Here is a 72089-nt window from a genome sequence, read left to right as displayed (position 1 = left end):
TTTTTCCCTTTTAAAAATTAACCTTTTCGTCATTTATTTATTTACTTCCTTTAAAATTTAAATTTTCTTCATTTTTTATTTCATTTTTTATTTTATTATTCTTTCTTTTAACTTTTTTTAACCTTTTTTTTTTTAAATTCTTTTTATTTAATATTTATTTATTTGTTCTATTTTATAATCTAATATATTTTTGACTTTTTAGGGGCAATTTTAATCGATCAAAGGTAAGTGATTCGGATCGAATCCATAAATTTTAATTTAAGTTGTAATTTTTGCAATTAAGACAACCGAGAAATTAAAATGGTACCGAAAGGGCAGTACAAGGGTGATAATCCTTCCTTGACTATAACCGACTCCCGAATCTAACATATTCCTGGTAAAATGCAGATCAGGTAAGATGGTAAATTAAGGGGTCCGATCAATCTAGTTTTTTTTAAATGAATGATCGGTGGTGGCTCTAACATACTTTATTTAAGTTGAACCCCAATTTCGGACCCACCCGAAGGACGGTTACGGTAGCTTGGCGACTCTGCTGGGGACAGGTAAGCGAGTCAGGCCAAAATTCATTTATGATTATCTTCTTAAGCGAAAATTGTAAGTTTAAATTTTAATTTAACTTTTCGATCTTTATTATTTACCATTGGTTATTATTTTCAAATAAATAGTTTTACTGATTTTTTCTAATGATTTCAGATTTTCAAAAGTTCATCTCAGGCACTATACCCGAGCTGGGACGCCTTCGTGGGAATTTATTCTCCGTATAGGCCTAGCAAGTAACCTTCGAGATTCATTTACCTTATGTCTTTGTGTGAATTTATTCTCCGTACAAACATAATGGAATATGTCCTCTCGAGTTTAACTTGGTCCACATAACCTTATGTCTTCACGCGTGGAAGCCAAGAGCAAAGGTAAGATTTATGGTTTGTTGATATTTAGATGAATTTAAGATTGGGTTATGATCATTAGATAATAATTAAGCTGAAGGAAAGCTTAATTTGTCTTAAAACCATAAGATGAAGGAGTTAAGCGAGATTAAAGATTAGGAGTTTTTAAATGAAATTTTGGAAAATAGTTGACAAGTAGAATTTGAAGTTAAATTTGACTTTTCAATAGATGAATTAAGAGATTTGGAGTGATAGAATTTGATTTCAAACATATAGAAAATTTGGTATGATTCTTGAATTCCATTTGAAGATAAGATTTTGAGGTTAAAAATGTGATAAGTGAGAATAAATGAGTTTAAGCATGAGTATCTAAGTTAAGAATAAGAAAGGGAATGATATATGAAGCAATTAAGCTGAAAAGAGTGAATTTTCGTACTCAAAACGTAATTTCTGGGTTGTGTGTATCGGTACACATTCAATGGGTACCGATACACTCTTAAACGAAATAAAAACTCAAATGCAATAAGTGCATCGATACATAGGGAGTGTATCGATACACCCCCTTAAGATGAAAACATCGAATGTAATTTGTGTACCGATGCATAGGTAGTGCATCCATACACACGTTAAGGGATGCATCGATACACTGTAGAGTGTATCGATATCTACCTTAATTAAGAGATGAAAGTAACCTTTCTTTTAGTCTAAGAAGTGATAGATTAGAATATATCAATTAGTATACTGATATGTATCAATGTATTATTATGTAGATTTAGAGCGTAATCCTATCCCGGAACAATCAAAAAATTAGGATCCAGTCAAAGCAAGCAAGGCTAAGATGAGTGCATATTGCTCAGTATATAATGTTTAATGGAAATAAGACTTGCGACAAGTCTATTTCCGATGGTAAATACATGAATCCATAGATAGAAGTATGTGTTTGTCATGATTTATATGCGTGCATGAGTGTATGTTTTGACAGGTTATTGTTCATGTTATATGAATTGTGTACATATATGTTACTATAATAAGTCATGTGAAATAGTACAAATGATCTATATGATTATATAAGAATATGAATTAAGTTATGTGATAAGGACATAAGGAATGAAATGAATATGTGATATAAGCTACAAACTAAAGAATCATTTGATATATATATGTGAACATAGGATAACCAAGTACAAGTTATATTGTATGGTATAAATGATTACATGAGAAAGATTATGAGACTCTATGAGAATAGTATATAAATTATGGGACATAAACATAAGTGGTGATACAAAACTATAAGATAAACGATATAGGGAAGATTTAGATACTTAAAGGAAACTATGGTATAGGATTTATAAAGTGAAGAACTATAAAGCTTTATGAAAAAGTATTATAGGAGTCAGGTGAAATTGAACTAAATAAATAGATTACATTAGTATATATAAATAAGGTGAGATAAGTAATATAGGTTATATGATCTGTATGAATTCAGGTTAATGAAATTAAATCATGTGAATGGTTATAAATTAGTTATGATAGTGAATTGGAAAAGTGAGATAAGATGAGTAGAAATTACTTATAGGATAAAATGAGATTATATGAACATGCAGTATAAACTTCATGAGGGAGATTGAGATGAAATTAGTATATGATATAAGTATATAACATTACTATGCAAATTATATGAAATAGTATACATGAGACTATATGCTTATGTGATAACCTGGGAAAGTGAACTGAGTTTAATCACATTGAACTATGTGAATATAAGTATATGTGATGTGCAATATATGACAATGATCTATGAGATCATAGGAAAAGTGACATGAACTATGCGAAAATAAGTTACGTGATTACATGTATACATGATCGAAGCTATAAGATTATATGAATATGTGAAAAGATAAAAGATAATGCCCATGATATGAGTCATGAGAGCTAGAGGTATAGTTGGCATGCAAGAGTCGAGGGTTACCTATATCTTTCGAGACATATGGATAGTTTACCTATGTCCTTCGGGACATATGGACAGGATTACCTATGTCCTTCGAGCAAAAGAACAATGTTGCCTATGTTTTTTGGAACATATGGATAGGTCATTCGGGACACAGATTTCACATGCTACTCAGTGAACCTTTATATGAGCTGTGGTGACAGCATATGTGTGCATAACCTCATAGTAATCACATATCTTTAGTTCTCATATGTGTACATGGGCTAAGACAGAGATAACAACAAACACCTTATATATGTGATAGATATGATTAGGTGATAAGTGATGAACTATAGAAACCTTATGATGATATGTTTGATTATTTTTGAATTGCTCTAAGTGATATATGATGTACAGATTTAGTGAATAAAGATCATATGATAAGAAGGATTGACATTAGTGCTAAGTGTGAAGATAATGATATACATGTGCATGTATGTAATTGTTATATGAAAGATTGTATGTTTATGCATAATATAAGCATATTAAGTATTCATGCATTATTATGAGTTAGAGTTTCCATTATATGTTTATATGCCTCACTAAGTCATCGACTTAGCGTGTGAGTGTTTCACACGTAGGTTACGGAAAATGAAAATATAAGCTAAGAGGAGCAAGACAAGTCATCATCTTCCTTACAAAGTTCAGATTAGAAAAGTAATGCTTAATATGTATTTTGTTCTTTTAGATATAGTTGGTATGTAATATAACGATTTGAATTGTATATGCTCTGATAAGTTTGTAAACTTTTATTTTGAAATAATATAAAATTTTCCTTAACAGCAAATTTTCATTATTTTGAACAAGTAAAGGTTGTAAAAGTTGATGTAACATTTCGGATTCGGATCCGGGTCGGATACGGGTTCGGGTTTTTACATTTAATGGTATCAGAGCTAAGGTTTAGCCGATTCTAGGCTTAAACCGAAGGTAAAAGATTTTTAAAATGTGTACATGCCAAAATAAAGTGAAAATTTATGATCTGATAGTGTAAGTAGTGTACTGTCTTGCTAACATAATTAGATTTATATGTTATAATGGAAGTATAATAATGAGAGTTTCGAAAGAAGTGAGAGGTAATAGACCTGATGGTGATAACAATTCACCTGCCCTGGTCAGGTAGGATGAAGAGCGGACACAAGTGCCATGTAAGATCAAAGGTTGATTTCAGAATGTTGAAATCATATCAGAATAGTGATAGAAGATCTTCACTGTTTTGAATCAGAAAAGTGATGTAGAGTATTTTGTTATTTCGTGGATAAGATAGAATATGGTGAACAAGTTTCACCATAAGAAAGTTAAAAGATCAAAGGATGTGGTTAGAATTTGTAAGAAGAGTTCAAGATGTATCAGTGACAAGTTTACAAGATCAATGAAACCAGAGTTATGAATTTGCAACAAAGGGATATTACGGTGTATAAGCAAGAGTGTGAATATGATAAGGTTTTGTATTTTAGATAGAAAGAGTTAGCGTGGGCTAACAATATTATTGGATGAAAATGTATTTGGGGTTATAAGATTTTAAGATATTGTAAGGTTAAGATAACCAAATACGAAGTGGATCTAGATAAAGTTGTATATTTGGATCATAGTAATGTGGTATAGTGAAGAAAGTGAGAATTTGTATGTTTGAGTAAAGTTAAGGATTAATAAGAAGAGTTTAAGAATGGATACATCAGTGCTCAGTTTATAAGACAAATGAAGTCAAAATGTTAAATTTCAATAACGAAAAATACATGGTGTATAAGAATAAATATGGATTTGATAAGTTAAGTAAGCTATGGTTGGGATAATTCCGATAAGAAAAGCTGTACATGATTGGTTGATCAGTGCTTGTGTTAGATTTAACAGTTGCTACTAACTAACTGTAACAGTAAAGGTGATAGAGTTATAAGGTTTGAAGGAAAGATAAAGTTAAGTTAATCAAGTATGATATGAATTTAGATGTGGTTGTGTATTATGATCATATATATATGATGTAGGCAAGGAAATAAGTATTTGTATGTTTTAAAAGGGGGCTTTAAAGAATGAAATACAAGTACAAAAGATGGTAAATAATGATGTTCTGTATAAGTAAAGTGGATTATCAAAGTTACGAAGATTCAATGAAGATTGGTACTCAAAGTTGAGTATAAGTGATAGGACAAGAGTATGTGGACATTAAAGAAAAGATATAACCTATTCTATAAGAAGATTTTGATTTATATTATAAGAAAATGAAAAGGATGGAGTTTAAAGGAATATAGATGATAAAAGTTATATGGAGGTATGGATTATAAGTTGATACAGAAACAAGAAAAGTAGGTAAGGTTGAATAAAGATATTGTTTGATTTTGCAAAAGTGTATGTTTTAATTATATGATGAAGGAAATCAATTGAATTATGACCTTGAGTAAGAATGAATTATATTGTTTACATGGTAAATGATACGAAAATGATTTACAAAGGTCCAAAGTAAGTGTACTATAGAATGATTTGGAGTTCTTTAGAAATCAAAGACAAATTATTAAGTGCAAACCGTGAAAGATTGAAGTAGAAAATGTAGTATAGGAAATTTGAAGTTATATGTGGGTAATGTTTTTGTCAATATGTTCAGTGAAAATTTGAAGACGAATTTTCTTAAAAGGAGGGGAGATTTGTAACATCCTAAATCAGGGTCAGTGACTAAATTACAAATTTTGAAAACTATGTGCTCGATTTCGAAATAAGTTAAAAGTTTAAGGACTTAAATAGGAATAATTCCTTATTAGATTAGATGATAATTATGGAAATTTTGAAGGGTATAATAGTAATTTCACAGAAAAAATTTTATTTTCTTCTTTATATAGGATATAACACGTGGAAGTGAAGAGAGACAAGGTTCTAGTTTCCAGAGTTCTCTTCTTCTCATTTCTTCTTCACGCGTGGAAGCCAAGAGAAAAGGTAAGATTTATGGTTGGTTGATATTTAGCTGAATTTAAGATTGAGTTATGATCATTAGATGATAATTAAGCTTAAGGAAAGCTTAATTTATCTTAAAACCATAAGAAGAATGAGTTAAGCGAGATTAAAGATTACGAATTTTTAAATGAAATTTTGGAAAAGAGTTGATAAGTAGAATTTGAAGTTAAATTTAACTTGTCAATAGATGAATTAAGAGATTTGGAGTGATAGAATTTGATTTATAACTTATAGAAAATTTGGTATGATTCTTGAATTCCATTTGGAAGATAAGATTTTGAGGTTAAAAATGTGATAAGTGAGAATAAATGAGTTTAAGCATGAGTATGTAAGTTAAGAATAAGAAAGGGGATGATATATGAAGCAATTAAGCTGAAAAAAGTGAATTTTCGTGCTCAAAATATAATTTATGGGTTGTGTATCGGTACATATTCAATGGGTATCGATACACTCTCAAACGAAATAAAAACACGGAATGTAATAAGTGCATCGATACATAGGGAATGCATCGATACACCCCCTTAAGATGAAAACATCGAATGTAATTTGTGTATCGATGCATAGGTAATGCATCGATATACACGTTAAGGGATGCATCGATACACTATAGAGTGTACTGATACCTACCTTGATTAAGAGATAAAAGTAACTTTTCTTTTAGTCTAAGAAGTGATAGATTAGACTATATCAATTAGTATATTGATATGTATCAATGTCTTATTATGTAGATTTAGAGTGTAATCCTGTTCCGGAACAATCAAAGAATTAGGATCAAGTCAAAGCAAGCAAGGCGTAGGTGAGTGCATATTAGTCAGTATATAATGTTTAATGGAAATAAGACTCGCGACAAGTCTATTTATGATGTAAATGCATGAATTCATAGATAGAAGTATGTGTTTGTCATGATTTATATGCGTGCATGAGTGTATGTTTTGACAGGTTATTGTGTATGTTTATGATTTGTGTAAATATATGTTATTGTGATAAGTCATGTGAAATAGTACAAATGATCTATATGATTATATAAGAATATGAATTAAGTTATGTGATAAGGACATAAGGAATGAAATGAATATGTGACATAAGCTACAAACTAAAGAATCATTTGATATATATATGTGAACATAGGATAACCAAGTACAAGTTATATTATATGGTATAAATGATTACACGAGAAAGGTTATGAGACTCTATGAGAATAGTATATAAATTATGGAACATAAACATAAATGGTGATATAAAACTATAAGATAAATGGTATAGGGAAGATTTAGATACTTAAAGGAAACTATGGTATAGGATTTCTAAAGTGAAGAACTACAAAGCTTTATGAAAAAGTATTATAGGAGTCAGGTGAAATTGAACTAAATAAATAGATTACATTAGTATATATAAATAAGATGAGATAAGTAATATAGGTTATATGATCTGTATGAATTCAGGTTAATGAAATTAAATCATGTGAACGGTTATAAATTAGTTATGAGAGTGAATTGGAAAAGTGAGATAAAATGAGTAGAAATTACTTATAGAATAAAATGAGATTATATGAACATACAATATAAACTTCATGAGGGAGATTGAGATGAAATTAGTATATGATATGAGTATATAACATTACTATGCAAATTATATGAAAGAGTATACATGAGACTATATGCTTATGTGATAACCTGGGAAAGTGAACTGAGTTCAATCACATTGAACTATGTGAATATAAGTATATGTGATGTGCAATATATGACAATGATCTATGAGATCATAGGAAAAGTGATATGAACTACGCGAAAATATGTTATGTGATTACATGTATACGTGATTGAAGCTATAAGCTTATATGAATATGTGAAAAGATAAAAGATAATGCCCGTGATATGAGTCATGAGAGCTAGAGGTATAGTTGACATGCCAAGAGTCGAAGGGTTACCTATGTCTTTCGAGACATATGGATAGTTTACCTATGTCATTCGGGATATATGGACAAGATTACCTATGTTCTTCGGGCAAAAGGACAGTGTTACCTATGTTTTTTGGAACATATGGATAGGTCATTTGGGACACAGATTTCACATGCCACTCAGTGAAACCTTTATACGAGCTGTGGTGACAGCATATGTGTGCATAACCTCATAGTAATCGCATATCTTTAGTTCTCATATGTGTACATGGGCTAAGACAGAGATAACAACAAACACCTTATATATGTGATGGATATGATTAGGCGAAAAAAGATGAACTATAAAAACCTTATGATGATATGTTTGATTATTTTTGAATTACTCTAAGTGATATATGATGTACACAATTAGTGAATAAAGATCATATGATAAGAAGGATTGACATTAGTGCTAAGTGTGAAGATAATGATATACATGTGCATGTATGTAATTGTTATATGAAAGATTGTATGTTTGTGCATAATATAAGCATATTAAGTATTCATGCATTGTTATGAGTTAGAGTTTCCATTATATGTTTATATGCCTCACTAAGTCATCGACTTAGCGTGTGAGTGTTTCACACGTAGGTTACGGAAAGTGAAAAGAGAAGCTAAGAGGAGCAAGACATGTCATCATCTTCCTTACAAAGTTCAGATCAGAAAAGTAATGCTTAATATATATTTTGTTCTTTTAGATATAGTTTGCATGTAATATAACGATTTGAATTGTATATGCTCTTATAAGTTTGTAAACTTTTATTTTGAAATAATATAAAGTTTTCCTTAACTAAAAATTTTTATTATTTTGAACAAGTAAAGGTTTTAAAAGTTGATGAAACACATCGGATTCGGATCCAGGTCGGATACGGGTTTGGGTTGTTACATTTAATGGTATCAGAGCTAAGGTTTAGCCGATTCTAGGCTTAAATTGAAGGTAAAAGATTTTTAAAATGTGTACATGCCAACATAAAGTGAAAATTTATGATCTGATAGTGTATGGGTATAATAGTAATTTCACAGGAAAGATTTTATTTTCTCCTTTATATAGGATATAACACGTGGAAGTGAAGAGAGACAAGGTTTCAGTTTCCAGAGTTCTCTTGTTCTCCTTTATTCTTCACGCGTGGAAGCCAAGAGCAAAGGTAAGATTTATGGTTGGTTGATTTTTAGATGAATTTAAGATTGGGATATGATCATTAGATAATAATTAAGCTTAAGGAAAGCTTAATTTGTCTTAAAACCATAAGATAAAGGAGTTAAGCGAGATTAAAGATTAGGAGTTTTTAAATAAAATTTTGGAAAAGAGTGGATAAGTAGAATTTGAAGTTAAATTTGACTTGTCAATAGATGAATTAAGAGATTTGGAGTGATAGAATTTGATTTCAAACATATAGAAAATTTGGTATGATTCTTGAATTCCATTTGGAAGATAAGATTTTAAGGTTAAAAATGTGATAAGTGAGAATAAAAGAGTTTAAGCATGAGTATCTAAGTTAAGAATAAGAAAGGGAATGATATATGAAGCAATTAAGCTGAAAAGAGTGAATTTTCGTACTCAAAATGTAATTTCTAGGATGTCTGTATCGGTACACATTCAATGGGTACCGATACACTCTTAAATGAAATAAAAACATCGAATGCAATAAGTTCATCGATACATAGGGAGTGTATCGATACACCCCCTTAAGATGAAAACATCGAATGTAGATAGTGCATCCATACACACGTTAAGGGATGCATCAATACACTGTAGAGTGTACTGATACCTACCTTAATTAAGAGATGAAAGTAACCTTTCTTTTAGTCTAAGAAGTGATAGATTAGAATATATCAATTAGTATACTGATATGTATCAATGTATTATTATGTAGATTTAGAGCGTAATCATGTTTCGGAACAATCAAAGAATTAGGATCGAATCAAAGCAAGCAAGGCTAAGATGAGTGCATATTACTCAGTATATAATGTTTAATGGAAATAAGACTTACGACAAGTCTATTTCCGATGGTAAATACATGAATTCATAGATAGAAGTATGTGTTTGTCATGATTTATATGCGTGCATGAGTGTATGTTTTGACAAGTTATTGTCCATGTTCTATGATTTGTGTAAATATATGTTACTGTAATAAGTCATGCGAAATAGTACAAATGATTTATATGATTATATAAGAATATGAATTAAGTTATGTGATAAGGACATAAGGAATGAAATGAATATGTGACATAAGTTACAAACTAAAGAATCATTTGATATATATATGTGAACATAGGATAACCAAGTATAAGTTATATTATATGGTATAAATGATTACACGAGAAAGATTATGAGACTCTATGAGAATAGTATATAAATTATGGGACATAAACATAAGTGGTGATACAAAACTATAAGATAAACGATATAGGGAAGATTTAGATACTTAAAGGAAACTATGGTATAGGATTTATAAAGTGAAGAACTATAAAGCTCTATGAAAAAGTAGTATAGGAATCAGGTGAAATTGAACTAAATAAATAGATTACATTAGTATATATAAATAAGGTGAGATAAGTAATATAGGTTATATGATCTGTATGAATTCAGGTTAATGAAATTAAATCATGTGAACGGTTATAAATTAGTTATGAGAGTGAATTGGAAAAGTGAGATAAGATGAGTAGAAATTACTTATAGAATAAAATGAGATTATATGAACATACAGTATAAACTTCATAAGGGAGATTGAGATGAAATTAGTATATGATATGAGTATATAACATTACTATGCAAATTATATGAAAGAGTATACATGAGACTATATGCTTATGTGATAACCTGGGAAAGTGAACTGAGTTCCATCACATTGAACTATGTGAATATAAGTATATGTGACGTGCAATATATGACAATGATCTATGAGATCATAGGAAAAGTGACATGAACTATGCGAAAATAAGTTACGTGATTACATGTATACGTGATCGAAGCTATAAGATTATATGAATATGTGAAAAGATAAAAGATAATGCCCATGATATGAGTCATGAGAGCTAGAGGTATAGTTGGCATGCCAAGAGTCAAGGGTTACCTATGTCTTTCGAGACATATGGATAGTTTACCTATGTCCTTCGGGATTTATAGACAGGATTACCTATGTCCTTCGGGCAAAAGGACAGTGTTGCCTATGTTCTTTGGAACATATGGATAGGTCATTCGGGACACAGATTTCACATGCCACTCAGTGGACCTTTATACGAGCTGTGGTGACAGCATATGTGTGCATAACCTCATAGTAATCACATATCTTTAGTTCTTATATGTGTACATGGGCTAAGACAGAGATAACAACAAACACCTTATATATGTGATGGATATGATTAGGTGTTAAGAGATGAACTATAGAAACCTTATGATGATATGTTTGATTATTTTTTAATTGCTCTAAGTGATATATGATGTACACATTTAGTGAATAAATATCATATGATAAGAAGGATTTAGTGAATAAAGATCATATTATAAGAAGATTGACATTAGTGGAAAGTGTGAAGATAATGATATACATTTGCATGCATGTAATTTTTATATGAAAGATTGTATGTTTGTGCATAATATAAGCATATTAAGTATTCATGCATTGTTTTGAGTTAGAGTTTCCATTATATGTTTATATGCCTCACTAACTCATCGACTTAGCGTGTTAGTGTTTCACACGCATGTTACAAAAAGTGAAAAGAGAAGCTAAGAGGAGCAAGACATGTCAGCATCTTCCTTACAAATTTTAGATGAGAAAAGTAATGCTTAATATGTATTTTGTTCTTTTAGATATAATTTGCATGTAATATAACGATTTGAATTGTATATTCTCTGATAAGTCTGTAAACTTTTATTTTAAAATAATATGAAGTTTTCCTTAACATGAAATTTTCATTATTTTGAACAAGTAAAGGTTTTAAAAGTTGATATGACACATCGGACTCGGATCCGGGTCTGATACGGGTTGGAGGTGTTACACTTGTTCTTCTTTTACCTTTTTTTCTTCTTTTAACTTATCATTTGCAACATAAAAAGAGGTATCGATCCATAAAGAGTGTTTGCTAAACACAAATAATCCGCATTAATGGACAAAGGGGTTGTAATACAAGAGGTGAAAAATGCAGATGTCTGGCTATGGTCAGAAAAAAACTCAGAAGGAAAAGGGAGACAATCTGCGAGGCAACTATGTGTCAAATCTAGTTAGTTATGCTTCTACGTCTATCAGTCTTAAGCAAAACAATGTTCAAGAACTGCAGAAAGCTGGAAAAATGACTTGAAACAGAAATTCTGTCAGCGGTATGGTGATATCACACTGTCAAGATAGTTGAGTCCCTAATTCATACCTTAGTACAATTCTGGAATCCGGGGTATAGTTGTTTCAAATTTAATCAAGAAGACATGGTATCCACAATCAAAGAGTATACCACTTTGTTGCATTGTGAAAGAATCAGACTAGACCGGGTTTAAACCAAACACATCAAAAGTCAACTTTTCAAAAATGGGTTGGCAAAGGTTGCAGGGGTATATGAGAAAAAGGTTATTGACCTGGAGAGGTCCCTTCAAAGACAGCAAGAAAAGGATGGAAAATGATAGCTAAATTGGAGTCCATTGTGGATGGGTTCAAGTAACAAGCAAGTGAGCTTCAGATAGTTCCCTTTAATGGAGGATTCCAATGGCGTCTTCGTTGGGAACATGCTCAGCAAAAGGTGAAATCTAGAGATGCAGTCATTCAAGATTTCCTGGAACAAGTACAAAAAAGTAGCTCGTCATTTGCACTGTTTAGCGAGAGAAGTTAGAGTGGTCTTACAAGGTATTCAACCAGTAACAGGTGAATGAAGAAGACTTGTCAACATGTTAAAAACCGTTCAAGGTTTAGAGGACTTAGTTAGAATGTACCTTTTAAATGCTTTTGTATCTTAAGACATAACACTTTTGTCCCCAATAAAGATTATTTATAATAACAGACGCATTTTTGGATCAATACCTCAAAATTTCATGCATAATGAATTATTACATACTTTGCATTTGTTATTTTTTCACTTCATTTCTTTACATTCACATTAACTAACATAAAATATTTCATCAAAAAAGGAACAAACACTGGATATACCACCTCAAACATTGGACACACCTCATCCTCATAATACTCGTTCAAATAAGAAAAAGATGGAAGCTAAGATTTCTCAACTCGAAGAGAACATGCTAAGATTACAAAGGGAACTGGAAGAAAAAATGTCATAATAATCAAAGCACTCTGGAATCGATCACTAAAAGCCAAGAGTCTTTGATTGATCAAATAGTTGCAAGGATGTCTGGCCTAAATCAAATGAATGTTCCTAGGGCAGGGGCATATGAGGGGATGGTTGTACCACCTACTCCACAATTGGTTATTTCACTTGGAGTCTTTCTAGGACTTCAAGCGAATTCATCTTCCATGAAAGCACAAGCCGTTGTAACCAACCCTTAAAATAATCCATATTATTACCATATTTCGGGATTTGATGAGGAAGTCAAAGCAAAGATGGTGAAAACGAACATTAAGCAAGGAAAGACAAAAAGAATTAGGTCAAGTAGAAAACCTCCCATGAAGAATAAAGAAGGAGAAATCAACAACATTAACAGTTTTAACACAAGGAAAAATGTTACGATCTCTAAATCAAAACCAACTGCAGCTGTATCGTCAGGTTCTTCTATACAAGATTCGAAGAAATCAATGAGAGAAAAGGGAAAAGAACATTTTGATCCCATTCCCATGACATATAAGGAGCTTTATCAACAGCTTTTTGACACACACGTAGTGTCACCATATCCACAGAAACCTCTAAAGCCCCATACCCCAGGTGGTATGACGAAAATGTACACTATGGATATCATGGCAGTGTTCCGGGGCATGCTATTGAAAACTACCTCGCCTTTAAGATAATTGTCCAAATAATGCTCAACAGAAACTGGATTCATTTCAATAATTCAAAGTCACCCAATTTTGCACATAACCCTCTGTCTAATCACGAAGAGAATGGGGAAAATGCAATTAACTAGGAGAAGGATAAGAAGGTCAAAACCAAAGTTTCCGAAGTGAAGTAACCTCTATCTTGGCTATGGAGGCAAATGATACATAACGGGTTTCTTACGCTGCATCCTAGCATATCAGATTGTAAAGGTGGAAGTCATTACTGTTATCACAATGAGGATGGACATGATGTACAAGAATGTGTCAAATTTAGAGCCTTTATCCAGTTAATGATGAACAGAAAAGAGCTGGAATTTTACAATGAAAGCGAGGACACTCCCAAAGCGGTTGTTTGTGCAACTGGAAATGGGTATGAACAATGAATGTCGCAATCAAGGAACGGGGTATCTTGGGATGAGACAAGAGGAGGTCATCATTATTACCACAGAGTTGTGTTACTTATGAAATAATTTCTTGTTTGAAATTTTCTTTTATATGCTTGAACTTTTTTGTTAAAAAATGACATTTCTTTGAGTAATAAAGAATTGTTTGAAATTCAGTGAATATCAAGTATAATGAAATGCACATTTTGAGAAACGAGGTTATAGCCTATTGACATATACCGAGATCAAACTCCTTTTAAAAAAACAATATCCATATCTTTTACCCGAAAAGGAAAATGCTATTTCACTCATACAAGTTTGGAAGTATACAAGATGGGGTATCTCCGATGCATGACATTGCACTACCAATTTAGTTTGTATGTCTGTTAAGGATGTTCCGTGATGATATACAATTTTCACAAATGGAATAGTGGAATAAACAAATTTGGCTTAGATCAATTGCTTAGAAATCAAGCTCTAAAGATGAAATTTTCTGATTTTTCACTAACGCTCAGACTATAACAGATTCTTTTGGACAAACTTAGGAAATCTCAAAATCGAAGAATTAATGTGATATTAATGAACGATAATTTTAACAATGATGGGGGCACTCCGCTAAAAGTAGTAGGCTGCTAATCTTCGAAGGTAATGTCTAAAGCAACTATGGTGGTAATGTTTGATCTTTATGAAGTGAGTTTCGTTTGAGTTTGTCAAGTCAAAGACTTTCTGACACTTGAATCCTTTAACTAAGGGTATTCTGCTAAAGTAATGAGCAATGTTAAGTTCCCTAACTTTATGAATATGAGTACATTCAGATCATGACACTAGTCTCTATGTGTCAAGAATAATCTCCCAGAAAAATCTAAAGCGAGGACATCAAGTTTAAGAAAGTATAATTTCAAGGCGATAAGGCATGAAATAAACATGGAATTGTAATTAAATTTCGATGAAAGATGGACTAAGAGAGTCAAGAAATGTCTGTTATAGTTGACTACACAAAAGCACTCAAAGGTTTTGTTTTTAGATCGATATTTCAGAACTATATCTGCTTAAAGAGTCTACGAAAATTGAACAAATGGAAGATTTCTGAGAACAGAAATAGAAATGCTCTCTAAAGGGCCTTACAGTGGAATGAATCAGTTGCGCTATTTTGTTTACATCCTATTTAAAAATAATGAAAATCAAAACCAAATCGCATTGCCTTCCAATATCATCCATGTATCTTGACACTTGTCAAAGGGCTATAATCTTTGAAAACAACTTGTGAGATTCATTTATTTGATGTTCAGTGAACTGATACTTTACTTCAATTCTCTGACATCATTTTTTATACCAAACCTTTTAAAAAGAAAAAATGGGAGATATATCTCGGACAAGACCTAGTTTCTCAAAAAATTGGTTGACGGACCTGAAATGATGTGTGTCATTTCCAGGTTTCCAATCTCATTTTTTCTACTACCCATGCCTTCTGACGTGGTTCCCACTAAAACAGTCTGACGTTATGAAGAATAAGGTACTGTTACAATTCATTGCCAGACGTGACACTAGGTCGAAGGAAAAAAATAACCATTTTAACCAATTATTTCAAAGTGAGTATGAGCAATACAGATGGTTACTTTATCCAGTACATTATCTTTCTTTACTATGAAGATGGTCATCCAGTAAGGTACAAGAGACCTACAATAATGAGTTGGCTAGAAAGCGTTTACGTCGTGATGACGATAAATTCATTCACTATTGGGTCCTCCTAAAGAATGAGTTTTACTGATGTACTTAAGGATGCCATATCAAATAGAAACAACATGAACGCAAATATGATAATGACAACCCAAATAAGCGTGAAAAAAAGAAGCATGATGCTTATAACTCAACGACATTTAGAGGAAAAACAAGATTTGTTGCCAAAGTACTCTGTAAGAAACACTAAGGGTGCTAATTTCAAGGTAACATGCCTTCTTATTTGTCAGTCTTTTTCCATGGTAATCAGAATAATTTCATGGACACTGGAAAATATAGCCTTGGCTGTAGAAGTTTCCATTTGAGCTTCCAAGCCACGTAAGAAAGCCTTTCACTGATTATTGATGTGTCAACTACAATGATGGCTCAACCAGCTCCAGTATTTGATCAACAATCAGAATGCAAAATAATCTTATTACCTCGAGTAAAAAAAGGCTAAAAGAACACTTAAGAATCTCTGGATTAAAATTGATCCATACAATCAAGAGGGAAAAATCAATGGATTGAGCTAACAAATGAGCAAATGTTAGATATTTTCCATAAATCCGTCAGTGTTGGGGAATGATCGATTCCAATGACAAGACCAGTAGACAAAGAATGAGAGTTTGTCCAAGAAATAAAACAAGAACTAATTCATTGTGCATACATCTTAGACATACTTAAGTGCATCACATTTATCATTTTTCGCATACATAACTTTTGCAGATTTAGAGTTAAGCTTCAACCTCACGACGAAGGATACTCGATTAAAAAACCCCTTCAAAAAAATCAGGGTTGGTTGCTTAACTTAGCGGCGAGGAGTTACACCTTAACCAACTTGACCTATAGAAAGATCAACAAATCTTAGAATAAATTTCAAATCAAGTTCGAGAACCAATTCAGTCTGGTTCGAGAGCCAATTAAGAACGGGTTCAGCTTAACACAATGTCGAGTGGCTAGTTCCAGTTAAAGTTTTCAAGCCAGATTTCAACTCCACAACGGATGATATCTGACTGACAAAATATGCCACTTGGCTTTCCAGCGAAGGGGAGTCATACGAAGAATCAAGGTCAACTTAAACCATAAAGGGAAGTCATCTCACTTGACTTTCCCGTGAAGGGAAGTCATCTAAAGAATTATTATCGGCTTAGACCCGCTAAGGGGAGCCATCTTTTGTTTAGAGGAACCGTTTATAGCATAACTCAAGGTGAAAGGGCTATCTATCAATGAAAATTTTCGAGTTCGATTCCATTCATCTCAATGGGATATCAACCGCATGGTAGCAGCGAATCATTTCAAGACTGACTCAACTTCATGACGGATGAGTCATCCGCAACTCAATTTAATAGGGAGCTATTCCTAACTGGGATACTATAATCAAAATTCAACTCCACAAGGGAGGATATTAGACTCAGGGACCCCTTCATATCGAACAAAAATTTGTGTCCTTTTATCTTTGTCCTATTTTTTGTTACACAAAAAATGGACAAAGAGGGATAGTTGTAGACACTCATTTTCATCCGGGGCTTATTTAGTATATATAATAATATAATATAGTTTTTGAAAATAATTTTGAAAACATATAATATATAATTTTTTTAAAATTAGTTTTTGAAATATATATATATAATATGGTTTTGAAAACAAGTTTTAAAACATTTAATATATAGTTTTGAAAACATATTTTTGAAAACATATATAATACATAGTTTTTAAAATCGGTTTTGAAAAACATATAATATATGATTTTAAAATATTTTTTAAAACATATATATAATATAGTGTTTGAAAACATATTTTTGAAAATCATATATAATATATAGTTTTTAAAATATTTTTGAAAACATATAGTATATAGTTTTTAAAATGGTTTTAAAAAATATAATATATGTTATATAGTTTTTAATAAGTATTATTTATATTTATATATTGTTTATTATTTATTTATTATATTATATTATGTTGTTACTACTATTATTATTATTATTTTAGGTGTCTAATAAGTCCAAAGTCCAAAGTTCGGGTCCAAAAAAATGAAGCCCAACCGAGCCTGCAAGCCTGACCCAGCAAGCAGACCCGGTGGGAGGCCCAGCGTGCAAAGAAAGGTCCATTAGGGTTTCTGTATATAGTCCTAGCGCCGCATGGCATACAGCCGTTAGATTGAGAATTGATTACAGTTTAGATTGCATAATAATTAGGGTTCTAAAGCCCTAAGAGTTTCATCACATGTTCAGCCGCACAAGAGCCGTTGGATCTGGTGATTGGATCCAATGGCTAGAATTCGTCGGGAGTGACCAGTAACGCTACTACGCGCTAAATCGTACCCAAATCGTAATAGAATCGGAGCAAACAAACCAATATGCCCCATTATTTCAGTAACATGCAAACAGAACCCAAAAGAACAAGGTAGAAAACAAACAAGATTCATTTTCAGCAGCAAATCATGATAAAACAACAAAGATCGAAACGACGAGGGAAAAAACCCTCGTCAAAAATGAAATCCCAAGGATCTCGGGATCGATGGGAGAGGAACTGAACTCCAAATCACCTATAAAATCCTGCGAACAAGAATAGGAAAAGGCATCAGTTTTTGGGGATGAGTTTTCGAAACACCAAGAAACAAAAAAAGTCAAGAGAAAATAGAATGTCACTTAGTTTGGAGGGAATTTGGACTCTGAAAAGGTGAAAGGACGTTCATCGGAGCACGAACGTTCAACTGAATATGAAACTCCACCATCGAGATGTAAAAAGCCGAGATCTTTTTATCAGATCTATGCCGATTGGGGCTTTTTGTGGTGATCGAACTCTAGTTTTGTATTCACGAGGTTGGGGGAACGTTTTGGGGGAAGTTTGGTTTTTTTTTACTGCTGGAGTGGCGGATCGGGCGGCGGGGGGTCGTCGGAGGTTGGCCGATGGGGAGAGGGTTTAGAGCTTTTTTTAGAGAAATATTTTTTGTTTGAGAAATGAGATTGAATGGTTTTTTTGTGATTTTAGGGGTATTTATAGGGGACCTTGGTATAATTAAAAGATTTTTAAATTATTTCCGCAGTCCCTTAAGGTTTGATGCGTAGTTCATTTTGGTCACCTATCGTGAATTTACCCTTGAATTTTGAATTTATTGAATTTAACCCCTGTTTAAATTTATTACATTTCACAATTTAGTCCCTTACATTTTTGTTTTTCTCTTGCAGGTCATTTTTAGCATCAATTTGATCCATGAATTTCAATTTATTCGAATTTAGTCCTTTACGTTTTTTTTAAATTTAACACTTTTTCTTTTTATTCTATTTTTTTACTTCCAAAATTTAACATTTCTTTCTTTTTATTTTATTTTTTCCCTTTTTAAAAATTAACATTTTCTTCATTTATTTATTTATTTACTTCCTTTAAAATTTAAATTTTCTTCATTTATTTATTTTATTATTCTTTCTTTTACTTTCTTTTAACTGTTTTTTTTAATTTTTTCTTTTTATTTAATATTTATTTATTTGTTCTATTTTACAATCTAACATTTTTTTGACTTTTTAGGGGTAATTTTAATCGATCAAAGGTAAGTGATTCGAATCGAATCCATAAATTTTAATTTAACTTGTAATTTGTGCAATTAAAACAACCGAGAAATTAAAATGGTACCGAAAGGGCAGTACAAGGGTGTTAATACTTCCTTGACTGTAACCGACTCACGAATCCAATATATTCATGGTAAAACGCAGATCAGGTAAGATGATAAATTAACGTGTCCGATCAACCTAGTTTTTTATATAAAAAAATGAATGATCGGTGGCGGCTCTAACATGCTTTATTTAACTCGAATCTCAATTTTGGGGTCACCCGAAGGACTGTTACGACACTATTACTATTGATTGTTTGTTGTGCTTTTCTAGTCGAATAATCTTTGGGGCTTTATTTCTTTTCTTAAAGCGTTTACGCTAGCAGATAAAAATAGGTGCTTCCTGTTGTGGAGTATTTCGTTATTTAGATTTGTACAAGCCAGTGATTTTTAAAGTCCAAATCCGACAATCAAATATGATGATGGAAATAATATGGGGATGTGTTCATGTTGTCGAGCGCCCGTATTCTAGGAAAAATATTCGAAACTTAAAAATTAAAGTCGGTAAACTCGAATTAAGGAAATTTTGGTGGACACCCCTCGAACTTTGAAGTGTTTCATAATTTTCATAAATGTGATGTCTTGCATTTCGGTATGTATGCATGATGTGTTATTCAAATAGGGAGTGAGTAAAAATTACCAAATTACCCCTAATTGTGATTAGTGATTAATAATAATCTAAAATACCTCTGAAAGCATAAGACTAAGAAATATTTTAAAATGTTAGTGAGTTCCTATTAAGCTTTAGGGAAAGCTTAAGATACCCTCGAATGAGTAAAATAACCAAAATGCAATTGGTCATAATAATTGATAAGAAAAGTATAATAGTGTGTAGAAAAAGGTATTAAGACATTGATCAAGTACTCATTTCATAAGCTTTAATAAATATGAAATACTTGTGGTGTGAGAAATTATAAAATGTCCCTATGTGGTTAAATGAATAAAATGAAGATAAAGTATGGAATACACAAAAGGGTAAATAATTTAGATCTTCGTGGTTGACCTTGGGGATAATCATTTGTTATGTGCCCTAGGTGGTGATAGATTATACGTTATGTGGCAGGTAGTGAGATGTTAATCATTTTAGTTTTAATTACTTTGTTAGGCCTAAGTTAACATTTTTTGTTTCTAAATTTTATAATTTAGTCAAGTGGTCGACAACATCAATATTAATTGTATGTCCTTTTATGTACACTCTGAAATGATGTATGTGATTGTAATAGTAAGTATCACTATATGCGAGTTTATGGGAACTATTATATTGAATGACCTTAGAAGCAATCGGGAAAATAATACAAATAATTGATATTATGACCAAACAGACTTAATGGCGTGGGACTACCTGGAGACCCGATATTTGATGCATATGTAACCTATCTGTTATATATATATATATATATATATATATATATATACACACACTACTACTTATTTTTATATGTGACTACATTTCTGATCTGATTTAATTTGTGATTTTTACATATATATTATTATCTATAATATTTCCTTCTTTTCGGAAAATAGTTTGTAAACATCTGACTAAGGTTCTATGCTCGCAAAATTCACGTTGTTAATGATATTAACAAGCCTATAAGTGAGGTCAATATGTGACTTGTTCTGCTTTAAAGTATGATGTATGTTATATATTATATTCGATATGTCATATGACACTTTATAGGCTAGAGGAGATACATGGAGCCTCGATGACTAGCTAAAGAAGACTTATGTTACACTCGAAGTCTTTATGCTTATATATGATCTACATGCTTATGTTTATAAACCTTATGAAATATAGTAAAGTAATCGTGTACTCACTGGACTTAACAGCTCACCTTTAAATTATTACAACTTCAGGTTATAGGTTTTATAGAGTTTCATAGATCGCGATGCAACACGATGTCATCGAAGAAGTCTCAGTGAGAGTACTAGTGCATAATGATGAGGACTTGAGTGAGCATGTAGATATTGTGATTTTTCTTTTATTTGAGTCTATTGTAAATTATTTATTATATATATATATATATATATATATATTTAAATAAATGAGTTTCGATTTATAAATTGTTATATTTTCAAATGTCAAGTAAATGGTTTAAAAAAATTGATTAGTCACTCCGGTGATTTCATGTGACATTCAAATCCTTAAGATTAAGGTTCTACATTAATCATCATTATTTCAACTTGTATTGGATTTAGACAAACGGTATTTAGAATTAGGTAAAGTTTTTCTATTGCTTGTGAACATGCTTTGTTGTTTCCAAAATCAGGTGGAGTTGTCTCCAAATTCGTGTTTATTTTTTGCGGAGGATTCTCTACACTTTTTTTTGGGAGTATTTCAATTTGATTAAGGCAGAATTGTCTATAAGCCCACATGCATGCATAGGGCTCTTAATGCTTTTGGGGTATCATATTTTATTTAGCCAGAGCTTAAATCATGCCTTATGTTCATTTTCTACGGAGTGTAATCGATAGTTCTAAGATACTTCAATAAAATTAGGGTATGTTGTGCCCTGACATGTACCCCCAATAGAGGGTAGTCGACGTTTTTAGGGGAGTCCACTCTAGGTTTTACAAAAGGCTTGAACAAGTTTTCTTATTTTTAGTGGAGCCATCCCCGTCTGATTTGGCCAGAGAAAATATGGTGTATCATTCGTAGGAAGCACATATGTATTCTCGACCAATGTATGGAGGAGCCTGGTTATTAGGCAGAGACTTCTTTGTCGTTTGCTTAAATAATGAGGAGCTTTATTTCCCCTTATTGTGGTGAAGGCATTTCTACAATTGAGATAGAAAGGGAGTAATTCGTGTTGTTGAGTGGAGGCATTCTAACACTCTTTAAAGGATTCTTAAAGTCGTAATAGCTAGATTGTATGGCAACTTCAACCAATATAATATCACGAGTTGCGTAGAGGCATCTTAACACTTTTGGGTGTTACTTGACACCATGTGATATAGTAATAAAATAATTCCTATTATTAGGATGGAGGTATCTTAACTCTTTCAGTCAATATTATAACGATGAAAGGGAGAAATGCTGAAATTTTGATATTTCAGGCTGATAGAAAAGTCAACGCCCTAAAGGGAGTTTGATTGATTCACAAAGGCTTCCTTGTTATTTTAGAAGCAACAGGGAGGTGTCTATCTCCCCTTTCTGAGACAAAAGCATCTATATGCTCAAAATAGCAACATATCGATCCTTGTTGTTGAGTAAAGGCATCCCATTACTCTTTGGCGAACCCGTAAGAATGTGACAGCTAGAGTGCGAGGCAATTACTTCTCGATATGTCATATGCGAAGGCATGTCAATGCTTTCAGGTGAAGGGTTCTATAGATCTTGTGAAGCGGAAACGAAGCAATTCCTATTGCTAGGATAGATGTATCCCAATTTTATTGGCTGGTTCTTGGAAGATTTTAAAAGACCAAATACATATTGACACTCTCGACCAGTTTAGATGAGTAACTTAGTTGGTGGTAATGCACAAAAAGTATAGCAGAGGCATCTCTACTCTTTAAAATTCTGCAGGTATCATTGAAGTATCTTTGCCTTGGTAGAAGCGAAGAATTTGTGTAACACCCTAAATTAGGAGTCAAATTACGTGTTTTTGAAACTTATGGATAGTTTTAAAAAGTATAAGAAATTTAAGGACCTAGTCCTGAATTTCCTCATTTTTTGTTAAAGTAGGAAAATAAACCCCCTCCCCCAATCGTCTTCTCCAGTTGAACTAAAACCCCCTAAATTATCTCCCCCGTCGACCCTCTTTATCACCAGATTTTGCCACTGTCCGACCACCATTCGTCGCTCCGACGCTACCAATAGACTCACCGTCAAACGGTGAACAAAACCCGATCCTTGCTCATCGTGAATCGCCGTCGTTTGCTGTGAAACTCATCGGGACGTTTCGTAGAAAACCATCTGTTGCCGAGTGTATCTTCGCCGATTCCAGCCGTGTCCGGCGTTGTTTCGCCTCACCGCCACCATAGTCGAACTCCCCTTTACCGTGCGCACAAAATCCAATCGACAGACCAACGTGTTATCGTCGTTTTCACATATCGTTGAAGGGGTGAGTTTTCGATTTATTTTCGGTGAACTTTGGGAGTGTATTTGCTGTGTTTTTGGGTTGCTAATAATTAAATCGAGTATGTAGATGATCAGGGAAGAATCGGCCAACCAGAATGGCCCTTTTCACCGTCGCATGCGCCCCCACGCACCGCTGGGTGCGCGTGGGCTTGTTTTGGGTACAAGGAAACTTCTAGAATCGACTCGACCCGACCCGGTTGACCCGACTGGGTCAACTCGGTTGAGCCAACTCACCAGGCCAACTTGTTGACTTTTACCTAGTTAACTTGTTGACTTTGACTTTGATAAAAAAAATTCAAATTTTAAGAAAAAGGTCCTATTTTGTGTTTTCAACATCCTGAGACTAAATCCGAAGTCCGTTTTGCCAAATTCATACCCGGTAAGCCGTTTTTCAATGTTTTATCTTCGGCTTCAAGTTGGTTTCTAAATTAAGTTCAGTTTCTGATGTAAATTTGGTTGTTTGGCATCTGAGGGATTATTGGACATTGAATTCAAATTTGAGAGTGCTCGAATGAAGTTTAAACGGGTTGATCGATATGGCACAAAAATCGAGGTAATACACTACTACCCTTTGTATGTTTTTCATAAACTATTGATAATTGGTACGTGCATGAATGGAAAATGATTGGTCCATTAGATGTAATTAATTATCATTGGAATCAGACATAAATTGGATTAAGGACAGAACACAGTAAAAGCCTCAGACAACTCGAAAAAGAAATAGGTAGAATGACCAAGAATAAACCTCAGTTCAATGATTTAATTAGTAAATCAATAAATATCAGAACGCGTAAATTCTGATTAATCTTATTAGAGATTAAATGTTGGAAATATTTGGATATGAAATTATTGAAAAGAACACCATGGATAAATTACAAAAATGCCCTCGTACTAAAAAAGGACCAACATTTCCCCTAGTGGTGAAATTAACCTCCTGTGAGCAAATGAGCAAAGTACTCTGAACTTTAACGGAACTGAAATACTTTCAAGCATAATTTACCCGAATTAATATCACTGGCGAAATTGAATAAAATTATAGAATTACCCCTCAAGTGTAAAATGACCAAAATGCCCCTAAAGTGTAAAATGACCTAAAGTACCTTTAAACCCTGGAATAACCAATACTTTCAGCTCTGAAATGAACATATCAACCTCGAATACCAATATGACTTTATTATTATGACCAAATAGAACTGAATGGAAGTTCTATATGTATTTGAATTTCAGAAACGTCTGAATTTCTCTGGAAAACTTTGAAGTGATCTCGATAGACTTGACTAATAAATAAACCAAGTAACCTCAATGAGTGAGGATTAAGTAAGTGATTTGGATAAGTCTGGAAACTTTGATGAACTTACATGATGTACCATCCCTATGGGTTATGAACCATAAATCAAGTACGTCGACATTTCCTGATATCGTTTAAATAAAGACCATTGGAATATCTATTCATCTCCTTAAGATATATTCAGTTATGATTCTGAAAGTGATCATTGGACAAGAATTGTTGGTATTAAAGAGTGAATACCTACAAGGGAAACAAAGGGACTGGTCGTCATGCACTATTTCTGGAATTGTTCAGCTTGAGTTAACTAGATATTCTGATATATCGACACAAATCATAAATGCCCTGAATCTTCGTTTCTCCCTTTTCAGCTCAAATCACTTGAATCCCCTAAGAATCTAGTACCCAAAATGCTTCTGATTTTCCTGAATAATGGAATCACTCTGTTCATACCTGAAAACACAAGTAACTCATGTACAAAGGATTATGAATAAATTTATGATTATTTAGTGTCTCCGAAAAATGTCCTAAAACTATATGAACCTGATAAATCATATTCTGAATAAATGATGATCCCGTCAGCTAATGAACTCTTTCAATTTTGATTTTAATTTCTATCATTCTATCGGTATACTGAAGATTTGTGTTTCTCTGCCCGATAAGAATATCCAGTATCTCCGAATAATACTGGAACCTCTAGTGTGTTCCCTTATCGCATGGATGTTTTCTCTTATATTTTCTCTGATTTCTGGTATCTCTATTTACTGACTGAAAATGTTTTATTTGGGGTACTTTGGGATTTGGTATGAAGACTCTGGCAGATTCAGTCACTGCGGGTAATTCCTTTTATAGGTTCTACAACAAATGGTAATTCTTATCTCTAGTAGGTTCAGCCATTGTTGGTAATTCCTTTTATAGGTTCAACACCGACTGGTAATTCCTTACAGACCTAAAACGACCCTTGGGTAGGCTCTGAGGCCCCGAGAATCTTTCTTGGGTAGGCTCTCAGGCCCCAATGTGCTCCCTTAGGTTATGCAGTTCTAGGGAGCTGCATATGAGGTTCGGTTGGAGGGACTATTATGGTTTTGAAAACATATTTTAAATGGTTACTGTTTTAAAAAGATCTATATATTTTCACTGGTTTTGTGGGAACACTCTAGACACCCTATTCTGATCTCAGGAAACCCAACATCCAAAATATTTCCCTTTGAACTGAAAGCTTATATGTTATATGCATATTTTGTAGCATCAATTGGTAGTATTGTATTACTTAGCTTTCTAAACCTCACTCTTTTACTCATTATTTTAGGTTAAAAACAAGATTGAACCAATGCAACTATCGATGTCAGTAAGGGAGTTCCACCGGCATTGCTTGCGGAATACGGTGTATGTGTTTAGGGGGCATGTAGGTTGTATTTTGTTTTTATATCTGAGTCTGGAAATCTGTTTTATTTCCGAATATTGGTAAATTTTAGTTTTGTATTTATAAATTGTTTTATGACTTTATGCGTTTTAACAGAAATTTTAACTTTTTCTGTGATTTTTACGGTGGTTAGCTCTAGTGGCCCTAATGTGACACCCTGAATCTGATCGAGTCACTTGCATCGGTCTAAGGGGTTACATTTAGTGGTATCAGAGCCTAGGTTGAGTCAAATATTTCTAGATAGATCGGTCGGTCGAAAGTCAAAAGATGTCTGGTCAGTACATGCCCCTAGACTATAAATGTACTTCTCTAAGTCGGAACTCCAAGGTCGAGTCTCTATCTGAAACGAGCTAACCTAAATCTTCTATCCGTTAGGGCTTGACTTATGCATAAAGGGATACAGTAACATTTTTCCAAATTCTGTAAAGTGTCTCTCGAGTAATGTGAGAATTACTCATCCGAGAAATTTTGACCTGACTCTGGAAATGAAATTGAATATGTTATTGCTCTATGAACCTAACCTCGTAACCAAGGTTGAATTGATTTCATAAGGATAATTTTGTTCTGATTCTTTTATTGGAATGAGGGAGAGTTCTGACGAGAATGTAATCTCAATTGGTTAAGGATTAGTAGATGACTCGTACTTCTATAAAAGCTACTTGAAGATATGGAATAATTGATGGAAGCTTCATTTCTACATTGCTATGACTTGAGTGAATTTCGAGGACGAAATTCTTTCAATGATAGAAGAATTGTAACACCCAAAATTAGGGGTCAAATTATGAGTTTCTGAAACTTATGGACAGTTTTAGAAAGTATAGAAAATTCAAGGACCTAGTCCTGAATTTCCCCATTTTCTATTAAAGTAGGAAAATAGACCCCCTCCCCGATCGTCTTCTCTAGTTGAAACTAAAACCCCTAAAATTATCTCCCCCGTCGACCCTATTTATCACCCAATTTCGTCGTCGTCCGACCACCGTTCGCCGCTCCGACTCTACCAATAGACTCACCGTAGAACGGTGAACAAAACCCGACCCTTAGCTCATTGTGAATCACCATCGTTCGTTGTGAAACTCACCGGGAAGTTTCATCAAAAACCATCCATCACCGAGTGTATCTTCGTCGATTTCGGTCGCGTCTGGTGTTGTTTCGTCTCACCGCCACCATAACTGAACTCCCCTTTACCGTGCGCACAAAACCCAATCGACAGAGCATCGTGTTATCGTCGTTTTCACAAATCGTCGAAGGGGTGAGTTTTCGATTTAATTTCAGTGAACTTTGGGAGTGTATTTCTTGTGTTTTTGGGTTGCTAATAATTAAATCGAGTATGTAGATGATCAGGAAAGAATCGGCCGGCCGGAATGGCCCCTTTCGCCGGCACACGCGCCCTCACAAAACGCTGGGTGCGTGTGGGCTTGTTTAAAGAAAACTTCAAAAATCGGGTCGACACGACCTGTTTAACCCAAACGAGTCAACTCGGTTGAGTCAACTCACCGTGTTAACCCGTTGACTGTTGACTTTGATCGAGTCAACACGTTGACTGTTGACTTTGACTTTGACCAAAAAGTTAACTTTTTCCTAAAATGTCTTATTTTATATTTTCTGACTTCCTGAGTCCAAATTCGAATTTCGTTTTGCCAAATTCGTACCCGATAAACCGTTATTTCAATGTTTTATCTTCATATTCAAGTTGGTTTCTAAATTAAGTTCAATTTATGACGTAAATTTGGTTGTTTGGCATCCGAGGGATTATTGTACGTTGAATTCAAATTCGAGAGTGATCGAATGAAGTTTAAAGGAGTCGATCAATATGGCTTGAAAATCGAGGTAATACACTACTACCCTTTATATGTTTTTCAGAACCCATTGATAATTGCTACGTGCATGAATGGAAATGATTGGTCCATTAAATGTAATTAATTATCATTGGAGTCAGACGTAAATTGGATTAAGGACATAACACAGTAAAAGCCTTAGACGACTCGAAAAAGAAATAGGTAGAATGACTGAGAATAAACCTCAATTCAATTATTTAATCAGTAAATCAATAAATCTCGGAACGCGTAAATTCTGATTAATCTCATTATAGGTTAAATGTTGGAAATATTTGGATATGAAATTACCGAAAAGAGTGGCATGGATAAATTACGAAAATGCTCTCGTACTGAAAAAGAACCAAGATTTCCCCTAGTGGTGAAATTAACCTCCGGTGAGCAAATGAGCAAAGTACTCTGAACTTTAATGGAACTGGAATACTTTCAAGCCTAATTTATTCTATGTAATGCCACTGACTCAATTGAATAAAATTACATATTTGCCCCTAAAGTGTAAAATGACAAAAATGCCCCTAAAGTGTTAAATGACCAAAAGTACCTTTAAACCCTAGAATAACTAATACCCTCAGCTCTGAAATGAACAAATCAACCTCAAATACCAATATGATTTTATTATTATGACCAAATAGGACTGAACGGAAGTTCTATATATATCTGAATTTCAGAAACGTTTGAATTTCTCTAGAAAACTCTGAAGTGACCGATAGACTTGACTAATAAATGAAGTAAATAACCTCAATGACTGAGGATTAAGTAAGTGATTTGGTTAAGTCTGGAAACTCTGATGAACTTACATAATGTATCATCCCTATGGGTTATAAACCATAAATCAAGTATGTCGACATTTCCTGATATCGTTGAAACATGGAAATGAAATAAAAGCCATTGGAATATATGTTCATCTCCTTAAGATATATTCATATATGATTCTAAAAGTGATCATTGGATAAGAATTATTGGTATTAAAGAGTGAATACCCTAGAAGGGCAACGAATGGACCGGCCATCATGCATTATTTATGGGAATTGTTCAACTTGAATTAACTAGATATTCTGATAGATCGACACATATCATAAGTGCCCTGAATCTTCATTTCTCCCTTATCAGTTCAAATCACTTGAATCCCCTAAGAATCTAGTACCCAAAATGCTTCTGATTTTTCTGAATAATGGAATCACTCTGTTCATACCTGAAAACACAAGTAACTCAGATGCAAAGGATTGTGAATACCTTCTGATTATTTAGTGTCTCTGAAAAATGTCCCAAAACTATATGAGCCTAATAAATTACATTCTGAATAACTGATGACCCCGTCAGCTAATGAACTCTTTCAATAGTGATTTTAATTCCCGTCATTTTATTGGTATACTGAAGATCCGTGTTTTTCTGCTCGATAAGAATATCCAGTATCTCCGAATAATATCTGGAACCTCTAGTGTGTTCCCTGATCACATGGATGTTTTCTCTGATCTCTGCTATGATTTCTGATATATATTTTTAATGACTGAAAATGTTTTATTTGGGGTACTTTGGGATCTGGTATAAAGACACTGGCAGGTTCAGTTGTTGTGGGTAATTCTTTTTATAAGTTCTGCACCGACTAGTAATTCCTATCTCTGGCAGGTTTAGTTGTTGTTGGTAATTCATTTTATAGGTTCAGCATCGACTGGTAATTCCTTACGGACCTAAGACGACCCTTGGGTAGGCTCTGAGGCCTCGAGAATCTTTCTTGGGTAGGCTCTAAGGCCCCAAAGTACTGCCTTAGGTTATATAGTTCTAGGGAGCTGCATATGGCGTTCGGTTGGAGGGCTTATTATGGTTTTGAAAACATGTTTTAAATTGTTAATGTTTTAAAAAGATCTATATATTTTCGCTGGTTTTGTGGGAATACACTAGACACCCTATTCTGATCTCCTGAAACTAAACATCCAAAATATTTCCCTCTAAACTGAAAGTTTATCTGTTATATGCATGTTTTGTAGCATCAATTTGTAGTACTATATTACTGAGCTTTCTAAAGCTCAGTCTGTTACTCACTATTTCAGGTTAAAAAAGGATTGAACCAATGCAACTATCGACATCAGTGTTGGAGTTTCATCGGTGTTGCTTGCGGAGTACGGTGTATGTGTTTAGGGGGCATGTAGGTTGTAATTTGTTTTTATATCTGAGTCTGGAAATCTTTTTTATTTCTGAATATTGGTCAATTATACTTTTGTATTTATAAATGATTTTATGAATTTACATGTTTTAATAGAAATTTTAATTTTTCCGTGATTTTTATGGTGGGTCGCTTCAGTGGCCATAATGTGACACCCCGATTCAGATCAAGTCACTCGCATCGGTCTGAGGGGGTTACAGTTTGAATACCTCTTGCTAGGTAAAATGACATCTTGACGCTCGTTAAGACACAATGGAATCACTTATATTATTAGATCAAAGGATCTTCATCCTTTTAGGTAGTTTCTATAAGCTGTAAGCGTGAGGCGACTCGTGATGGAGGCATCTCAACGGTGTATGAGGGTGGAGGCATCTATATTTTCCTTAGATAATAGAGACACCTTAGCTCGTCTAGTTAGTTAATTTAGAGGTGGCTCATTAAGACACAATGAAATAACTCTTATTGCTAGAGCAGAGACTCTTCATCCCATTGGATAGTTTCTATAAGCCATAAGCTTGAAGTGGAGGCATCTCTATTTCCCTCAAATAACATAGGAATCTTAACTCGTCTAGTTAGTTGATTTGAAGGTAACTCAACATATTCAGCCAGAGGAAAGCCATCTAGAGTATGACAACACAGTGGAGACATCTCAACGTCATAACATCATGGAAGAGGATATAAAAACCAAATCCTATTACTACCAGAGCCTATAGAGTTTTATTATTCAAAAAAAGGGAGAAGAAATCCAAACTTTATATGTACTATAGTTGTTTGGGTGCTACAAAGTACACTAGAATAAAGTTTTCTCCTAGCTTTGTTTAAGAAGTGGCTAAGCTTTAGTCTAAGCCTTTTCTAAGTCCAAAGCACAAACATAAATCTAACTAGTAGGTTTTGTCTAAACTAATTCCTAGTCCGTAAGACTGATGGGGAGGCAAGTTCTGTTTCTACTAACCACACAATGACTATTACATGTGTGTATTACTGATGTCTATGGGTGTTAATCTAAATAGTTAATCACAAGTTGAACAGTGCTTGACTCAACTCGAAAATTGTTTGATTCATTCTTGACTCAAATCGATACTCGACAAGCTTGATAAAAATTTTTAGACTCGTACTCGTTAAAAAAGTTCATTGTCTGACTCTACTCATTGCTCGTTAAGCTTGCCAGAATTTTGCCTTGTTTATCAAAAAACATATGTAAAATCTAATAATATAATATAGAGCTTAACATAAACATAAATTAACAAAAAATGATCAAAATAGGGTTGAAAACAATTCTAAACTATAAACTCCAAAGTAAGAATCCATAAATATACCAAGCAAACAAATTACAACCATTCTTAAAAAAAGAAGTTTAACAATACATAATAAATACTAAAAATTGAGCAATCAACATCCTAAAAATTATTGAAAAAATTAACGAGTTGCTCGTGAACTTTTTGAGTCAAGTTGGATCATGTTTGACTCGACTTGTTAAGGTTTCAAATCGAGTTCAAGTTTGATTCACGTCAACTTGAGTTTAGCGTTGATCGAGTCAAGCTCGAGCTTCTCAATTCAATTCGCACCCGTATCAATGTCATTTGCTAGAGGAGCGGTTAGAGAGCGTTTCTCTCCACTAGTCTTCATGTTTTACTTACTCTGTTGATTCTCTGTTGAATATACCACATTAGACTATCGATGATATTATGTCTGTTTTTTAGCGTGTTGTAGAAGAGATAGATAAGCGAGGAGGGTGCCTCACACTTTCAGTCCCATTTTCTAGGGATCTTCTAGCATATATGTAAGTTTTATAACTTGAATCTATAAACATCGGTCGAAAATAACAAAATATATTGGGAAGGACTTAAGGAAGAAGATGAGCGGTGATATTGAAGGTTTCGCCATTTGAGGTGAATTTTAATTGATTATTTTCTAATATGATGTGTTTCTTGCTCACCAAACCATTTTTTATGAGAACAAATTGGTAAGAGATTGATCGTTGGTCGATGCTAATATGTTTCATCTCCATAAGAAGGTAGAATGAAGAAGAGTAAAAGTGAAATGGTTTCATTTGGGTTTCATCCTTTCTCTCGATCTTGGTCGAGAGGTTTTATAATGCCTCTTTGAGATGGTGCCAGGTGTAGGGATGGCTACTCATAGGTCAGCATACTAGTTGGACACAGTCAGGTGGCAATATATTTGGTTTTGATAAGCCATATGGGCTTGTCAGAGGTCATGTCAGTATGTTGCAACTTCTTAATATATGATAGATATTCAAGAACCTTTTTCCAAAGATGTTCTCTCTGTCTTCCAGAGTTCTTAAATTTTCTTTTATGAAGATACTTTTTGGGATCTTACCTTCGAAGAGATTCCTTTTCTAGAGGCTCTGATGGGCGGAAGATATTGGTGAAGGTACAACATTGATATATATATGTAGTTGGATTTATTTAGTTAAGCTTTGATAAACTAAACGAGTACTTAAAAATTAAAAGACATAATTTGATCACAAATGTCTATAGACAAATGTTTAAAAATTAAACAAGTACAACATTGATATAAATTTTTTAGCTAAATTTAGTCTCTCCCTATAAATATATTCCAAGAACCCCAATCATAACATTCCACCAAATTATTACATTAAATAGTCCATGTTCTAATATATATGATCGCAAAATTCTTGGAATAAAATCGTTAGAAAATGGTATGGATATGGATAATAAAAAATAATTAATTATAAACAAGCTTCCCTTAACAACCAACAGAATAATAATAAAAATAGTGTTCAATTTTTTTATATAGAAAGTAATAATGCTCATTATATTTGGGAAGAAGAAAAGGTCTACTTATTAAAGAACCCATCATATAGTAATATTGAATATAACGTGGGACACATGATTTGTTGTTGATCCAATTTACGGCATTTTGATTTCTTAAATAGATTAGATTAGGTAAGATCTATCTAAAATCCTACATCAAGATTTTGCTTGCAGTCAACCAAAATATGGTCAGCGATATCTAGGGTTCTGGTTTACTTTTAGAAAATAGTAGAAAAGCATGCTGTCAGATAGGACATATTATGCAAAACACCCAATTCAAACTAGGGATGGACACGGGACTGAACCCGACAGGTTTTGATTCGATCCGATTTTATTTTTTTAAATCAAATTTGGGTTGAATCAGGCCGATTTTTTGGAGGATAAATTTAGGTCGGGTCAGGTTTAGGATGAAAAATATCTAACCAGACCTGACACGAAAAATAATATAATTATACCTTATATATTTATAAATAATTACTATAATACATCTCTTTGTATTATTTATTTTTAATCAAATTCCTATTTTATTGAGTAAAATTAATAATTTTATATTATTCCGGGTCGGATTCAAGTTTTATCTCAAAAGTCGAATCAAGTGAAATTACCCTAAGCTCGGATCAAATCGAATTTCGAGTGAAAAATATAAAATTTTTAGGTCGGATTGGATTGAATGGAAACCCGACCCATGCTTATCCCCAATCCAAACATGACAGACTATTTTGATTATTTCACAGCATCAAGTTACCATCCAAAGCTCGTAATTCATTTAAAAATATACATTGAAGAAGTTATTGGGTGGCATGAGAGATAAAAGAAAATGTTATTCTTTTTATAGGATCTGGTTTCAAACAATTTTATCTATTAGATTTGTGTACATTATCAATAATTAAGAAAGATAAAGATGTATGATACATATTATATTAATGAAGTTATCATATTCACGTTCTTACTAAGAGTGAATGAGATGACATGGGTCTAGATAGATAAAGAGGAAAAGTCGATTGCAAGAAATGACTTTTTATTTATGAATCAAACCCCTAAGGAAAATGAATCAAACTTCATCAGAAAATTACATACAGATGTTACAAAAAGTGTATTAATGCTTTGAACTGCAGATTGACCATAACTTAAGCTATAATAAACGTAAATATATATAGGTTCCAAGGGAAAAAAAATGCAGGACGCGATGGCAAACATACAACAAGATCTTAGTTTCAACAAAGACGAACCCATGATTTTATGTTAAGAGATTAACTTCTGCAATTTAGAAAGGAACGAATTTATAAAATTTTAGGAAAACAAAAATCGATTTTTAATAAAAAATACATAAAAAAATTTAAAATATATGATAATTTTAATTTTTTTAAAGTAAACAACTGCCTCCCTCAATCCATCCAAATATCAACTTTCAGATGAAATATGAACAGGAAAACAATGGTAATCGGTAATTACACAACCTTCCGGATAATGTTAAGTGATGGACACTAAATTGTTGCAGATCATTAAGTATTGCTGAATGCAGAATTTCTTTGACTACAACAAGGACATTTCCTTCGGTTTTCCTTTTACTGTTAAACCGCTTAATTAAAATACAACAGGTTAATATAACGTTAAAAAAATGGTAGAAATTTTTTATAATAAAAAATTTATCAAAAACATAACAGTTTTGGTTGAAACAAAAAATATTACTCTCCATAACAAATAATGTAAATTACATAAATATTTTGATTGTAACTTAAAAAGATACAGTTAAGACATTTTCGATTGTAACCGAAATTATTATCAGTTGTATAAACTTCTTAGAGTTGACAAGTTACATTTTAGGTTAAAACCCAGTGAAATATAATATTTTTTATTATCACCAAAATTATTATCACCAAAATTATTATCAATTATATAACTTTTAGGTTGAACAATGTGATATTTTAAGGTAAAACCTACTACAAATTAACTTTAGGTTAAAACGCCGCAATGTAGAATTACTCTAAACCCCTCTCTAGGTCCACCCTGAAATGCTTGTCACCATGATTCAGCATTCCACCTAGGTTAATACAAAAATAAAATAAAAGCATTAGCATTCCGTCACTTCGAAGAAACAAATCTTTGAGAATCACATGTATAAAATGTAGTGTACATAAAGTAAGAATATTGATAAAATGAGTTAACACTGCCAGAAACAATTAATTATACACTCAACAAAAAAGGGAAGAGAAGGTTCTTTATAAATCCATCTTGAATCCTTCTCCTAACTAATGTGGGGTTTACATGCCTTTAAAAACTTAAACATTACCAACAGTCAGGGATGGACCGAGCATAAAATTATGTGTGATAGAGGTTGGTCTGATCGATAACTCAATGTCTCAAAGGAAAGGTGACGATGTTCTGAATCGAAAATCTTGTGTAAAAGGGAGGTTGAAAGGGGCTGAATCAACCCAGGCCTCATCGGGGGACTCCTCCGAGAAGACTAACGAATCTATCGGAGGAAGAAGATGGCGATAAGGGTGTATCGTCACAAAATGGCAAAGCTTTTAATGAGGAGTTCATTGGAAAGGTACGTGATGCATACTAAAATGATAAGAATAGTGCCTTGAATAAAGGAGGCGACAGGGTTAACATGGGAAGAGGAACAGTCTAGTCTGCAGCTATCGAGGTTATGCAACACGTGCAACTTTTAGTAAGAGTGGCCTTATGAGAATTCAAAGATGGTTGTTGGTTCAGTTGGGCCCAAAGACAAAAATAAAAGTGTGATCCCTTTTGATAAAGAAAAAGAAAAAGTTGATCAATATATGTCCTGGGCTCTTAAGGATATAAAGGACATGGGCTTTGAGGTATTGACTGTTGAGGACCTTAGTAATGGGCAAGTCTATGGCAAGAATTCATGGGTTTCAGATTGTGATGCTGATTTTAAGGTCAGAAGAAAATCATACAGAATATCCTAAGTTGGCGGGAACTAGTAAAGGTGGTATTGGGGGACTGATTTAGAAGGTCTCTTTCCAGAATTAAATTAGTCAGGAAAAAAAATAAAACAAGGTATGGGTCTCTCTTAGAACTGCAAGATCAAGTTCTGTCGGTGTCAAATAGAATAAAAAGGGATCGAGCGATTAAAAAGCACAAATTGAAGATACAATATTTGGAGTATTATGAGTTGTCGGGAAGGTCGTTATCTGATTCTGATCTAAAGGGAAAGTGTTTGGCTGTGTATAAAAAAGCGGAGGAAACTTTGGCGTTGAGAAAGAGTGTAGGAATCCAAATATCAGGAGAGGAGCTGGAGGTGGTGAAAGAACTAGCATCATTAAAATGAATTGAAGTGGTCTGAAGGGCGCCAGTGTTCGTGGGGGTCTGTAGTGTCCCTACAAAGGCGTTATTGAGGAGTCGAGGGCTTGGTATGGAAGGGGTTGAGAGTGCGTGCTGTTGGTGCGAATCGGAGTTAGATGACTTGAATCATCTTTTTTGAACTGTCCATTTATCGTTACTTACTTATGGGTGAGAGCATTTTTGGTCATTTTGGCTAGCTCGGAATGATGTGATCTTTAACAACAAGCGGGTTGGGTTGAAAGTTTTAGTTTTCTCAACGAATTTGCGTTCCTTACTTATGGTTGAGAGCTTTATCGGATAAATTGCATCTTTATGACACCGTATGGTGGGAGAATCCTAGAGAATGCCTATCAGAATTAACCTTCTGCCATGGAATTTGAGCCCAAACATCGATTGTATGGTAAAGTTTTTAGTTGCTGGGGTTTCATCTGAGGGTCGAGGTGGATGTAGAGGTGTCCTTCGCTTAGAATCGGGCGATCTTAGAGCGTTATTCTCGGGTCTGTGAAGGACTCTTATGTTGATTGTGCAATGATCAAAGGAATTATATATTGTTGGATGTGTTTGTTGAGGAAGGGTGGTTAGGTTCGACACTCATTTACGTGGAACTTTACTCTTGCATTGATTTCATAACCCTCTCTTCCGTCCATAGAAGTGGTGGTCGTTATTGTAGGACAGTGATGCTAGGGTGAATAACATGAAGGTGGTCGAATTTCAAGGCGTGTCAAATTCTTATAGTTCATTGGCTGGGTGGTTGGCTTGGGATGGATTGACTAGAGAAGTTGTTTTTAAAGTTTGGAGGTGTCAACGGGTAGGATTTGGAGATGATAAGTTGCTTTGCTGTCTTGTTAGAATTTGGTTTCCTTCATTGAGTGCTGCATTATATAGTCGAGGACTGCCCTGCTAGCTAGTTTGCTTCTACAGGTAGGCTACTATTGTCAATGGGTGGTTTTGAGGTTTGTATTTCATTGTTGGTCTGTCGTTATTTTTTCTCTGTAGCTGAAGAGAGGCGTGGGTGTAAGTTATGCATCGAAATTTGCTTTGTTTTAATTGTGCTACAGCTATGTTATTTAGTTTTCTTCACTGTGTTGTTCGGTAACTTTCGACTGTCTGTTTGTTATGATATGTAGTTGTTATTTTTGGGTCTTTGTCTCGGTTGTATGCAATCTTTTCCTCCTCTTAAGATTAGGGAGATTTTTAATGAGTCATATATCAGAGTCGACTCTAGCTGCTCTTTCGCTAATAAAATTATATTGTCGAAAAAAAAGTCCCATTAAACAAAGCTTAATTGTGTTTGTGAGTGGCTTTATTCATTGTCATTTTTGAGATCCTTCACCATCGATGCACCCCCAGTTTTACAGTAGATGGCAAATTGTTCACTGTGGTCCATAAATAGTTAATATTACTTTTGTCGATGAACAACCGATCAGCTGAGTCTCGGACTGCCAGGGTACATGTTCCAACCGTAGGTGAAAAGTTATGTACAAAAGAGTATTCTTTCATTTAAGGATCAATTTAAAGATCGAGTTATAATTTAGGGATGCTAGTTTAATTAACCCATTCAAAATTCGATACTACAATTAAATTATAAATCAATTGTCAGCCAATAACTTTTGTTCCCTATTGCTAACTAAAGTTCAATTTATTTTAGTTCCTAATGATTTCGTTCAAAACATAATTTGAGTAATACACAAGACAAACATGCATATTACTAAGAAAAGAGATTAAAAAGAAAAACAATTTAACATATCAAATGAATTTAGTAGTTAAGGAATTTATTATTATTTTTTAAAGTTCCGGGATTAAACATCTTGTATGCAAGAGTATGAACGTTTATTGTCAAATGATTGGGTAGGGAAGCATTGTTTTCTTTTCCACTTCATGCCTAAGACAAAAGTTACAAGAAAAAGGTTTCTAACTAAAAAAACGCTTTTTGCATAAAAATAGAATATTTATGGAACGAAAAAAAATATGATGAATTTGGTTTCAGACTTGCTCTTCAAGAAACAATTGTGGGTAGCTACTCATCTTGTGCTTTGGTGCGTCGGAGCTTGGAACGAGCTTGTTGGAGCCTAGAGTTGCTTGGGGAATACGGAATCGAGTCATCGTCGTTGTCGAACTCGTACGTCGACGGGCTATCCGGTTGCGATTGACCGGACCTCGGTGAATCTACAAAGTTGACACGGCTCAATGTTGATGGCTCCTTGTTCCTCGCCGTCGGACTCCGTAAACCGTTCGGAGACGGTGGTGGCGGAATATTGAAACTTCGTTCCTCATACTTCTTACTGCTGCTAGGTTTTCCTTGATTGAACTTTGCAGTTTGGCCTGCAATGTATTGAAACATCTCGAAAAATTTAGCCAATCCCACTTCTGAGCAGTTCGCCCAGTAATGCGTAAACACGTCCCATGCACGAGCTCTCAGCTCCATGATCTTTCGATCCACTTCGGTTTCATGCTCCGCCATGTAAGGCCTCAAGAACTTGTCGTAAACAAAATTGGTTCCCTGTGTTATCGGAATACATTAATTTTTCGAATTGAGTCGAAAAAATAATTAGTCTGTTCGATTACCTTGGTTTTAGGGTACCATAGATAGATAAAAAACCCAAGCTTCATCTCGCCATACAAGGGCAACCAGGAAATGAATATATATGTTATCCTCTCAATAACTGTAATGAAAGCAACGAGGATCCTGCAAAAATCCATAACCACTCTTGATTTTCTTCAAAATAAGTGTATTAGGGTTAATGGAATGGAATCATAGTACTAAATTGATGCCGTTGTAATGGCCGCATCGTAACGTTTTTCAAGGTCACAACAGTACCATAAACCGCATCTGAAACATAAAACCTAGTTATTTTTAAGAAAAAAATCTAGCTATAACGTGCGTAACACCCACAACCTCGACGATGTAGCCGCAACTGCAATTTAGTACTATTTATGGAATGGAATGAAATGATAATGATTTTTTATACCAATATTTACACCAAAATCTCAGTTCATCCATCTCAACTCTCTTCTTCTCCACCATTTTAAAGCATTCAAACGATGGATATGCATATCCAAAGATCAACCTGAAATGGTAAGAAAATAAGATCATACTTTAGAAATATTATTTATCAGGAGAAAAATGTAAAACCCTAAAAAAGAGACTTACACGAGCAATCCGTTCAAGAAATCGCCCAACATTTTTTTATTAATGAATTATTCTTGGTAGGGATATATGAAATAGTAAAGAAGCAGAAGCCTGCAAAAAGCAAGGAAGAAATGAATCAGATAAAAAAGAAAGAGGAAAATTGAACAAAAAGACAAGTTTGATCGAAAAAAGTTGAAAAACCTCCGAAACAAACTGATAAAGAAAACTAAGAATGATCAGTTTGAATCTGAGGAAACAAAATGAAAGAACTATGATAGTTTATTATGAAAACTGGATCAGATAATGGATGGATTTATAGCAGTTGTTCATACTAAGTTTGTTTTTTCTTTTCCTTGAATTCTTCCAACAAATTTGCACACCCACATAATTATTTTCTTCAGAAAATAGTCGGGAGTAATTTTCTTAGAAAAAAATGTTCATATTTTTAAAATTATTAAAAAAAACAAGTGTTAAGAGATGATTGTTAACTTTTGAGGCCATGCCAGGTTTGAGCACACTATCGGCATAAGTGTTTGAACGTTTACCGTCAAATGATTGAGAGTTTTTCAAATAGATATCACCTTATAATCACCGTGTACTAATTAAATAAAAAAAAATTCTTTGATATTAAAATTTAATCAATTATGAGTGAGCTGATGCCATTTTAAACTAGTTAATCCTCCCTATTATGTTATCAATCATATATCAAAATATAATAATTAATACTTTTCATCATTTTTAAAAAATTTATCAAAATATTATTATGCAAAATAAATTTTAAAATGATTCTAAAGTTAATTACACCAAATATTTCTTAACTTCAATTATAATTTTTATTTGGTCCTCAAACTTAGAAGTGTTTAATTCTAATTGTAGGTATTTATCAATTGGTTCTTTTGTTAAATGTTATGTAGATATGAGGTAAAGTATACGTGTGGTTACCTAATTATTAGTAAATATGTTTTTCACTCAATTCTAAAAAATTATAAAATAGTCACTTATTTTATATTTAATAAGAAATGCCACATATTCTTTACATTGTGCACCTTAATCACCATATATACATCATTACTAAGGTCTTATTTCAAGAATGCGTTGTTGACATCACTTTGTTTAATTTGCGATATGTTTGTACCTGTCAATGAAAGTAGAATATGAACTGTAAAAGTAACTACTATGCTAAATTTGTCCAAGAAGTCAGAACCTGGAATTTGAGAAAATACCTTAGCAACAGGTCGTGATATGAATCGATTAACCGACACATTTGCATTCTACTTGACCTTAAAGAGACATTTGCAACTGATGACTTGTCTTTTTACAGACAGATCAACTATCTCCTATGTTTGATTATTCTGCAGTGCATCATACTCAACATACATTTCATTCCTATGTTGGAGGGCTTTACAAGTTTTGGAACATGTTGAACATGAAATAATTTGGGTTTAAAAACCCCTACTTTTTCTTTTAGTAACCATGGGTGTCGATTAATCACTTGTTCATTGCAAGTGATTACCACTGGGATTGAAGTTGTTATCTCACATGGTAATGATTCTGCTGTTTTAGGACTAGGGGTGCTTGACGAGGTGAATGCCTCTTCCTCACTAGATGAAAAAGTCTACTACACTAGTTGTTTCACTGATGTTTGGTGCTTCTGTTACACATTATAGTATAGTTGTTGTCTCATATGTATTATCTATTGCTGTTAGTACAGTAGATGTCTCACCGCAGCTTTTTCTTTTTCTCGGCAATAAAATTTTATTAGAAGGATTTAAATCATATAAATCTACTTGTATGCCTCATTAAAAATCTCTCCATTACTATGTGGGAAAAGAGTACACACAACACAACCAAGAACAATGCAAAAAGAACTAGAAGACCAATAAACTCTCACTTAACCTACTTTATAGAATGTACTAAATACCAATAACTCCATGTCACAGTCCCTAGACAACCCAACTTTTTAGATGGTCCGCCTTAAATTTTCGATCTCACGGAACAAAACAAAACTGAACCATACCCATCGGTCAAGCTGGCCGATCAAGCTAGACAAACATAATCCACCATTGTCAAAGGCATATTAACAGAGTACAAACCAAAAAAGGGTCACCTTTCTTGACTGAAGAAGCTCCCCCACCTTTTCTGATAAAGCCTGAAACATACGAAAGCAAGTCTATAACTTTGTCCTCTTCCTCTCCTACCTGGATCTCGAGATGATCTACAAACCATGTGAATGCACCCTTACAAGTAACACTATAAGCAAGCAAAGAAAATCACCCTTATAATCTATCGAGAGATTCCAAAACCAAAGAAAAGATACCCTTAATACAAGCATCACCAACTAAAAGCATAGAAAGCCACTCTCTTGGACTAGTGAGATAATCCAAAACCCATGACAAGACATCATTTCTAGCAAACCATTATAAGCAAAGAAACACACGATAAGACACCCTAATCCTAACAAGAATTCTTCTTTAGTGGTAGCCACATTAACAGGCACCACCATCAACCACTGCACAACATTTATGGATCACCATTTAGAGCCTATCTCGGTTATCAATTAAGAACCGTCAATGACCCGAAAATACTCAAGACCCCACCTCCGAAACGCACCACGCCCCCACGTCTTGTTATCACGTCATCTTTTTCCTACAAAACTCTTCTGCAGAACTTCTCAGTATTTTAAAATGTTCCAGTGGCACCGGAAGATCGTATCAGAAGGATATTCAGAGCTACATATATCAACGAAAATACAAACAATAGTCGTTTTAGCAATGAGATGGTTCATTGATCAACTGTATGAAAAAATGCTTCAGAAGACCCGACCAAAGCCACAAAAATGAATATAGAAACAAAAAAACGGAGGGCTATTGAAGCTTCTCCAGCACTCCAATACTGGCAAACTTTCTTTAAAAGAAAGAATCACCAACCTGACCACCAAGCTCCCTCGATAACTGATCTTTTTCTTCCAAAAGCGCTAACTCTTTGATTACCTCGCGCTCATTCCTTATGATTTGTATGCCCAGGACCTTCCCCAGTTCCAAAGCCTTCTTTGCCTCTTTTGTGCATATATTCCATGTAATTTGTAAATCTGAGTCTGACAGCGAACTTCCTTCAATTGCTAGACAATCCGAGTCATTCTCATTTTTCTTCAGTCTTCTTTGAGCACGATCTCTTCTTTTCCTCTCTGCTTCTGTTAAGAATCTATTTTGAAATTCCTGAAGCGACCCATATTTCTTCCTTCTATTTACTTTTACTTTGGGGTGTAGCTGAGAAGATTCAAGACGAGAACCTTCCACCTTCTTTTGCTCCTTGTCACCTGATAGAGACCCGTCTTCAACTCCCTTTTCTCTTTCAACACTTTTCAGCTGATTATTCATTTTATCCACTCTAACAGCCCAAGTTAATTTATTTCCTGTTGGCCCGAACTGATTTGATTCTTCAACAATTTCAACACCATATTCATTATCAGCTTCGATTCCTTCCTTGTGATGCCGTTTTGTTAAGTTCATTTGTTATAAATTATTGGTTGCTGCTGCATAGCATTGCTCGTCATGAAACACACGAGGAAATAATGGAGACTGATAGGTAAAATGCTTAACTTGAATTTGTTTAGCTTGATCAGTAAAGAGAAATCTTGATTTATTGAATTTAACATGCCTTGGAATGAACACTATGCCTCCTTTGTTAAGATATTGATATCCTCTGTATTTTGGCGAATAACCGGAGAACACATAAGGTCTCGACATATAGTCTAATTTGTGTCTGATAAAGGGCGTCAAACGGGGAAACAATCGTATCCAAATACTCACTAAAATTGATAATCAGAAACATGGACATATAGCTTCTGATGTGGTGACTTACCTCCCAACAATTTTGATGGTAGCCTGTTGATTAGAAAAACTACACTCAAGATGGCATACAACCAATATTAAAGAGGCAGTTAGGATTGTTAAATTAATGTAAGGCAATATCCACCAAATGCATATGTTTCTTTCCACAACTCTATTCTACTAAGAGACTGAAGGACATGTGATTCTGTGTTGCACATCGTTCTTGTGAAACAATGCTTTAAGCGGATGAAACTCACCTCCACCATTAGTCTGAACAGAAAATATTTGCATTAAATTGATTTGCAACCAGCGTAGTGAACATTTAAAAGGCTGCCATAATATCATAATTGCTTTTAAATAAATAAACACAGCAGTTCCTTCTGAGCATATCAACAATTCAAAAATAGTAACAGAGTCTAATAAAATGCAAAGGGACAGATTCCCACAAATCCATTTCAATAAGCTCAAATGGTTTTGTATACACTATAGTTGAAGAATGAAAGGATAATGAGTGTCTTTTATCCACCTGACACGCTCTAAACAAATCACATTTATTAATAAAAATGATAACTCTTTAAAAGAGTTATTATTTAGAGTATTTCTACTTGGGTAAAACTTGTACTTTAACATTTTAGGATCATATTTAGATTATTTTTAGTATATTTTACATTACATGCATGCTGAGAGTGAGTTAGTGGATTTTGAGTTAATTTTGATATATTTTAGTGTGACATTGCTATGATTTAATTTGCTCTAATACTGCGAGTTATTTGATGTTGTCAGATATTGTTGCGAGCAGCTAGAGGCAGGATTGTGGTGCATTCAGATCCATTATTGTATCATTTGATGAGTCAGCTGGCGGTTAGAGGAAATATTCTAGAATCAGACAACTATTCATTCATGCTATTAAAAGGATAGAAATTAAAGAAAAATAAGAAATTTTCTATTGGTGGATGCTTTGACCTTGGAGGATTATATAAGGGCAAGCCTTCACACATTTTTCCTTACCTTTTTCATCTTGTAAATTTAGTCTTCTTCTCCTTGCTTTTCTTACCGTCGGCCATGGAAGCTTGAGCATCTTAAGAAAACAACAATAGGACGTGGAAGTAGCCATAATCGAGAAGGAGGTGACTGATGATCGATTGAGCGTCAACTTAGCAACTTAGAATCAAACCCGAGAGGGAGGTTTTAATTTGTTTAAGTTGAATACTTTTATTTTATATTTGGGATATTAAACCTGAGAGTGTTAATAGGAGAATTCTCCACTAAAAGTGCCTTGTAGATGAATTGAAAAAAAAAAAGATCATATGGATCGAAGATTAATCATGATTTCTAAATTTACCATATAGTTGAAATCGAGGTCTCTTTTGTCCTCTATTTATATCGCCAATATTGCCTCTAGATTGTTGTCTTTGTGGCCCGTAACTGTGATCATTAGCATGATCAAGACCCCTAGTGGTGTAATGAGATAATTAATTCTTACTAAAAGTCGTAATTTATCTAACAATAATGAAACTTGATATTTGATCAAGATGGTTTGACCCAGATACCAAAAGACACATTATTCACTAAAGTCACTCTTAGTATTAAAGATTTCTTTCGATGCACGAGTGACCTTTTTGGAGACTAAGGGGCTGTTTGTTAAAACTGAATGGTTTAGCACTGAATGATTTAGCAGTCTGAATGATTAAGAGGCTCTGTATGATATAGTTTTGAATAGAAAGTTTGTTTGATAATACATCTGAATGGCCGGTCTGAATGACAAAAAATTACCATATTACCCTTCTGTATGATTTTGTGCCAAAATAAAATATATTTGTTTCTACCTTGTGAATAAATGCTAAAAAAATATTTTACTTTTTGATGTTTATAAAAATACTTTTTTTTGTCAAAATTAGCAACAATCATAACAAAATATAAAATCAAGTAACTTAAAAACACATTTTTTAGACAATTTATCAACATTCATAATAAACAAATCTACTAACATGAAATGGCATAAAAGAGTGGTTTATATTTTTGATGAAACAAAATACATAACAAGCATTCTTTTGTTCTAGACAAATCAACCCAAAAAAAGATATTAATTTGAAGCATTTAAAAACAACTGATTAGCAATGTGATCACGTAGATTAGCCATATACTCATTGCCTTAAGGACCCCATTCAACTCCATTTATCTCGTCTTGTTCGTTTCCATTATCTTGTTCTTCAGAAGCAAACATGTTGTTCTCGTCGAAATCCATAAATAATTGATCATAAACTTTGCATTTTCTTATAAAATTATGGACCGCAAAACATGCAATCACTATGTCTCGTTGTATTGGAAAAGGATAAGGAGCCATTTGCTTTAGGATTGGGAATCTTGCTTTCAGAACTCCGTAGGCACGCTCTATAACATTTCTAAGCTGTGCATGAGCATGATTGAACCTTTCCTCCTTGGTTACGGCACGTTGACGTCGAAAATCTGCTAGCCAATACCTCGTATTACGATATGGAGTCATAAAGCCACGTGTGTTGGTATATGCAGCATCACAAAGGTAATACTTATCTGTTATTTATATATAAGCATTAAAATTTTGTTACAAAAAACTATAAATAAATGTAATGAATTAAAACATTTTAATACGATAGAAAGAAATGATATATACCTTGTGGAGGAAAAGGAAAACCCGAGTTTGGATTAAATGCAACTTCTGTCAAAACTCTAGAATCATGTGCTATGCCCTCCCATCCAGCCCACACAAATGTGAATATCATATCAAAATCACAAATTGCCAAGACATTTTGATAACATTCACCCTTTCCTCTTCCTCTATAACGAGCTTGTTGATCGATAGGAACTACTGCATGTACGAGTGTTCCATCTAGTGCACCTACTGCACCCTTTATTGAAGAACATAAATGATAAGAAGCTGAAACATTATTTTTTGGGTGATAACAAAAAATATATAAAAAAACATACCGAAAATATTTCTCGTAGGTGTTTTTGTCTTTGCGTCATATTCGGTGTTGTTTCTTGTGATGTTGTAACTATTATTTCTCTTGCGAATTTTATCATTGCACGTCGTACCTCATGAAAGCATTTATGAATGGTTTGTGTGGAGTGTTGGAATCTCCTTTTAACCATTCGAAAACGTTCATTATGGCCTATAATTGTTAGAAATATAGCCATTTTCTCTTCCACGGTTATCATCCTACTATTTTGCAACCATTTTCTTTTTTTAAAATGGTTACATAACAGTATATACGCATCACGAGATAGACGCATTAATTCATGGCATTGTGTATTCGACCCAAATAACAATTCTTGTGTATATGCATGTCCAGTCAATGTTGAATTATTGTCTCGAATTCTTTCAACTCTTGGTGATGCATTTACCATCCAAAACCACCATATAATGATTAGAAACACTTCATCGTCATTTAAATCCAATATAGCACCTAGTCGAAACAAAATATAAAAGACATCATCAAAAAGACACATATCTAATATATCCATTGGTGAACTAACAACATATACAGCTTGATTCTACGGTTTTTTCTTATATTTAGAGGACCAGAACTCCATATATCCATTGGTATATTAATTTCTATGGTCTAATAACATATCTAGGCTATTAATTTATAGTGTAAAAAACTGATGCTTTAGTCAATTGGTTACTACACTGAAATAAAATTAGTTATTAACGAGAAGACAAATTTATTCACTGAACCTAAAATTACAGGATTATACCAATTTTTCTCCCCTATTTTGTGATGGAACTTATTGCACTCATAGTATATATATGTCATTTTTACATATAAGTTTGATGTCTTTCCCTTGACTTATATCAATGCCATTTGGTACAAAACAATGCTTAATAGCAAAAGAATGAGAGAAATCCATGTGTACCTAATAGCAGTGAGCACTGAGCAGAAAATCGGAAGCAAAGGTCAAAGGGTAGTAGTTGTAGCAACCGGCAGTTGACAGAAATGAGCGGAAGGAGAGCAGATGAGCAGCAAATGGTTGAAGCCGGCCGCAAGCAAACGATAGCTATGTCATTCAAGTTGCATAAATTAATAAACCCAAAATTGAAATATAAAAGATAACATTCAACATAGTAACAAATTGAACTTTGATAAACCAATTAGCAGGGAGGAGCAATCAGTTTAATCAGTCAGTTTAGTCGAATTTTTCATGTAAACTGACTTAACCGATATTACTAATAGATAACTGACCAGATCAAAATCATTTGTCTAAAGCAATCAAACCGAAGCGATATAACTTGGGCGGGTTATTTCAGTTACTGAAGTTTTTTTTTAAAAAAATGGATTTTCTTGCTACTGCCGTAATTTATTCCATTATGCATGATAAAAAAAACCCGACAATTCATCAAAGCTAAGCATTTATACAAATAGAGAGCTAAAGAATATTCACAACATTTGCAAGCAGAGTGCAACAATATTGATTCTTCAACTCTCAAGCAAAATAACTCAACTCTTTCGATACTTTTACATGACAATATTCACAACTTTTGCAAGCATTAAATTTTGTAACAAATTTTGCAAGCAGATTGACATAGTGGCAGTGCTTAATGAAAGCAAAACATAGTTCCCTAGCTTTCTGTTACAAATTTATTCTAAATGACCCAAGTTCAGATTTATATATTGAATGGAAGCCGAAGGACATTAACACTGTCTTATCGACATGGTTCTCAAACAATATGATATATGTCAATGATTTATTCATGAACTAAAATGTTTAACTGCATATTTGCTACTTCACAAAAGAACACAGATTGACAACAAAATATGTTCAAGACACAGGCTTATGAAGCTCATTTATTGCAGATTGAAACAAAATCAGCAGCAAATTGTTTTAGGTGAGCATTTATGTAATCATCAAACACTGTCACAATACCATAACCACGAGGAATAATTTGAAAAGCAAAAACATGTAGGTGATGAGTGTTTTTGCTATATTCAACCAACTTCTTAGAGTCAATAATTACATTTACACAATAATTAAAGTCATATATGAATAACTTCAATAATTACATTTACACAATACAATCAGATTTTGTCTTTGCATAATGTACTGCACCAAATCAATCATACTGACAATCAGATCTAAGAATCACATAAATAAAAACTCTTCCTTGGGTTCAGAAGGAACAATTTCCCTAATTTAAAATAAAACTAAAATGGCTCCTAAAATTTCTGCAAAATGGGTTCACAGAACACGATAGAAGCAGGAAAAAAAAAACAAATCAATTTGCCAAAGCACATTAACACAGATCCAGCAAGCAGGTAAAGCGAAGTAAATGTAATAATTTTGAAGTAAACAATGGACCAATAAATGACTGGAAACTCTAAGAAACAAGAGACGAAAAGAATCTAGCTGAAATCGAGATCTGAAACGAAAATCTAACAAAAGATTTAACTGATTGAAGAAAAGGAGTTACTTATCAGTGGAGGAACAAGAAGATGGTGAAGAAGAAGTAACAAAGAAAAGAACCGAATGCAAATGAATCCACGAAAATGACGAGGAAGGCGAGTTTGAAGATGAAGACAAAAATAATTACCTGGTTGTGTTCTCTACGGTGGATGAATCAGAGGTGAACGACAGAAGAATGATGAATCGATTGCAGAACGTAGAGGAATTGATCTCTGTTTTGGGCTTGTAAACAAGAACGAAAGGGGTAAGAAAAAGGGTATTAGCGTAATGATCAAAAAACTGAATGATTAAGCGTTCTTTTTTAGTCTGAATCACTCAGCCCCTCCAAATCATTCAGAGCCGTGATTTTGTACGAAACAAACACGTTGAATCGGTCCGATTCAGTGTTCAGATCTAAACGGTTCAATTCAGAACCAAACAAACAGGGCCTAAAATAGTATTATATCAATTCACATTAGACATCCGTTTTAATTTTAATGATGGAGTAACTTGTTTGTAATATTTTAATTAAATAATTTGTTTCAAGCTTTTAAAGAAAAAAACGTATTGTTATCAAACTTATAAAGCTTAATACACTTTTAAGTGTGTAAACAATACCTTAGACAGATTGCACAGTGAAGGGGGTGAACAAGACGGGAGCGGGGAGGTAAATGGGGAACAATGGATGGGGAGGGATTTTTTAATTTAATTATTTTTATTTTTTTATTTTTTATAAAAAATATTTATATTTAAAAAATCAAAAAAATAAAAGAAACTCCTAAAAGTACAATGAAAAAAATTTTTACACCTATTTTTAAAAAAAATTCTTTAAGTTCTAAATCATATTTCGATATATAATTTATACACTTAAAATTTATTTCAGTGTGTAGTTTATCTAAAAACATATTCATGAAATAAAAAGAGAGCGAGGCTGAGTTGTGACTGGTCAGTGTCTCAATACTTTTCCAGGCCCATTGCCTATTGGGTACTTCAAGAGTAGCTAACTTGACTCTTAAACAGTCACTTTGAAAGTTTTCTTATAGATTTACAAGACCTGACAGAAAATACGGTAAAAAAAAGTTGTCTAGGATAAAAAATGTTAGCTCGCATTGCTTCTCTAACAGAGAGACCCCTTTCATTTATTCGCTCCTTCAGTTACAGGTACATGAGAATTGTTCATTTGATGATGATAATAGGCAACTGTATTTTTGGGGTTTTCCTCCATCTCCCAACTGTTTGTTGTATGCATTAGTTTTATCAGACTGTTGATTCATGTGACTGTAGACTTGGTTATTCTCAGCTTTTAAGCACTTACAATGTCATGAAAAATGAGTACAGCTCATTTCTGGACACTTGACAGTGTTTCACTATGAGGCGTTTTTAATCTAACCCATTCTTTCTTTCTGCAATAACCTTTCATCAACTTTTAGGAGAAATGATAGAATTCCGAATTCCACCGGTAGAGAAATGAATTTCGAGGATTTGGATTCAGATGCTGCAAAACGAGTGAATCTTCGGCTGTGCAATGTCTCAGGGTATGTTGCGTTTATAAAGGTTCTGTTTTTATAAAAATGAAGTAAGGAATGAAATGAGCAGCAGGTGTATGAGAAAATGCTTACTAGAAAAACAAGAAGAAACTTTAGAGAGCTGCTGAATAGTGATGACCCATTTTTGTTTAGGTCAACACAACCTACATCAATCATTAATATCAGTTATTATTTACACGCAAGATTAGCTGACTCAGCTAACTGAAAAATGTTTTGACCAACTGCACTACAGAAAATGGGGAAAATGCTAACAAACATGCCAATTGACTGAAGACTGAAAAACTAAATTTGTTATAGCTGAACCAACTCGCCATGTCCACTAACTCTGCATTAGCTGCTTATCCTCTGATACATATCAATTCTCTTTTTTATTGGTCTTTTCTTGGACATCTTCACTGGACAGTTGCATGACTGAGATTCTGGAAATTCGTGCTGATCGTCCCTCACTACATGTTGTGTTCGTTCCTGGAAATCCTGGTTTGTTAATGTCATTGATGTACTATTTTGGTATTAGTTGAATTGTGAGAATTAGATGTTAAGTGCTTCTGATCATCTCAGGTGCTATTACCTTTTACAAGGAATTTGTGGAATCATTGTTTGAGTTACTTGGAGGAACTGCATCTGTATCAGGCAAAAGATTGAGAACCTTTTTCTTGTTCTGAAAGATATTATCATTTTTTATTTATTAGCCCTAATATTGTATTTAATAGTTGTTTTCATATGGTTCCGATCAGCTGTTGGCGCTGCAGGCCATACAGAAAAGGTACCTACAGCAATTCTTTGTAATCTATGTGCATCTCTATATGGTTTCCTAATTGTTTCTTTCTTCTTTAACCTCTGTTGAAGAATTGGGATCGCGGGAGGTTGTATTCCTTGCAAGAACAAATTGATCACAAGGTAACCTTCTAATTATTTATTTGGCTTTCAGAAAATTGGTAGATTGGAAGAATTTCAAAGTCTCTATCAAAATTGCCAATTATTCTCTATTATTGATTTTAATGTCCTGGATTGTTAATGAATATGATACATTTTGATTTATAATGTTTATGGAACTGTTTAAAAATTCTTAAGAAATATGCTCGAGTTGAAAGACTAAATTTATTAAGGGTCAACATGAGAGCTCAAGTTTTATGTTTTAGTCCCATGAAATCAAATTAACTGTTCTTGACGGTTGACTGTGATTTTTTCTTATTGAATGCTAATTTGATTGTATTGGTTATCCTTTTTATCTATTCCGAGCTTTCTAGATGATCTTTAGTTTAGAATTATGATCAAAACCATTTTAGATAACCAGTTCATCATACAACATTATAACTTTGCTTTAATTTTTACTTTTCAGATTGAGTTCCTGAAAATGCAAAATATCGAAGCCCCTTTAGTTCTGGTAAGACTAATTTCTGCCTATCTGTTGTTTTATCTTCCTGCTTGTCCAAAAAAATAGTTTCTTCTTCTGAGTATATTACCTCTTGAAATGTCTTCCTTTTTCCATGAAACAAATGAGCATAGACATGCTTGGCTATTTATGCAGCATGGTTGTATCTGTTCAACACTGCTTAGCATACAGTTCTCGATCTAACATCTGATGAATTGCAACATCTTTATCACTAAATGTTTTTTTTATTTGTTTTTCTGTTAAAGCAGACATCGACTTTCATAAGGGAAAAGAGAGAAAAAAATAATAATGAAAAACACCAAATTTCTGTCAAAGTATATATTCTAAAATTCTGAAGATGATTCAGATTTCTAAGATTAAACTCACGGCAGGTATTTAATTTTGCATGAAGGTAGGGCACTCTATCGGTTCATATATAGCGCTAGAAATTCTAAGGAGACTTCCAGAGAAGGTGGCGTGAATATTTTCAACTAATTTATTCTCATAATTCTTCCCATTTGTGTTAACCAAAAATATTGTTTTCCTGAAATTCTTTCTATGGTGTGTTAGGCAGTATATTGTATTGGACTCTACCCGTTTATAGCCTTAAATCTGCAATCAAAGAAACAGGCTGTCATTGTGAAGGTGACTATGTAAGGCACTTTCTATATCATTAATTTCCCCTATACATAGTTTACGGGATAAATATTACAGTTAACAATTACGAGGAATACTAATTTCCAGTATTCTTCCCTTACACTTCTATTTGTTGCACCTGCACCACATCATCAGGTACCGTTTTGTATAGCATGTTTAAATTTCCTTTCCCACTATACCTTATGATCCCTTAACTGCACAATATTTATAAAGATTGTGCAAAATCATAATCCCATATATCATTTATTAACTCATTTTTTTATAACCAAAAATAAAAGAAAACCTTATCTGCTATGCTAGGACTAAATAGTTGGGTATTGTTCTCTCTCTTGGATGGTTGGATTGAATTATATTTAGTTGCCTCTGTTGGAAGCTTGTTTAATTTTGCATTAAAAGGTTGGCATTCCATTGTTCATTTGGAGGATCAAGAGAATCAATTTGTGTTTCAGGTCCAGAGTACTGTCCACTACAGTCGCACTCTTTGTAGCATTGTTGGGCTTGTTACCAAGACGGGTTTTGAGGCTAATTTCTGAACTTTCTAATGGGAAGTCATGGTCTAATACTGCCCATGAAGCTGCTTGCTCTCACTTACCACAGGTGAAGTCCTTTTAAAATGCCATTCCTTCTAGCTATAAGCAGTCTGTTCTTCCTTTTGTGGGTCTATTCACATCGTCTGTTCAATTGCCCTAGAGCTCTTTCTAATTGTATTCTTGCTTATAATGTGTGTATGCATATTCTTATGACTAATATCAAATCAAATACATGTTTAATATTGAAGACATTAATTTTTCTCCCATAATTTTTTCTTTGCAGTTTCATACCATACGCAATGTGCTATATATGGCCAGGACAGAGTTCATAAAGGTATACTCATGCTGACAACGGGAAATTGGTTCTGTAAGAGTCTAAAAATTCTATAAAAAACAACATTATTATCTTGTATGAGAGCAACTCAATGATGTCACATTGGATTTTCTGTTGCTTTAGGCATATCATGTTTTTGGTCATGTGCCTTTGTTGCAGTCGTATCTGTGCAACCTTACTGCTTGCGAATGCCTTCACTTTATTTTTCTTGCGGATCCTTCAAAATTTCAAACAAAATTTCCCTAAATACCCCATTCAGATATCTGGTTGTCTTGTGGCCTTGAAAAAAAAATAGTCTTTGATGAAGTGTGCTAACGAAGGTCCGTTTGTGTTTCTCTTGTTTCTGATAACCTTTTTTCCAACTTGAATCATTGCACTTCTATATGGTGGTAATAGCTCGATGGATGCTGAGGTTGACTGAACATTTAATGATAATTTGTCTTCAATTTGAATAAGTTTTCAGATTATAAATCATGGTACTTCTTGTTTTATCATTGTGTTGAACAATTTTTAGCTTCAAAACAAGGATTGCAGCTTTGGTGTTTCCCACTTCTGTGGCATTATGTTTTCCTTTGTTTTTGGTTCGAGTACCACTGCATCTACCACATAATCCGTCCTGCATAAAATATAGGGCCGTATCACTGATATTGGACTATAAACTGACATCAACAATCTTCGGGTCATTGCTTACTCTAATCCTACTCTGTTATAGCTTTCAGAAACACCAGACTGGAACTTTATGAGAGAAAACCAGAAGAAAATTTCATTCCTGTATGGCATTGACGATCATTGGGGCCCATTACAAATGTTTGAAGAGGTAGAATCAATCGACTCTCTTTCTTGAGTCCCCTATTTCAGGTTTGGAGCATCAAAACCACCCCCTATTGGTAGAAGGCTGTAAAAGGCCATAAAATCAATTGGTTGGTGCTGGCCAATGAAACGAAATCGTTATCAATGATTAGATTAGATATGCCTTGCAGTAAAATTCCTGATAGAATAGAAAGCAGACTACTAAAATATGTGGTTGGAGAAATCCAAAAAACCATGGTGTTGCTTAAACATCTTGCAGCTGGGATAGTGATTGTGGTGTTCCTACTTTTGGTATTGAACTTTTCTGGGTTTCCATCTAACAGTATTTGTTTTTTTGGTCTCAGGTGTCTAGGAAGGCCTCAGGCATTGGTCTATCAATTGAAAGGGAAGGTCACACTCATGGGTTTTGTTGTAGTGAGGCTGGCTCAATATGGGTTGCTCACCATGCTGCTAGCTTGATAAAGAACAAATTAGCATGCTAATGCTAGTAAGATCAGTCTCCATTTCGACAACATTCATATATATGAAAACAGATTCGATTTCAACTACATTCACCTACTTTAAGTTTATGGTATTCCTCGAATTAACGGATTACTCGATAACTTTGGATTTGCCCTAAACCTTTTAAGATTCCAACAATATCTTGATGTTAGAAACACAAGAGCACACATTGAAGACATTTCAACCATTCAAAATCAAAGCTATAGAATAAACATGCATGAACTTTAACTTTAATTTAAGGTTTAGGAATTTCCTTAACTTAGAACTTGAAATTGATGGCACAAATTTATAGGATTTCACTTAAAGCTTTTAGAACTTAACTTTGATAACACTAGCACTTATGAATTTTGGAGATTTATGATTGTTTTCACTCACTAAAATTTGAAGCATTTATCAATGAAACACAACGCTTTGTAAAAGATGGAAGGATCATATCTTTTTCTCTGAATTCAATAGGCTTCCTTGCTTTAAAAACCCTTCTATTTCAACGGTTATTTAACTTTCAAGATGTTACCATTAAAGATGGTGTGATTGAAATGAAATTTTATTTTTAAAATATTTTTAAAAAAATAATAGGAGTAAGCATGTTTAGTTGATTGGGATTGTCCGTCCAGCTCAGTTGGTAGAGCGCAAGGCTCTTAACCTTGTGATCGTGGGATCGAGTCTCACGAGGGTAATTCATAATTCGGAGGTCTCCCACGGAAGCTGCTCTCAACCTGGCGGCAAGGTAGCCTACTATTCTATCTCCCCCTTACCCCAAGTTACGTGACTTAATAAAAACCTCCTTAAATATATGGAGGAAAAAAAGTACAACTCAATTGGATATACGCTACAACTCAAAGACCCACTTTTCAGACATACACTAACTAAATAGATTGTTGATCGATATCGAAAGAAATTAAACATATAGAAAAGAGAAACTCAACTGAGTTTATCTTTTTAAAAGTTAAAGTATTTTAAATCAAATAAAAAATGATAATTAAATATTTTAAAAGAACTTTCAACAATATTCTTTTTCAATATATTTATTACCCTTAATGGATGAGTCTAGAGTCCACGTTGTACACTGAAATACATCACTAATGTGACGCATTGATGCACACCATTAACTAAATTATCTTTATTAAATAAATATTGAAAAATATAATGACCTATCCACAATTAATCTTTTATTATTATTTAGTTTAAACTTTAATAAGAATATAATTAATTTATATTTTTTTATTAAAAATTATAATTATTTTAAGATTTTTTATTTGTTTAGTATTGGAACACTTAATTTATATAAATTTGGATATTCATCCCAATAACAATAATCAAACTAACGATCAATTATCCTATTCATCGCCGAAAAATCATGTTACTTACAATGTGGTTATGTAATGCATCCCCACTAGGTTCTTCTCAAGATCATGTAAAATTTTTCACAGCTACATATTAGTTTATTTAGTTGCTTAAGGAATTATTGATAATTTTTGATTTATATGTAATTGGAGTTAGGGGTGTACAAAGTTCGATATTGAATCCGATCTGTCGTAACCGGTTTTTGCTCAGGTACGAATTTTTATTTGGCGGGAAAATTAAAATGAATAAATAAATGATTAAAAAATATTTTGGGAGTCGCCATTGACCTTTTTGGGTTAGGTAGGTCAAATACCTAAAAACAATATTTTAAAATAGTTTTTAAGAAAACATAATTTAAAAGAGAAACTGATCTGCGTATAACAAAAATTTTTTAATAAAAAGGGATTCGTGGTCGGTTACGTTTAGGGAAGGATTAGCACCCCTATAACGCCCAAAATTGATACTTATTAATTATAAATTGTCTCTATTATTAGAAATTTAAAAATTAAAAAATATATTTAATTCATAATCCTGTTATTTCAATTTTATTAGTATAACTTTAAGAAAATATATTAATTTTTATATTTTATAAATAAGATATTTATTTATTTAGAAATATCAGAAAATGACTTTTAGGTGCTTTAAGACAGCTCTTTTCTTAATATTAATAAATAAATAAATATTAATAAAATATTTATCTAAAAATAATTTAAAAAATATATTAATATATATATTTTATAAAAGTAAGATATTTATTTATTTAAGAATATCAGAAAAGGACTTCTAGGTGATTTAAGACAACCTATTTCTTAATATTAAAAAATAAATAAATATTTAAAATATGATTATTTTTCTTAAAAGTAATTTATAAAAAATTTAAATTTATAAATAGGATTTTTATTTAATAAAAAAATAAGTAAATAAATATTATTTATTATATATGTTTATATGAATACATAATAATAATAACAATAATATTTAAACATATAAAGTTAAAATATAAATAAACAATGACTAAACTAAAATTAAAAATATAGTATTAAAATATAAAAAAGTAATAAAACTTGTAAGATAAATGAAAGTATTTGAAATTAATGACTAAATTATAACATATTAAAATTAAATACCTAATTAATAATTAATTATTTAAAATTATAGGGATTAAACATGTTATTTTACATTTATTTAATTTAGTGACTAAAATAAACATATATTAAATTTGAATATTAAATTAAAAACAAATTAAACATGCATTTCGGGATAAAAATATTAATTAATAAAACTTAGAGGTCTAAACATGTTATTTTCCCTAAAATATATATATTAATATCAGTGATTAGATTATAAGTTAAATAAAATTAAGAAACCAAATTAAAAGGATCATAAATTTGATTCAATGACTAAACTGCAAAACATATAAAATAGAGGGACTGCCGACAGGGTTTAACATTTATGAAATTACACAGGTACCCCTCCCCAAAATGGCGTCGTTTAGAGAGGGGTATATAAGCCCAAAAAACCGGCCCCCTTAGGCAAGATTTCTTCATTTCTCCTTCCCATCTCTCTCTAGAAACTGAGAGAAAAAAAATTCTCTCTGACTTCTCTCTAGCTTCCCTCACTGGAGGGAAGCCGGTCACCGGCCGGCAGCCGTCTACTGTTTATCAACCCGCCGTCGGCCACCGCCTCCGGTGGTCGGAAAATTTTATTCTACACGAAAATAAAGGCCCAATCTTCCCAACGCCGAATCTGGCCTTAGTTTACCCTAAAAGACTCCTAATCGGAGTAGATCTAAGAAAATACCTTTGGTATTTTCTGTTTTCCGGCGACGTTTGGCTTCCGGCGATGATCGAGGCTCCAAGGGTAAGTTTTCTTTCTTCTCTCCTTTTTTTTGTTGGTTGTGTTTTAGTTGTTTGTTGTTGGTCTTTTGATTGCTGGGGTGATTTTTTTTTATTCTGCTCTCTCTGTCTGTCTTATTTCTTCTCTTTGCAGGTATGATCATATAGCCTTGATGAGGCTCTCGTCGGACCGATCACAAGGGTGGAAGTTTGGTGAGTCACCAAACTATAGTGGTGACTCACCATAGCCCTCAACGTGGACGGCTCTCTTCAAATATTCTAGAAGCTCTCGTTGAACCGTGGCAGCGTGTAGATCGACGACAACGGAAGCGGCGACCGCGTGTTCCTAGGGTTATGATACCCTAGGGTTTGTTGCTGGGATCATCTGGACCGTTGGATCAATGCTAGATCCAACGGTGGAGAAGCAAGGCGGCGGCTGGCTGAGATACAAACCCTAATTGGGTTTAGGGTTCCTTATTGGGTTTGGGCCAGTCTGGGTGTAATACGGGCTTCCGAGTATTGGGCTCCATTTTTGAGCCTGTTTGTAATAATAATAATAATAATAATAATAATAAAAATAAATAATAGTATTATAATAATAAAATAATAATAGTATAAATAAAATAATAATAATATTAAAAATAAAAAAATGGATAAAAAAATAGTATCTTCACGATCCGATCCAAAATTTTAGATCACAAAAATAGTTATTCAAATCTGATCTGAAATAACCGACTATCCAAATTTTTGAATATCTGAATGTCCTATCAGAATATGTCACTTATTATGATGTTATCCAGCTGTGTGTGGCTTCGATTATCTTTGACGGTAACCAAGCCTTGTACGCCTTTTTTCTAACAAGGTGCTAAAACAGAACCATTGATGCATTTGATGGGGTTTTAAAGACTTTATTTCTTTTCACTGTCCCTTGAAATATCATTGAAGAGATAGAGCTTGATCCACTGAGAAGAAATTGCAACATTCTTTTGTAGTAATCATGCATTGTTCTTCCACTTTCACAATATGGGGTTGGTACATATTAACTACAATTATTCTCGACTTGAATGGTTAAAACCATTGGTGATGGCTTGATGAATCTGAAGATGAAGAAGATCCATTTACTTGAAAAGAAGAAGAAGCTGGTGACATCAATAACTGAGCATTAACATCGCTCCTTTAGACGGGAAACCATGACAATTTTCGCTTATATGCAACATATTTTAGTAATTTTTCATTTATTTTTTGATATTTGGATAATTCGAAATGGATATTTTTCTGATCCATATCCGATTCAAATATTCAATTTTTAATCCGATACCCGATCTGAATTATCCGAAATAAAAAATCAGATCGGATATTTGAATCGAATCATCTGACAATCAGATTTGATTATTCGTATCGAATACTTTTGCACACCCCTAATTGGAGCTCCTATTTTGATTAATATTACATGCTTATAGATTCATCCTATACAAAAGACACAATCTTCTCATCCTCTCATTGGAACTAGTTTTGGAAGTGGTTTTGTGTGTTCACCACCAATAATGAGAGAACCCGACTGTTTAGGCAATTTTAAGTCATTGTTTACATACGATGAACTAACCGAGGCTACGAATATTTTTTAGATCGTAATCTTTTGGGTAAAGATGAATTTGGAGTTGTTCATAAAGGTTGCTTACAAGATGGAAGAGGGGTAGTTGTAAAGAAGCTAAAAATTGGTAGAGACAAGGTGAACTAGAATTTAAAGTTAAGATTGAAGCACATGATCTTCCAACGATAAATAGAATCGATTATAAATAGGATTGTCGATGGTTGACTCTGATGATTGTTGTTAGGATCAATATACAAATTTATATAAATTTAGTTTTCCAATCATAAACAATTTTTTTTGAAATAATTATAATTTTTAATAAAAAAATCTAATTTAATCATATTCATATTAAAATTTAAACTAAATAATAATAAGAACAATGTCTAAATTATTTTTCTTATAAAAAAATTTAATTTTTAAAATCTGATTTTTAAAAGATCTCGTCTCGAATAATTTGGTGACCTTTTTAATAAAATGTGATTTGAGGAGTCGTCACCAATCTTTGATTAGGGTATGATAGGGCACCCAAAAACATATTTTTCATTTTAATAAAAATATTAATTTCAATTAAAACAACAAATTTACGGTATGCGTTACCAAAAATTGAGTTCGGGAGTTGGTTACACGTGGGGAAGGATTAGCACCCGCACAATGCCCTAAATCAGTACCTAGTCGACTAATTAGTTGTCTTTGCAATAAAATTTATGAATTCGAGTTTAATTTAATTCATGACCCCTTTAACTAATATTCTTTGAATTTTAGGATGAAACACAATAATATTTAATTATTTACTATCGAGAAAAATCGACCTCTTATGCCTTAAAGCTGTCGATTCTTACTCCAATCGAAATAAAGAAATATTACAATTACATCCTAAAGTTCATTATTAATTCAAAATTTAAGTGCATAAATAACAATAAAATAAAACAAAATAAATTTAAGATTTTTTTTAAAAACATAATATTTGAATTTTAAGAGGGAAACCAATAATATTTAATTATTTCAAAACTAGAAGAAATGACCTCTCATACCCTAAAGCAGTCATTTATTACTCTAATCGAAATAAAGAAATATTACTATGTCATCATAAAATTTAATATTAATTCGAGTGCAATTTATTTTTGAAATCACATTAAAACATATACAAAAAAAAAACGAAAGCTAAACACATATATTAAACAAATACAATTAATTAATTATTTTACCAACCTTTAATGAGAATAAGGATATTCAATTATTTAAATACAATAAATCGAGACGGAACCTTAGATTCGATCTAACAATCTTTTCTCGATGAATTTAATTTAAAGAACATAATCTTTTTCTCAGTCTCAAATTTTAAATGTAATCAATTTTATTCGTTTCTCTTGGTAGGATACCCTTTTATTTTAAGATTATTAAAAGCGACCTCTTATTCTTTAAGACAACCACTTCCTCTAATCTCAAAATAAATGGATATTCCCTTAGTCAAATTATTTCTATTCGAGTCAAGTAATACCTATGAGGTTTCATATATTTCTTCATGTAATTTAATTTAATTAAAACCTAGACTGATATACACCAAATTACACATTTACATATATAGCATGCATAAAAATAATAATACAATTAATATATGTTGGGATTTGCGGAAGCTCGAATCGATAATCGGAATGGTTTGCAAAGAGGGTTGGGATCAGTTTTTATGTTTAGGGGGTAAGAAGATTGAAAGATAAAAAATTGCACAGCGATTTATAGTGGTTCGACTTCTCAACCAAGTCTACATCCACTAACTTAGCTACTCACCAAGCATTTTCCAACAAATTCACTAATTTGTTCTTTCTTTTTCAAGGATCAAGAATAACCTTTACAACTCCCTAGTTTTTCACAGGCTAAACTAGAACCTTTTCCCTAGCTTTTAGCAAGCTTAGCTAGAACCAAAAACCCCTTTACAATGAAAGGAAATGTAAACAAGAAAACCTCTCTAAGGTAGGTGTTTACAAGAATTAAGCTCACAAGAACAAAATATTTACAAGAGAAAGATGAAATAAGATTGAAAAACTCTTCTCTTGTGTTTGATTGTTTGGATAGTTGTTCTATATGTTCTTCAAGTGTCCTCAGCCTTTTTTTATAGCTTGAAATGAGTTTAAAGTCGTATCTAGCCATTGGGGATGTTTGGAGCCATTGGGGATTCATTTTTTGCAAAATAAAACTGCCCAAAACAAGTAGAATCGATACTCCTTCAATGAGTATCGGTATTACCTTTGTAATATTTGAAATTTTTGACCGTTAGGCTTGTTTTTACTGTAGCACTATCAGTACCCATTTTACATTCGATGTTTTTGAGTATTGGTACTGTTCATTACTGTTCACACAGTATCGATACTATTCACGTAGTATCGATACTATTCATACAATATCAATACTATTCATACGGTACTATTCATACAATATTTTTTTATTTAAATTCCAATAAAATAGACTTTGAATTATTTTTTAAAACTTTGAATAAATTCAATTCAAATCCAAAAACATTTTGCCATAATTGTTATATCGAAACATGGTTCTACAATATCCCCTTTTTGATATAACAAAACATTTGAAAATTTGTTTTTGGAAAAACTCCCCTTAGTAAAATGTTTAATGAAAAAGATATCAATTGTTGGAAAATATATGAAAATGTTTAGCTCACCTTTTTTCATTAAAAAATTGAATTTTTCAAACCATACTTCTCCCCCTTTTTGTTATATAAAAAATAATTGAATCTTTAGAGTTATAAAATAACTTTGGAGAGTAAGTGATAAATTTGACATTTAAATATCATTTGAAAAAAAATCAAAGCTACCCCTCAATAAGTGCATTCCAAACAAAATTTAGCTTTAAAATCTTGACACTTAAACAAAATTGAATTTCAACAAAGAATAACAAACATGTTAGTAGAACATGAAATTCAATGTATCCAAGTCTAAAAATTATAAAAAAAATATTAAAATTTTAAAATGTTCATCATAAAACATTTTTCAACATACATGAGATTAAAAATAATGCATAATCATTTAAAATCAAAACTCATGCATGCTTAAACTTAAATTAGTAACCAAATAACTAAAATCAAAAGCATTAAGCTTAGAGGTTACCCATTCCTTTTCAAAAGTGTGGCTAGAGCATCTTGATTTCTTCATCTTCATCATCATTGCTCCCACACACCTACAAGAGACATTTATTTCAATTTTGGTGTCCAAATTGCTTTGGATCCTTGGACGTTAGTTTCAATGCCCCTTGTTCCCTTGGGAACCCATACTTGTCTAACTTTAAAAGATTTTCTTTTCTTTATGGGACAAGTATGTTCCAAATGACCATGAAAATGACAATGTGAGCATTTTGCCATTTTTAAAGATAATGAGTTGTTTTTAGCAATTAATTCTTTTTCTTTTGTTAAGCTTTCAAGCTTAACTTTTAAACCAAAATTTTCTTTTTCAAAATCATTTTTCAAAATTTCATTTTGATTTTCAAAATAAACTTTTGCTTTCAAAATCGATTTATTTTCAATTTTGAGTTTTGAAATTAATTTCGTATATTTAGAATTCATGGTCTCAAATCCCAAATACAACTTATTATAAGCATCTAGTAACTCATCAAAATAATATGAATTAAATTCATTTGAGTTAGAAGATACTAAAGACACCACCTTTGTTGGTTATTCTTTCTTGTTTCCATGGATTTCCTCGAGCTTATTCCAAAGCTCCTTGGCACTTGAACAAGAAGAAACACCTTCATAGATTTCAGGACCAAACGCACAAAACACCATGTGCATGGCCTTGGACATTTTGTTAAGCTTTCTTCCATTCTTGGTCACTCCACTTCTTCCCCTTCTTCTTTGGAGAAGAGTATCCGCTCTCGATCATCTCCCATGCATCAAGATCATTGGCTTGGATAAATAACTTCATTAATTTCTTCCAATGACGGTAGTTGGCTCCATTGAAGTATGGAGGCTTGTCGGTTGGTAGGGAGTCTTCCATGTAAAACGAGCCGGAGGTGGAAGCCATCTTCTCGGTTGTTTCAGAAATTGGTAGATCTTCTTCGAGGATCATCTCAAGGTGGTTAAACCTTTTAACGAGTTAAGCTCTAATACCAATTGTTAGGATTTGCGGAAGCTCGAATCGATAACTGAAAGGGTTCACCAACCAAATCTACATCCACTACCTTAGCTCCTCACCAAGAATTTTCCAACAAATTCACTAATTTGTTTTTTCTTTTTACAGGACAAAGAGATAACCTTCACAAACTCCCTAGTTTTTCATGGGCTAAACTAGAACCTTTTGCCTAGCTTTTAGCAGGCTTAGCTAGAACCAAAACCCCTTTACAATAAAGGAAATGTAAACAAGAAAACCTCTCTAAGGTAGGTGTTTACAAGATTTAAGCTCACAAGAACAAATATTTACAAGAGAATAGAAAAATAAGATTGAAAAACTCTTCTCTTGTATTTGAATACTTGGGTAGATATTCTCTTACTTCTTCAAGTGTCTTTAGCTTGTTTTTATAGCTTAAAATGAGTTTGAAGTCGTATCTAGCTGTCAGGGATGTTTTGGAGCCGTTGGGTATTCATTTTCTGCAAAATAAAAATGCCTAGAATAAGTAGTGCTCCTTCAATGAATATCGGTACTACCTTTGTAATATTTGAAATTTTTTACCGTTGGGCTTGATTTTACTATAGTAGTATCAGTACTGTTCATTACTGTTCATTAATGTATCGATAATGTTCACACAGTATCGAAACTATTTATACAGTATCAATACTATTCATACAATATTTTTTATTTAAATTCCAATAAAATGGACTTTGAATTATTTTTGAAAACTTTGAATAAATTCAATTCAATTCCAAAAACATTTTGCCATAATTGTTATATCGAAACATAGTTCTACAATCTCCCCCTTTTTGATATAACTAAACATTTGAAAATTTGTTTTTGGAAAAACTTCTCCTTAGTAAAATGTTTAATGAAAAAGATACCAATTGTTACCAATTGTTGGAAAATATATGAAAATGTTTAGCTCCCTCTTTTCATTAAGAAATATGAATTTTTCAAATATTACTTAAATTGTAACACTATGTTTTGATATAACAATTATGGCAAAATGTTTTTGGACTTGAATTGAATTTATTAAAATTTTTCAAAAATAATTCAAAGTTCATTTTATTGGAATTTAAATAAAAAATATTGTATGAATAGTATTGTATGAATAGTATCGATACTGTGTGAACAGTATCGATACTGTGTCAATAGTAATGAACAATACAAATACTTAAAAACATCGATTGTAAAATGGGTACCGATACTGCTACAGTAGTATCGATTCTGCTATAGTAAAATCAAGCCCAACAGTTAAAAATTTCAAATATTACAAAGGTAGTACCGATACTCATTGAAGGAGTACCAATACTACATGTTCTGGGCATTTTTTTGCAGAAAATGAATCCCCAACTGCTCCAAAACATCCCCAATGGCTAGATACGACTTCAAAATCATTTCAAGCTATAAAAACAAGCTGAGGACACTTGAAAAACATATAGAACAACTATCCAAGCAATCAAACACAAGAGAAGAGTTTTTCAATCTTATTTCATCTTTCTCTTGTAAATATTTTGTTCTTGTGAGCTTAATTTTTGTAAACACCTACCTTAGAGAGGTTTTCTTGTTTACATTTCCTTTCATTGTAAAGGGGTTTTTGGTTCTAGCTAAGCCTGATCAAAGCTAGGGAAAAGGTTCTAGTTTAGCCTGTGAAAAACTAGGGAGTTGTAAAGATTATTCTCGATCCTTGAAAACGAAAGAACAAATTAGTGAATTTGTTGGAAAATCCTTGGTGTGGAGCTAAGGTAGTGGATGTAGACTTGGCTGAGAAGTCAAACCAATATAAATCGCTATGTAATTTTTTATCTTTCAATCTCCTTACTCCCTAAACATAAAAACTGATCCCAACCCTATTTGCAAACCATTCCGGTTGTCGATTCGAGCTTCAGTAAATCCCAACAATATATAATATACTATTTATTATATTATATTATACTTGGTGTACACAGATTAAGAATATAACATATATGTACAATTATTTCTACAAAACGACCTACAAAATATATTTATTACGAGCACATACGCTTAGATTTAACTAAAAACACGCGCATATATATCTAATTAAAACATTAACCAAATAAAAGCAGAATACCAAAAGACTTAATACACCAAGTTTAATTTTAACATCCAGGGTAAATAACATATATAAATTATAAGCAATAATTAAATAAAATATATATAAACCAATAACCCAATGATAAACAACACAAGAAATAAATAATGGAGTTAAAATATAACAATTTTAAAATTACAAGGTCAAATCATAAATGAGCAAATATATTTAAGGACTGTAATTAAATAATTACGACATTCATAACTCAAATTAATTAAGAAAAAAAATCAAATAAGGACCAAAATGAGAGTTTCAGAATTACAAGCCCGAAATTAAAATACGTAAAAGTAAATAACTTATAGTGACCGAATTGTAACACGTGTGAAACTTAAAGCCCAAATTAAAATAAATGAAGGTCTCGATTGATGACTAAACTGAAACAAATTAATGTAAGAAGCCTCCCTTAAACAATTAACCCTCAAAGCCCAAGCCTGGTTGCCTTAGTTTCCCTAAACTACGTCATTTTGGGACCACCATATAAGCCCAATTATAGGCTTTTGGAAAACCTAGCCCTCATTTCTAATCTCAGCCATTTTCTAACCCCTACCCCTTTTCTCTCATTTTCGTTCTTTCAACCGAGAGGGGAGATGAGACTCCCCTCTGACTACCTCCTCCGTTGGCCCCGACAAGGGGCCAGTGACCCTGTGGCTCCTTAGAACCAATTTTTTTTTTTGGAAAACCAACAAAAAATAGCCACCCCAACCGATCGGCCTCTCAAACTCCAAACAAAACCCGAAAAAGATTACCTTTGCTTGGAGGGTCGATTCTCTTTCTTTCGACGAAGGAACCGTCGATGGTAAATGTAAGATCCTTCTTCTTTCTTTTTCTTTTATCTCTTCTTTCATTTTTTTCTTTTGTTTTTTTCTCTATTTTCTTCTCCAATTTTGTTTTCTCTCTTTTTTCAAAAACTCTTTGTACCTTTTTTTATTCTTTGTTGTTTTTTTCTCAAAACTAAATACCCCTTCTTTCCCTCTATTTTTTCTTCAAAAACCACCCCTTCTCATAACCGAACTGAACCTTTTTAAAATATCCTCCCCTTTTGCGTATTCGGTGAGGCTAGAATCGAGCAATAAACACTCCCGATTGTTTGGGATTTTTTAGATATTTTTATTGGGTTTTTGGTGATTTGGTTTAGTATATTGACTTTCTGACTTAGTTTACTGTTGATGCGAGATGATGATGAGAGAGAGGTTGAACGACTATCAGATGACGAGATCAGGTGGCCGGAATAGTGGTGGCGGCGGGAAACTCTCATCGGTGGTGGCTGGAATGAAAAGTTAGGGTTTTAATAAGCCCTAATTAGGTTAGAGTTTTTCTTTACTGTTGGGCTTCAATTTGGGCCCACTAGGTCACTTGGGTCATTTGATATAATTTAGGCCCGATTGGGCTTGTAAAGCTTGTAACCTGAAAAACAAATAAAATAATAATAATAATAATAATAATAATAATAATAATAATAATAATAATAATATAATAATAAATAATAATATAATAATAATAATAATGATGATGATGATATCCCAGACAAAACGAGTGTCTACAGCTGCCCCTATTTGCCTATGCTTGTGTTAACAAGAATAGGGCAAAAATAAAAAGACAGTGTTTTTGTCCAGTTCTGTCTTGATGTTGTCTCAAGTGAGACTGACAAATAACCTGAAGGATTTAATCACCAGGATCGAAAGACTTACTGATGACCCGAAGAAATTAATTATCATGCTCGAAAGACTTGCTGATGGCCTGAAGGACTTACTAAGTAAGAAACTTTGGAAATCACTTTCTTACTTTTCATTAACACATGAACGCATCTTGCCTGAAGGTCTTATAGATGGCCCAAATGACTTGTCATCTTACGCGAAGGGCTGATAGATGACTCAAAGGATTTAATCATCATGCTTGAAACACTTATTGATGGCCCAGAGGATTTACCAATTTTGGAAATAGTTTACTAGGTAATGTCAACACCCATTTTTGCCCAAACCTATTATTATTATTATTATTTATTATTATTATTATTATTATTATTATTATTTTTTTTTTATTATTATTATTATTAATATTAACGTTTATTTATTTCTTTTGCATGCCATTAAAAAAAACTCGAAAAAGGGCCCCAAATTACAATAGGCCCAACCGGGTCTAAAATTATAGCCCAATCAGCCCAACATATTACAACCCGATCTAAACTGATTTCTGCTGCCTGTAATCCCATCACCCACGTGAAGCCATTGCCATCATTTTTCCACCATCAGCTACTCCTGCCACTGCAACACTAGCTCCATACAATACTCCAACATCATTTCATCCACAAATCAACAATTTTCATGTATTCTAACATGTAATAGTTTATAAGGGGGAACCGAAGCAAAGAAAAAGGGGAGAGGGGAGAGATAACAGAGGCTTATTCGAACAAACCAAGGGACAGAGGGATATCAACAAAATTCGAAAGGGACCCAAAAAATAGTAATAATTTAAAGGAGGGGTTCATTCGGACAAAGAAGGTAGTGAGGGAGAGAGGGTTCATTCGTACCCAAAATTATTAGGAGAGGATTGATTTTTCTTGGTAAAAGAGGGGCTCTCAGTTTTTAGATTCATAGGAATGAGTAAAAAATAACAGAGGGGTCTGGGTTTTCCAAAAATAATGTAATGGAGGGGGTCTTGGGGTTTGAAAATGGATTTGTAACAAGGGTTTTCCCTATTATTTTCGAGCAATGAAACAACAATAAGTTTTTCTCAAAGATGTTTTTTTTTTCAAATCAACATCAAGCCATATATATGAACACACATTTTTATATATTTTTGGAGGAATACCAAATAAACCGGAAAAAAAAGAGAGAGGTTACCTTCGGCCAAGGGTTTATCGCAGGAGTTAGGGGACTCCGATCAAGGATCCAAACAGTGAAAATGTGGAGGAGAAGGTGGTGAGCAACATACTTTAGAATCAGGTAGATCGGACGGCGATCAGCGATGGATAGGAGAGATGAAAGCGAAACAGTTTCTGCTATATTCGTGAAGCTTGGGGTCGATTCTCGCGAAACTAATGCCAGATCGGAGATGGGGAGGCCAAGGTGAACCTCTTGTTAAAATTTGGAGGCCAACGGCCATTGGCGGCTGCACGACGACCGGCGATAGACGGTACGGCAACGGACGAAGGTAAGTTACCGACTAACAGCCGGTTTTCTAGATAGAGGCTCTAAAAATATTTTAAAAATGAAAAAATGAAAAAAATAAAGAAAATGAAAAAGGTGATATTTATGGAAAATTTTAGGGGGAAATTACACTTAGGTCCCCCTAAGTTAGGTTTGTTTTTACAAAATGGTCACCTGAAAGGACCGTTTCTATAATTTACCCTTTTTTTTATGCATGTTATATATTTTTGGTTTAATTTCAGTTTGGTCCCTGTAATTTTATGCATGTTTTGCATTTGATCATGTGTAGTGACTATTTAATTTTTTAAAAAATATTTAGGGATTGATTTAGTGATTTTTCATTTTAATTTATCAACACTAACTTTTTGGTTTATTTTCTTATAGGTCCTTCTACTTAATGCATGTTTTATATTTCAGGCACTAGTCCACTTTTTATTTTTTTTATTTGGTGCTCTAATTTGTGTTTATTTTAATTTAGTGATTTTTATTATTTTAGCTTATTCGAATTTTGTCATTAATTTTTATTTTAATTCATTTTAGCCACTATTAATATTTTGTTTATTATTTTATTATGATTTGGATATGAAATCTTCAATTTATGCATTTTACTCACTGATGGATTATGATTTGGCTATTATTTTTTGTATTATTTTATTTTAGTCCCTTTATGCTTATTATTTTATCTCTGTGATTATTTTAATTCGATTGCCTTACTTTAAATATTTACATTTTGTCCCAAATGATTAAAGATTGGTTTATTTACGATTGTAATGCTCAGATTGTAAAATATTCGCAATGGTTGCCTTTATTTATTGTTGATTGTGTAGTTTAATCCCTAAAGTTAACATTTTTATTATTTGGTCCATCATTTATATATTTATAAATTTCCTGTTAGTTGTAATTTTTTCAAATATAATTGTACTCGAGGAATTCATTGAAACGCGTATTAACTAACAAGGAATGTGTTTCCAAGAATTGCTCGAACAAAATAATATATTTTATTTTTGAATAAATTTTTGTTTTAATATATTTAATATATGCATTTTATCTAAAAACTTGGGCAATATTATTTCATATGGGTAATTCGTGGAAATTCCCCTTAACTGACAAGGAAGGTATTTTCGAGAAATGTTCGTGAAAAATAACAACCTTGTATTTTTCTATAAGGGAACATAATTTAAATGTTATTCAAATTTGCCAGTTTTAATAATTAGATGACATATAATCGTTTAGGTACCTAATCATTCCCCACATGTAATCGACTCCCGAATCCTTTTTCAAAATGAATTTTTGGTTAAACACATATCATTTTTTATCTTTTAAATTATTTTTCTTAAAATTATTTTAAAAGGTATTTTTAGGTATTCGACCTACCTAACCTAAAGGTCGATGGCGACTCCAAAAATATTTATTGGTTTTATTTTAAAACCAAACCTTTTCCCAAGATTAAGTAGGACCGATCCCCGCCATAGCCCTAAAAAGCTCGAGGAAAGTTCCAACAGCTTGGCGACTCCGCTGGGGAAATTAGAGAGTCAGACCATAATTGATTATACACCATCTTTTTAGTTGAAAATGGTAAATTCGAATGATATTTAAATTTTGATCCTCATGTTTTGGTTGCATCACATTGTACAACTTTTATTTATTAGTTTTACTAACGTGTGATTTGCATGTTTCAGATTTCTGACATTTTTTTAAGTTTGTTTTTGGTTCAAGACAAGGGATTGTGAGTTTCCCCAATCACGCAAGAATCATTCGAATATTTACAGCCTTCTAACTGTACTTTATCTCGTTAAGTAGGGGTGAACGCTAAGCTTACGTGAGAAAAAATATTTTTCTCCGCATGGACTTTAGCAAGTAACCTCTGGGGTACATATGCCTTGTGTTTACGAGTTAAACATTTAGTTTTCTCGCATGGACATGGGGAAATGCATCCTCTCGAATTGAACTCGACCCGTTTAAGCTTAGAATGGGTAAGGATCGAGGGTCTGGCAGGTCCAAGGGGCTACCAGTAAAGGACAACTTGAGGACCCTGTTAGTAATACCAAAACACATCCTGTTTCATATTGAATTTATGTATGTGTTTCTTCAAAAGCACTAAGAGGAAATTCACTCTAACATTTTCCTCGAATCTATTTATTTATTTTGCAAAAAACATGAGAATTAGAAGAGTATGCAATTAGGTTTATTTTTTTCAAACAAGCATGCGAACTAGATGACATGAGGTTAGGATTTATGGAGGTAGAAAAGATGTGTGGGTAGAACTGTTATTAAAGCATATCAGGGTAGATACCATGTTGGGTAGGATCTTTTCGTTTCGTAAATATTTCTTATACTTTTTGGTTAAGTGGTACTAATAATTTCTTTTGTTTTATCTTATCTTTAACTGCCTTATGTTTGCATTTGTATTTTCACATCAAAACCAAAAAAGGTGTTAATTCACAAGTGATTGATCTAATAATAAGGCTTTTATATCGACATAAGAGTTCCATAACTAGGCAGTCAAAACTGTAAGGGCGATGACTTACAAACAAAATTGATAGACAGGGGAAGAGCTCAAAGTTGATCGAATACTCATATTAAACGAATGAAGATCGGGATGGTATCAAATAGTCAGATGCTAGTTGAGTCAAGAATGAGAAGATCCTTCTTGAGATATAGAGGCCGCTTTCCTCTTGAAGAATCCCACAGAAATGGAGGTCTAGAGATCCAATAATTACAATAGGTGACTTAAAATGAAGAAATGCGGATTAACACTTTGAGAAGTCCAATAACGACTACGAAGATAGTATCAAGACATGAAAATTCCTATATCAAGTAAATAAAGAAAATGAAGCTTATATGTCTAGTGTAAGGAGAACATATGGTCTGATGAAGGTTTCTCTATGGTGTTGCTTTTGGAACTAACACCTTGTGCATTTGCGTTTGTATTGGCACTTTTGTTTTGCATTAGCTTATTTTTCTATTTGTTACCTTTATAATAATTCTTTCCATTTTGTTATCTTATTTGTACTAACTTGTTTTTATGTTATTTTTCTTTTAGCTTGCATCGCATGATCATGACATAATCAAGGTGTTGATTTGTGAGTGGTTATCAGAGTAAAAGGTTTTCATGATGGACCAAGGGTTTCATGATCAAGTAAACTATAATACAACTAGGGAATGACATCCTAAAGAAACTCTAAGAACAATGGAGAGCTATGCACCCGAAGATCGTGTGTCCGATAAGGAGCAAAAGGTGATAAGAGAGATAAGAGAGCAAATGTCCAAAAGGATGGATATATTAGCTATTATGTCCAAAGGAACATAGACTTTTGTAAAATAAAGAAAAGAGCTCGATGAAAACGATCCTGTGACATTAAATACACAAGGGACTACTTTAGAGCAAGTTAATCCTAGCCAATCTGAGAAGTCACACACAATCACCATTCGTATCAACAAGTTATCTGGATACCCCAAGGAAATAGTGACAACTGTAGGAGTTTAGAAAGATGAAAAAAAGCTC

At 33.0% G+C, this 72089-nt stretch overlaps 3 protein-coding genes across 7 annotated transcripts; 1 reads left to right on the top strand and 2 right to left on the bottom strand.

Annotated features, from left to right (window-relative positions):
• Positions 1 to 38164: 38164 nt before the first annotated feature.
• LOC120211750 (putative HVA22-like protein g) lies at positions 38165 to 39512 on the bottom strand. The gene is made up of 4 exons (XM_039210230.1): positions 39466 to 39512; positions 39284 to 39382; positions 38880 to 39000; positions 38165 to 38814 (listed from the first exon to the last, which is right to left on the bottom strand). Exons 1-4 carry the CDS (start codon positions 39495 to 39497, stop codon positions 38332 to 38334), a joined length of 735 nt encoding a protein of 244 aa, XP_039066161.1. The 5' UTR covers positions 39498 to 39512; the 3' UTR covers positions 38165 to 38331.
• Positions 39513 to 45426: 5914 nt separating this feature from the next.
• On the bottom strand, positions 45427 to 46277 carry LOC120211766. The gene is made up of 3 exons (XM_039210246.1): positions 46239 to 46277; positions 45925 to 46159; positions 45427 to 45824 (listed from the first exon to the last, which is right to left on the bottom strand). The coding sequence occupies exons 1-3, from the start codon at positions 46275 to 46277 to the stop codon at positions 45427 to 45429; spliced, it is 672 nt and encodes a 223-aa protein (XP_039066177.1).
• Positions 46278 to 49776: 3499 nt separating this feature from the next.
• LOC120211776 (lipid droplet-associated hydrolase) lies at positions 49777 to 54483 on the top strand. 5 transcript variants are annotated; one of them, XR_005524632.1, is made up of 13 exons: positions 49777 to 49853; positions 50123 to 50227; positions 50643 to 50716; positions 50798 to 50869; positions 50974 to 51002; positions 51086 to 51136; positions 51579 to 51623; positions 52024 to 52083; positions 52182 to 52264; positions 52718 to 52865; positions 53082 to 53132; positions 53852 to 53949; positions 54287 to 54418. XR_005524632.1 is itself a non-coding variant. In XM_039210255.1 (13 exons), the coding sequence occupies exons 1-13, from the start codon at positions 49789 to 49791 to the stop codon at positions 54422 to 54424; spliced, it is 1026 nt and encodes a 341-aa protein (XP_039066186.1). In that variant the 5' UTR covers positions 49777 to 49788; the 3' UTR covers positions 54425 to 54481. The 5 variants fall into 5 exon arrangements, 4 of the variants coding, with proteins under 4 accessions (XP_039066186.1, XP_039066184.1, XP_039066185.1 ...); XM_039210255.1 differs by having other exon boundaries at positions 53845 to 53949; positions 54287 to 54481; XM_039210253.1 differs by lacking the exon at positions 54287 to 54418 and adding an exon at positions 53356 to 53452 and having other exon boundaries at positions 53845 to 53951.
• The last annotated feature ends 17606 nt before the right edge of the window (positions 54484 to 72089 follow it).

This window comes from Hibiscus syriacus, unplaced genomic scaffold (assembly GCF_006381635.1).
Source record: "Hibiscus syriacus cultivar Baekdansim isolate YM2019G1 unplaced genomic scaffold, ASM638163v2 tig00109983_pilon, whole genome shotgun sequence".
Classification (NCBI taxonomy): Eukaryota; Viridiplantae; Streptophyta; class Magnoliopsida; order Malvales; family Malvaceae; genus Hibiscus; species Hibiscus syriacus.
Note: the sequence above shows the minus strand (reverse complement) of the source record. Positions and strands in the feature narration are given on the sequence as shown.

Excerpts from the sequence above, each read along its gene's own strand:
- LOC120211776 (XM_039210255.1), top strand. The coding sequence starts at position 49,789 with ATGTTAGCTCGCATTGCTTCTCTAACAGAGAGACCCCTTTCATTTATT. Across the intron at positions 50,228-50,642 it reads CGGCTGTGCAATGTCTCAGG|TTGCATGACTGAGATTCTGG; the intron begins GTATGTTGCGTT and ends TTCACTGGACAG. Across the intron at positions 52,265-52,717 it reads GTCATTGTGAAGGTGACTAT|GTCCAGAGTACTGTCCACTA; the intron begins GTAAGGCACTTT and ends TTTGTGTTTCAG.
- LOC120211766 (XM_039210246.1), bottom strand. The coding sequence starts at position 46,277 with ATGACGCAAAGACAAAAACACCTACGAGAAATATTTTCG. Across the intron at positions 46,160-46,238 it reads ACCTACGAGAAATATTTTCG|GGTGCAGTAGGTGCACTAGA; the intron begins GTATGTTTTTTT and ends TCTTCAATAAAG. Across the intron at positions 45,825-45,924 it reads TTTTCCTTTTCCTCCACAAG|ATAAGTATTACCTTTGTGAT; the intron begins GTATATATCATT and ends TATAAATAACAG.
- LOC120211750 (XM_039210230.1), bottom strand. The coding sequence starts at position 39,497 with ATGTTGGGCGATTTCTTGAACGGATTGCTCGT. Across the intron at positions 39,383-39,465 it reads TTCTTGAACGGATTGCTCGT|GTTGATCTTTGGATATGCAT; the intron begins GTAAGTCTCTTT and ends TTACCATTTCAG. Across the intron at positions 38,815-38,879 it reads TATGGTACCCTAAAACCAAG|GGAACCAATTTTGTTTACGA; the intron begins GTAATCGAACAG and ends CCGATAACACAG.